Source organism: Pyrus communis, chromosome 2 (assembly GCF_963583255.1).
Source record: "Pyrus communis chromosome 2, drPyrComm1.1, whole genome shotgun sequence".
In the NCBI taxonomy this organism is placed as follows: domain Eukaryota; kingdom Viridiplantae; phylum Streptophyta; class Magnoliopsida; order Rosales; family Rosaceae; genus Pyrus; species Pyrus communis.
The window spans coordinates 27,754,835-27,826,923 of record NC_084804.1 but is presented as its reverse complement, the minus strand read 5'-3'; the positions used below and the strand labels follow the sequence as shown (position 1 = coordinate 27,826,923).

Genomic DNA, 72,089 nt, shown 5'->3' with positions numbered 1-72,089 from the left:
CTCAGTGAATCAACCTCAACCTCAACAACTTTGTGACTCTTTCTTATTCCCAAAAGAATAACGATTTGAACATTTTGCCTGTATACAAGTTTAACAAGAAGGCATTGGATCCGGATCTAACGATCCAAAGCAGCCATCTATGACCAACTTGTAATTTATGTTTTCAAGGTGTCACAAATCAGTAAGGTTAGTCACTACCTTGAAACTTTTTGGGTTTTAAGCATCATTATATACTAAACGATTATCACTACCACATCATCTCTATGTTATAGAGACAATGAATTAGATTACAATAATCCAATTATTCATTAATAAAGAACAATATTTTGTCAAACAAAACAATCCAACAATTTCTTAAAATTATAGTGACAGAATCAAGTTCTTTATTCAAAATTGGAATGTAAAGACAATCTTTGTTTTTCCAATTTCTTTGGTAGTTCATATGAGGAAGTAAGTACTATCTGCTTTTGTAGAGATCTATATCTTTATTCACATTCCGAATGTGAAGTACCTTTTCTTCTCTCATTAATCTTCTACTTCTTATTAGTCATGCTTTTACAATGATTGCAAAACATAGTTACTAATACAGAATCAAGCCTTCAAGTAGAAGAACCAACTGTTTTGAACTACTCAAGAACAATTTATAACACATTCAAAAGGTGTGTTCTTGACATTTGCAAGACAAGTCTTGCAAATACCCCTTCCAACTTCCATCATTTCATAAAGAAAGTTTGTTCCCTTGAAGTTATTTTGCCTTCCTCATTTGACTTCTCCTATGACTACAATAGTCAAGGTCCCTAAACTCCCACTGTCTCTCTTGAAACCTTTTTCAACCAGTTGGATAGTGACGCAAAAGGTGAAGTCCTAGCCTAGTTTCCGTCTCATGAAGTGGTTTAACACTTTCAACTCTCAATGATCCAAAATCATCATAAGTCCATATTGATGGACTATTTTTGTCAACCAACCATCGTGTTCTAAACAATATTACAAACTTGTAAGAGTTGTTCAAGGTAACTCTCATTTCTTCATCAACAATTTGTAAGTGAAGAATCATGGCACTTAAAGTGTCCATGCCCTTGTGCTTACTTCTCAAGTTCCTTGTTCATTTAACAAAGAAACAAGCACTAGTGTTTTTGTTAACTAAGGGTTGTTCAAAGCAACTCTTATTTCTTCATACAACAATTTGTAAGTGAAGAATTATGGCACTTAAAGTGTCCATGTCTTTGAGCTAATCTTCTCAAGTTCCTTTGTTCAATTAACAAAGGAATAAGCACATGTTTTTTGTGTTAACCTCTTTATGATAGACATATCTAACATGTTCTTCCAGTGATACATTATCAATAGGAAGGTGGTGAGGATGAGGCTACTTGGGTACATATACAATCCATTCAAGACAATCTATGGGATTATGGTACAAAGTACCGAAACTAAGGCTTTCGGCTTTTCTTTGTCAAGTTTGGATAGCGTTTGCAAATATATCGGTAAATAAATACATAATGAATATAAATTGTTTGATTTTAAGCCATTTGATCCGGGTCTTTAAATCAAATGGCACCACCCACTATTTTGTCAAATTCCATATCCCTCATTAGAATTCAAGAGTTTTGGAAGAAACTCTTAGTAAGGTATGGAAGGCTCACCATTACCATGCCTACCTCATCATGTCTGATTATTGGCTAGCATTAATAATAATGAGAGAATAACTCTAGCTCATTTACTACTCTTGTAAGTTCCTATCTTATTTGGCCTCTAGCGAATTTATGCCTTAGAATATCTTCTTATTGGCACTTCATTCACTTAGTTAAGTTTTACCCACCATGCTTGTTCGTGTAGGGGTTCAAGCATTACCTCATAATGTTTTCTTATTGTTCACACTCGTTGTCTACCTTCATAACATCAAATGTATAGAATAGACTCCTTAAATGTAAACGCATGCTTTGCGACCCCTGTAATGTAGAGTTAAAGCGCGGTGCACTTGTATACATTCAAAGAGAACCTACCTTGGTGGAATGCCATGAAAGAGTGTTCAAAGCACTCTTATGCTTGTCAACTTAATATTGGTTTGATTGAGGGTTTTAAGTCTCATCACATGTTAATATACATTTTAATCCATTTAAAATTATTTGGTCCTAAGACAACTATTGGTCCATGTGGTTGATTTAGTAGAATATGATACTCCCACTAAGCTTGTAAAACATTTTTAAAGCAAGAGTATATGGTACTACTAACTTGAGCTTTGCATTCTTTGGTGGACTATATAGTTGCCTTAGGGCATTAGGATGACTATGAACCTTCGATTTGATCCAACACAAGCCTACGGTTGGGCGCTAGACCCAACTACAATTACATGCATATCGAATAAAACAAGAAAGGAGTACTTTAAAGTAAATAAGAGCTTATACTCTTTTACAACATTTGATCAAATCAAATTACAACCGAAATCTAATCTACATGTTCCCATGGTTCAAACAAGTTTGAGAGAAGGCCAATCACATAGTTCAATTATTGTAGGCTTAGGTTCATAATCACCATTTCTTTAGTTAATTAACACTTTAACTAATTAAACTCGAATGCAACAATGTCATTTGGCTTTTGTATCTATAAAATTGATTTAAATGGAGCTAAATGAAATGAAAATCCAATTTTCATTTAAGGAGACAAAACTATTTTGTTCTCAACCTAATTTGGGCCAAAATGCAATAACCTCAACAATTGGGCTATTATGGAAAACACAAACTTTTGGGGTCACTTTGTAAAAACACAAAAGTCCACTACTTCATGTAATTACAAATAGAACCCAAAATTTTCAACAATTACAAAAACTTCATCAAAGGAGCAAAACAATTTGTCCTTTAGTAATTTTGGGCCTTTACACAAAAATGTAAACTTTTGGACCAAAGTGCAAATACACAAAAGTATCAAAACTTTATGTAATTACGTAAAAGCCTCAAAAGTACCCTACTTATAGGGTAGCCGGTTTTGGTGTGTAAGGGAGAGGGTGAGTCACAATTTCAAAAAGAAAAGTGATGGGTAATGTCCATGAAACAAGGTTCCATGTAACATGGATGTGAATAGTGATATGAATAATGCAAATCATCTCACATCAACTATTTAAGCAAATTTTAAATGAAATTCAAAAACATTTTTGAAACAAACACCCAAAACTTTATATTCTTTGTTGTGAATATGAAGAATACAACAAGTACATTGAAATGCATCCATGAAAACCCATAAGAGCTCCATGAACATTTTTCACCTAAAGACACCCTAAAACCTCTCAAACTTAAGGGAAATAACATTTAGCATACTCGGGTACTTAAGGGTTCCTAATGTTACTTTAAAACCATTTTAACAAGACAAACAAGAACCCAAAAAATCCACCTAAGGATTTGGCTGAATTTCCCCAAACAAAAGGCACCAAATTTTAGCTCCAAAATTCATGCTCATATGAACTACATCTACAACATTTGGGATGACAAATTTTCAAACAAAATTTACATTCAAAGAAGCAAGATCATGCTTCTAACCATTACAACATTCAAATCATAAACTATGAACAACAAAACCCAAAGGGATTCATCAACCACTAGACCTAGGCTCTGATACCACCTGAAGGAAAATTTTGATTTTACTAAGTTCATCTGAGCAAGATTCACACATGCAATTAACAATTAAAGGTGGAATAAAACTAGTATGTACTCAAAAACAAAAATTTGCCCATTAAAATTCAAAGCCTAGTAGTTGTGAACCAAAACTCAACTCAAATCAAAGAGAAAGGAGTTGAGATTTCTTATACCTTTGTTGAATAATCCTTGCATAAGCAAAGGTTAAGCACCCAAGAGAGAGGGCCTTTATTCCTTGCTTCTTGGCTCCATGCCCTTCATTCCTTGCTTCTCCATGGATTTCTTGGAGAAGGATGGAAGAATGGATTCTTCAAATTCCCAAGAAAGGGAACCTCTAAGTTTCCACACCAAGGAGAGACTTGAAGAAGAGATGAGTGACTTGGGGAGGATTTGATGCCAGTGAAATCCTCCCTAAGGGCCGGCCTCCTAGAGAAGAGAAAAAGCCTTTTGTGTTTCTCTTTCCTTTCTTGAAAACCCTAATGGGGGAATGGGTTATCATTTCCTTTTTATAGCCACACATTGAGTAGCATAATTGAAATTGAAACTAACCCTTCTTCACACTCTCTATTGCTGGCCATGTGGGTTTATTGGGCTTTCATGCCCTTTTTGTTTTCAAGTTGTCATACAACTTGAGTTATTAGACTTGGCATTCGAAGCCCATTGGGCCTTGAGGCCCAAAACTAACTTGAGGTCCAAAACTAACCCAAGGTCTAAAGCGACCTTATTCATTTGATTAATTAACATATTAATTAATCCTACTCATAAACAATTAAACCATTTGATTATCCTTACTCATCTCCGTTGTTTCTTCAATGTCTACCTTACACGATGTATGATTCATTAGGTTCTAATAGCGAGGTAGTAGGCGATTAGAACTCTTACTAATTGATTGTGAGTTGAAACTTACTTTCAATTCTCCCTTTAAAAAATATTAATGATTGCTAATATTCAGGGCTTCCACAAACCATGAGTGACACCTAGCAGCATGTCATGGCTACCCAAGCTAAATAGAAGAGGTGGAGAACCTAATCAGTTTGGGATTACAATGCAATACAGTCATTCTCTAAACCAATACTTTTGATCACATTGTTTGGATGATAGTTTATTCATGTCTACTATCCAATGTGATCATCTTGTTATATGATTACCTTGAATGTGATCTGGAACATACTTCCTAAATTTTATTCATATGTTATGGTCATTGACTCTTAATCATATCATAGAGTATTCTCCCTCAACGGTTTGAAGGTTAGAGATCCTTTATTGCATAATCACATGTCTCTACGATTAGGTAGCTTAACCCCAATGATGCCATGGACACTCTTAATGGAATGCCTTTAACCTAATCAAAGATTAAGGTCTTAACCATAAGACAACAATGGTGTCTTAGGTCAAAGGACTATTTTGCATTATTCCAACCATGAGTTCTCATGTGACATGAGTATGAGAACTCCTCGTTGATCCTGTTCAGTGGACTCATTCTCTATTATGCACCTACATACTTGTCTTGGTGTCAATCACACCAATGACTCGAGACCAGTGACTCTCTCGGTGAGAAGACATAGCATGTACTGATTTTAACGGATCGTCAATGCCGAATTGGCAATCCTATGATTATGAACGTTTAGGATATGTGTATGAAAGAGAATAATCTCATAAATCTAACTTCTTTAGATCATATTCTCCTAATTACATATTCCTCGGACTTATTGTTTAACCGTATAACATTTATATGAGATGACTTTAAACAATAATCTTTACCCTTATATTAAACCAGTTTAGTTTAACATGTGAAATTTCTGTAAAGTAACATTATATGATTGGATTTAGGGCACATTTCCAACAAGTCATTTAAAAAAGTTATGTTGGGATGATTCACTCATGGTCCGTTGGTAACTATCCACTGAAGCAGAGTGCACACTCAAAAGCATAGTTAAGGAAATATATGGGTCAATGATACGTGGCACCTGGGTGGTAAGAAGCATCGAAGTGCCCATAGCACTTGACGATCAAGTGAACAAGCTAAGATGTCTGATGTGGATCATAACAGGTTACTCTTATAGGTATCTTAGTCAAATCTAACTAGCCAACCTTCTTAGTCACGTTGGACTAGCCTTAGTCAGATTGAACTACTTTAGTTAAGTCGGACTACCTTAGTGAGATAGGACTACCTTAGTCAGCATAGACTAGCCTTAGTTAGGTCAACAAAGTTAGATGAAGCCCAAATACCAAGTGAGCTCAACCATTCGTGGTTAGACAGAAGCCTATTAAAGTCATTACTTGACTTCTAAGTAAGGAAACTCTAATTCAAGTCAAATCAAGATACCTTGAGGATTAGACAACGTAAGCATGATCCTAGGATGATTAGGTATCTTACCCTAGATTTTCTCCTAAATAGTCTCCCGATTTAATTAGAATCACTTTCTCTACAAGGACTTGCAAGATCTCTATAAATACCCTATCTTAGGTATTTATCTCACTAAGTCTTTTATAGGATCCTTAAGACATTATCTTCACCTTTTCCATAAGATTATAACAGACATATTCTCTCAATGCTTAACAGAGGCTCATCCTGCATATACACCTCCGTCTACGTGTAGATACATCCATGGAGAACTTATCTCCTTAACTTTCCGCCATAGGCTATTTGTCTAGGATGGTTCACGATATGCATACATCACACCATTCTTTCTTAGAACTACACACATAGCTTGATTCTCCTTCCGGAAGATATGTAGGCAGTCCTATTCAGATTCAACCATACCACATCAACCTTATTCTCTCCTCACCGGAGATCATGGGTCATTCTGACTGGATTTTACCTCTATTCGTGGATGTGCACAAATTTGGTTCCAACAAATATCAACTTCTAGTGATGAAAGCGGGCCACTAGGGCATCCAATAAGGACTTCGAGTCTTCGTCAGCTAAAAATTTGATGTGTAGGCCTTCGAATGAAAATGAGAGCCTTAGTTTTCTAGGACTCATTGGCAACATCATCTAAGATAGTTCTAGTTTTCTGGGACTCATTGGCAACATCATCTAAGATAGTGTCTGATAGCTTCCCCACCTTTAGGTGAATCTTGAGCCCATTTGAAGTAGTTGGTGGCAAAAATATCAAGAGTGGTGACATCCAACTTGTTCAAGTTTGACAAGAAAATTTTGGTAAATAAGAACTTAAGGGTGTGAGCATTAGGCCAAGGATGTGAACATAGTGAGGACGAGTTAGTGGGTCCAATTGGGGTTAGATGTTTTTGCTTCTTGACTTAGAAAATTCGAAAGGCAAGTGATTTTTAAACTCAAAATAAATTAATTTAATTAATGTCGCTTGAATGATTGGAATATTATTCACATACTCAATTAGAATATGGAATTGAGCTTTTAATTGAAGAGAATTGGGCTTCTAATGGAAGTGAATCGAGCTTTCGACTGGAAATAAAAAAAATTGAGCATTTGACTAGAATCCGAGTTTTGTATTCGACTAGAATACGGGTTTTTTTATTTGATTGAGGTATGGATTGGGCTTTTCAACTAGAAACCAAATTTGAGAATTCCACTAGAATGCACAGGTTCGTACTTCTGAACGTCTAGTTAAGCTTACTTCTGGAAGTCCACTAGTAACAAAGTTGCTATAGTTTTGCGGCAATGATGATTTTGGAGCCTTGATATGATATAGACATGTATCAAGAAAAGTTAAATTAGATTAAGGTTTTCATCCATCATGGTGATTTTTCTTACCATGAGGTTTCATAAATTCCAAAAAGAAAAATAAAACGATATATGATAAACGTAAAAATCATAAAACAATAAGAAAATATCATATTTAGGTACATGCTTCATGAGTGTTTAAACAATAGGAGTTTGGCATGAACGTGAGTAAAACGAAATACTTAAAATACTACAAATGACCGTTATTTCAATGTTAGGCAGTAGGGAAAGGACTGCAGCACAGAGGGTTTTGCGGCAACAGAGCTTGTGCGGGAGAAGAGGGCTTCTGGCGTCGACTTCTTCTGTTGCAATTGATTGTTTGTGACGACCAGGAGAATTGTCTAATCTTTTTTTTTCTGCTAATGGCTGCAAAGCAAAAGATTTTTAGGGTTTTGGGGATTATTTTATAGTGGATGATTCAGCTAAGAGTAAAAGTACTGATAACATGTTGTAAAGAAAAATAATTTGAGAGAGAAAGAGGAACGCTTTTTAGAGAATTTGAAAGTGTGTTATAATATGGGTGCATTGATAAATTGTATTTTGTTGCAGGACATTTATGTTCATTCACTAATTGGTGTAAAATTTAAGCCATTCATTCCCCAATGCAATAAGCTGGCAAATTGATTCTCCATATTAAATTAAGGGTATTTGAGTAATTTGAAAAGATAACCACACAATTTTTTTTTAGGAATGGTGCAATATTTATTGATGAAATTGAAAATGTACAAAACTTGGGAAGACGGCGATAATGGGCCTCAATAAAAATATTATCAGAGATTTCAACTCGATCGAAGAGATAAAAGAGTGTCTCGTACTAGCAACTTAAAAGTCAACTATTCCCAATAAATACAAATGTAGCTTAACCACACTAAGTGGAAATTTCTTCGAGCAAAGTATCCATTAAAATGTTAGGTGGTTCATCAAACCATGAAACCTTGGATTGCTTTCCAATTCCTGGACGAGCGAGTCTATGAGCGACATTATTAGCCTCTCGACAAACAAGCTTCAACTTGAGTTTAGTGAATCCATGGATAAGACTTCGTACCATTAATAATTGGCCCCAATGCTGAGCAATCTTCCTCCTGCTTTTGCATTGCAGCAAGTGTCACACTCGAGTTCCCTTCAAATGCCACATCTTTACCCTCTGGGTGTAGTTGCTTGACGAACAATACCGCCTTCCTTGCGTCCAGAAGCTTAGCTTTGGGACATTTGCGCTTGCTGCAGAAAAGGCAGCCACAGAAGCACTAACATCATTGCGCACAATCACTCATATTCCTCATCTGCTCGTCCGCTTATCCCACGTCCTATCAAAATTGCACTTAATCCAACCCGAGCTTGGCAAAGTCCATCTCTGCTTGAGGACTCCTTGCTTATGTTTCGTGGGCAAGTGGCACTGTTGGTAAGCCTGCAACCAACCCTCGGCACGCACCCCGACCTCTCTTCGTGCCACTGATCTTCCTTGCCATAAGACATTATTCCTTGTTTTCCATATATTCCATAATAAAACCAACACCATTTCGAACGTATGTTTTGAAGACGTCTGTCCTAACTGAGAAATCCAATCCCGCAAGCTCAAGTTATATGAATTATTGACTCGCAGCCCCAAACTTGAAAACCAAATAGTCGCAGCCATAGTGCAGTCCCTCAGTATGTGTTCAATAGTTTCTGGTTGTCCTCCACAGAACAAACACTCATCTTGCTGAATTCATCTTTTTTTTTCACTAACTTTGTACGAGTTGGAAGAACATCCAAACATCCTCTCCATGCACCGATTTTCACCTTCCCTGGTACACAAGCATTCCATAATTTCTTCCATAGAAACCACACCATTTTTTAAAATGGTGCGGTATGAAAAATGGGTTGGTGGGGCCTATCTCTATTAGAGAGATAATACAAATATGGTATGAAAAATGTGAGAAAATAGAATTACTTTGAAAAAGCTGAGGTTCCACCATAAAATCAATTGTCAATATAAGGAGTAGCCCAACCTCTTATAAACCTATGCAAGGTCCCTCTTTTGATCAATGTGAGATTCATTCTCAACACGCTCCCTCAAGTGTGGGGAATTTTCAAGTTAAACACGGGACAATACAACAGGGTGACGTGGAACACGTGTGGCCGTTTGGCTTCACAAGTGGGACAACCTGCTCTTTTATCATGAAGAAAGTTGAGGTTCCACCATAAAACCAATTGGCAATATGGGGAGTAGCCCAATCTCTAATAAGCATATGCAAGGTCCATCTTTTCTGATCAAAGTTGGATTCATTCTCAACACATCATAAAATTGTAGCAAATCCGGAAAAGAACGGTAATAAGAAAAGAGATTAGGGCAATTGAGGTACGGGTTTCATCACATCGACGGTAATTGTCAGAGGTAGCTTGGAAAGGATAACGAAGTTCAAAAATCGTTCAATGTGGGCTGGTTCGACGCCTCTTCACTTAGGGTTTTATATTTTATTTTGTAACAATTTAGGTGTAGCTTAGAATAGAGACTAGTTTGGGTTTTTCATGAACTAATGTTGGATGTAAAAAGATAAAGATAGATAAATCAAATAATTACATCGTAAGCAAGTGACTTATAACTCAGTCAGTTAACAGTATTTGACTTTTCACTGAAGTTCGGTGTTCGAATTCCTCTCATTAGATGAATTCATAATAGAGTATCCTATTGGTTGTCAAAAAAATAAATAAATAAATGATGTAGTGTAGATAATTCTATACGGGATATGAAATATAATTTTTTTTCACCAATAAACGAGTACAATGAGGCATGTAGTACAAATACCCCATTAAAAATGGTAAAGAGTTACACAATCAATTACATAACATTCATAGTACATAACATTCATAGCAATAGAACCTTAATAGCCGACTTAAATAGAAATGTATTACCTTAAAAACCAACAAGATACAAGGTATATTACTATGAGTAACCTTCATGAAATGAATTTTTTTAATAAATTGCTTGATTAGAAGCAAACGCTATCTTAAAAAATATGTAACAGTTAAGTGTCAATGTCACAAGTCCAGAGAATATGAAAGAACTATAAATATTCATATACATTATCATTATTTCTTGGCAAATCCTACTCCGTTTCTGAAAAAGGAAAAAAAAAAAAAATACAAACGGGAAGCAAATTAAAAGATTCTTTCAAAAAATAAATATATCTAATCCCGTCTTAAATTTATTTCCTTCATTGCATAGGAGATGTTCCCAAAAGAAAAAAAACAAGTAAGAAGAATGCTTTGTACGCAGCAGTTACACACACAACTGACGCATCCGATACTTCATTCGACCAAAAAGCCAAATGCTACTACCAAACCCTAATAAATATTTTGCCCTTATTATTCCTAGCGAACTTAGCCATTGTTTTTGCCGTCACCGTCGACTTGCTTCCTCTCCTTGAGCATTGCATTGGCTTTTCTCCACCTGTGGTATTTACCAAACAGGACCTCCATATCTTCTAGGGTTCTTCCCTGGGTTTCGGGCAGCATCGTATAAAAGAACACCCAAGCGGCAGCAGAAATTCCTGCGTAAAGAAAGAAGGCCCCGCCAATCGTGATGGCCTTGTACAATGAAATAAATGTCATAGAGACGATCCCACTTGTCACCCTATTACAAGCCACACCGATACTTACTCCTTGAGCGCGTAGCTTCAAGGGGAATATCTCGGAGCTATAGACCCACGTGATGGGCCCTAGTCCTATTGAGAAAAATGCCACATTGAAATATACCATGGCCATGCACAATCCGACGGCCCAGGGGACTGAACCTTTGTGATGATCGACGATCGTAAGGCCAACACCGAGAAACAAGAGGGAAAAGATCATTCCGCCCACGCTGGTCAGTAGCAACGGACGCCGTCCGAACTTGTCTAGGAAAAATGTGGCGACCAAGATGAAAACGGTCTTGGTGCCTCCAACAGCAATGGTGGCGAGTAGTTTGTGATTGGCGGAGGTGATACCTGCCTTCTCAAAGATCCTCGGGCTGTACAGAACGACAGTGTCTATACCGGACGCTTGTTCTAAGATGTGGATACCGATGGCTGCGATTAAGATATGGCGAACGGCTGGGGTAGGATGAAGGATCAGTTCTTTCCATACGCCTTCACCGCGGCTGCGTTTGGTGACCTGAACGATGTCATCGTTTAAGTGTGGTGGGATTCCTGCGGCTTCTTTAATGTCGTCTAATCTGAGCTGACACTCCTCCTTGGACTCTGAAGTTCTTTGGAGGACTTTTCTGGCGTCTCCGAGTCGTCCTTGCATAACCAGCCACCGAGGAGACTCGGGCATGAATAGGACGCCGATGGTGAGAAAAATAGCTGGAACTCCGCCAACTCCGAGCATGAACCGCCAGCCCAAGTGAAGCGGGAGCTTGGCAAAGGCATAGTTGGCTATGTACCCCAGTAATATGCCAACATTGACAAACACCTACATATAAAGATTCAAGACAATTAAAATAAATTTTACGGTCCAAAAAAATTTATAAAATTCTTCAAACATTTTTGGTTTTTGAAAATTAATCTGCAGCAAATAAATAGAGCAAATCAATTTCAAGCCTCACAGGCAAATTCATGATTTTTTTTTTTGAACAAATTTAAGATATCTTCGAACATTTGAAAAATATTACTAAACAAAAAGCTATTCAGTCGTGGGTACGAGGAAACACCCATAAAGATAACTCAAAAACAAATAAAAATAATATATTTTCCTTTAGGTGTGACATCAAAATTGTCAAAAAGTTTCTCATCCGCTGACAAAGTTACAAATTCAAATCAAACAAAGGCTATGGATTTGGCATCATATTCATCAGAAGTATGTTGTTTCACATGAATCTTATGATAATCGTGCATTGTATAAGAAGATAAAATAACCATGTAAACAAAAAAAAAAAAAAAAAAAAAAAAAAAAAACAAAACCAACAATCGAAACAAACCTCTGGGAAAGATGTGAGGAAGCCACGGAATGACGCTGGAGAGATCTCGGCAGTGTAGACAGGAGCAATCATCATACCATAGCCAACACCGACTCCGGCAACAAACCGACCAACCATGAGGAAGGCGTAGTTGGTAGCGAATCCCATTAGGAGAGCTCCAACCAAGAAGATGACCCCGGCGAGGACAATGGTATACTTGCGGCCAATCCAGTCGGAGGTTCTCCCGGCCAAGGCTGAACCGAGGAGGGAGTAGATGTTTAGAGTACCGGCAAGCACTTCGACTTGAACGTCACTGATTTTAAGATTTTCTTTAATGAAGAGTGATGCCCCACTCATTACACCAATATCTGTAAATAAAATTAACAAACAATATAAAATCATAAGAGAATTGAATCAATGTAAATTTAAAAACATATATATCAAGACAAGTGTATGATAATTATTTTGGAGGAGGAACAATATTTCGAAAAAGTTTATTTCCTAATTTTTTTTTTTTTTTCATGTTTCTGAAATTAATCCGTTACGCTCTCCAAACGTTGATCACTTTTAAGAAATTTTGGAAACTGATGAAACTGCAAGGAGAATTCGAATAAAAAAAAAATGGAGAATTACCAAAACCCAATAAGATTGAAGTTGTGCAAGCCAAGAGAGCACAGGCAATAGCAAACTTGCTAGTCTTGGGCTTCTTTGGATGATCAAAATCTTCAATCCTCGTGTTCTGTGGTCCACCGGTGACGGCGTTCTCTTCCGCTGTCCGGGCAGCCATCTCGATCATGAGTGCAAGCTAGTGAGAAATAGAGAGAGATGAAGATAGAGCTCAGTCCCAAAGAGAGGAAGAGAGATAAATAGGTAGAGATGTCTATTGGAATTTGGAACCATGCAGTGTATGTAGAAAACAATTAGATCTTAGAAATTCGTGTTAATTGCTACTTATATTTATAATGGATGGATTGTACCCATTGGCCCATGGCAGGTAATGGTTTTTGGTCAGAATTTATCCGTTTCCTTTACAGATACCAATAGAGGATTAGGTTAGGATTTATCCAAATTAATCAGATTTGGTTTTGGACTCATGAGTGGTAGGTTTGAATTGGATTAGCCAACCAGTTGATGACTCTCAAAACATCAAATTTTGCATGGTAAGAAGAATCCTGGTGATATTTAATTTCTACAACCAACTCGACACGTGTCCATTGTCATTAATGCAAAATTTAAACTTCCCATTACGGGTAATTAATATCAAATATGAATAAATTCATCAACCGTCCATTTTGACTTTTGAGGATATCCAATGAATTCCATTCTAAATTAATTCCCTTCATGTTGACCAGTATTCTCTGAAACCTGCTCAAATACATATTATTATTTTATCTTGAATTTTGTTTTGAGAAATTTTATTTAAACTCATCTAACCTATTTATACACCCAACTTACTCTTTGCATTTATTTAATTTTTAACTAAACTATTAATATTTCTTTAAACCCAAATATAATACCTAATATACCTCCATAAATCCAATTCAATATATGGATTTATTTTTACATCCATTGGATTTTTAACTCAGAAGCTGCCGTTGTGCCACTTGACTTCTGACAATAAAGGGGTTACCTCCTCATTAAACTTCTCCTCCTTCTCTTCGTAACTGAACAAAGCAACTACTTCTACCTTCATATTAGAAAAAGATGTACCAGAGACAATAGGCTTTGACTAATAAAAACATTATACAAAGCAAACATGACCAGAGAGTAGAGAAGAATATAAGAGATCTCACAATAAAATATTCGCTCAAGGGGGTACTTTTATGGGCTTGGGGCTTCGATACTTCATCTCATATCTACAGAATTTACAATACTTAGAGATGTATGGGAAAAGGAATAAAGTATAAAAGCAACATAGAGCTGAAGAAAAAATTACCTTCTGTTTATCTTCCCTTAGTACAGGTTCCAGATATTCAAAAGGGGTATAAACGAGCAGCCACAAGCAAGAAAGTATTAATACGCAACAAGAAAATCATTTCACGGGGACAACTTAATTAGACAGATCTTGTTAATATGCACATGAAGTATGCTCATACATTTGTTTTATCACATATAACAAAAAGTAATGTCGTTTTACGGGGTCTGAATAGGCGCATTATGACCTAGAGACATTCAGAAACCAGGGTTAGCAAGTAGTAGTATTTGCATAATCAAAGCTCTCTCATTTTTAGCTGCCTATTTTTTCATTCCTGTGTTCATGTCCATTACATCTCCACAAAACAGGGTTAGCAAGTAGTAGTTTTTGCATAATCAAAGTTGTTTATAAATAGGGGTATGATATCCACACACCTCTTTTTACTTCTCCCACACCTTTTTAGTTTTCAGTTGTCGGATTAGATGAATTGAAGAAGATCAACATACATAAATTAACAAGGGGTGTGTGAGAAGTAAAAAATGGTGTGTGGATAGCACATCCCTATAAATAATGTCGTTGGGTGTGTTTGTAATGGTAATTCCCTAAGTAAAAGGGCAATTATGCCCTGTTAGGAAAACTACTGTGATATTTGGTAGCAATGAAAATCAAATGAGATGTTATTTGCAAGAATGAACGTAGGATAAACAAAGAGTGATCGTAGGGTTTAATTATAGTATTTGGGTTTATTGATAAATTTGAGTTTTATTATTAATTTCATTGTGTACTTACTAGTAATTATGCAATAGGATAAATAGACAATTAACATTTAAAATTTAAGTTGGGTGTAAAAAGAGGTTAAATGGGTTTAAACAAAATTTCCCTTTTGTTTTTGCTCCACTCATTGTGGAAAGTGTACAAATCATGTGTGGACGTAGACTCAAGTTTGAATCGTGCTTTCCAGAATATATGTGGTATTAGAATACCGCTTCAATAAGAAACCCCCGCCCTCTCTTTTAGTTATCATGATACGTTAAATAAGTAATGTTATATTTACAATCATTTTTACTATTTTTCTTATAGAAGATTCGTCAACGCATATGAGTCCTATCTCTGTTAGAGACATGGTACAAAAAATTAGTAAGAATAGCATTTTTATGTTAAATTTAAAATTCTCATGTTAACTGAGATTCCACTTACATACACTATAATGAGACATGTCAAACTTATAATGGTGAAGTTCATCAACAATTATACTCTTGCATCCCTCTAGTACGCAAATTCTTAAATGTTAAAGAAAAAATAATAATAATTAGTGCGACGTGTTGGACCTACTATTGCTTCGTTTGGGGTTGTATATTAATCCCTTATGAGCGTCTCTAAGGTGCGCACACTTTGGGTGTGGATCTTGCGATTCAACAATTGTGAGCTGACAAGCTCACGAGTAGAACTGAATCTTTTTGATGCGGTGTATTCATACTCTCCTTTTTTCTTTTTTTTTTTTTTTCTTTTTGTTCTTTTTCAGCGGGTGTGTTTTTGTTGAAGAGAGAGATCAAGATAAGGGTTTAATTCATGCTTGAGAGAGGAAAAAAGAGGCAGAAAGAGGTAGTCAGTGAAGGGTATAAGGAGTCGATTTCAGGTGGATCAAAGCTCAGTCATAGTACCCCGATAATCCTATACCTTTAAATATTTTTTGTTCACTAGGTATGTTTTTGTCAAAAAGAGAGGGGAGCTAAGGGTTGTGAGAGACCATGATTTTTTAAGACTGGAGTAAAGTTGATCTATATACCGTTACCTCAGAATTCTGGTCATGAACTCACTAGCTCTGTGTAGAACAAGATAAAACGGAGCAGCGATGCCACCATCACCCTGTTTCGAGGCAATAAGCGAAGTCTGAGCAACTCCGTTGGAATGACCATTGTTACGTAAGACACGTGATTTGATCCGAATATGGATATAATGAGATTCCTCATAAGTCTTGGAGTTCCTATTTTCTAGGAATTTGTGTGCACCGCATATAATCACAACTCCTAAGAGCACTTCCACCGGGGCTGGGATAGGCCGGCACACAGCCAGAAAAATGGCCCTACACCTAGGGAAGTCTCTCTAGCCCAAGCTGGTCTCCAGGCCAGCCCAAAATTGACAAACCTTGGGACCGGACCATTTGACGCCATGCTGACGCCAATGTGGTGTCAGAGGGCAATTCAAATTATCTTTGTGTTAGGCGCATGCAATACAGGCGCACGTGGACATGAGTGGCCGACAAGTTTGCAGACGGGGGCTCACATGCGCAACGCACTCAAACCTTAACCGGGAAGGCCACGTGGCCCGACCTACGCCGTTGGATTTCCAACAGTAAAAAAAATTGAATTTCAGTTTTGATCTGGACCGTCCGATCACATATCAACAGTCCATGTTTTTCCCCCAACAATTAAAAATAATAATAAAAAAGGCCCAACGGTCAGAATTATGACCGTTGGCCACGTGGCACCTTATAGCTAGGCTGTTGGATTTGAATATTTTTCAAATCCAACGGTCCAGATTAATTAACTAAATTAAAATTTATGAAAAAAAAACAAAATTTTTTAAAAAAAAATAATTTTTTTTTCTAGAAATACCTAACCCTCATCTTCCACCTTACACATTTCAATATTTTCTACACTTTCTACATTGCAATATTTTCTATACTTTGAGAGAAAAAAATGACTTTGTGGAAGCTCATTGAAGATGTTACGTTGTGTGAATGTTGGGTTCACACAACTCATGACCCGATTACGGGTAATGAGATGGATAAGCGAGAAATGTGGAGTAAAATTACGAAAATGTTTTGCGATGTACATGGAAAAGACACCAGAAGTAGTCAAGGTCTTCAAGGTCGTTGGAAAAAACTCAACACATCCTTTACTTGTTGGAAAAACGCCATCTCTCATGCTTCTGTTAATCTGCGTAGTGAGACAAGTTTAGCGGATCAGGTGACAATATTTTTATTCATTTATATGTATTCCACCCACATCAATATTTTAATTTATTTATTTGTGTTACACCCACATTTTATAATACTGTCTTATCCCACATTTATGGACACTACAAGCACAAGCTTTCTACAATGCGAAGAACCACAACAAATCATTCAACAAATGGGAATGTTGGCAAATTGTCAAAGATTGCCCCAGATACAAAATTGTGGCAACTGGTCCAGAAGTTGTCATGCATGGCATGGGTCTACACAATTCGCCAGAAGCAGAAACGACTGAACAAGAAGGTGACACATTTGAAGACATGGAAGGGACGACTGAAGAAGTGCCGGACACCCAACCAACTCGTCAGTCCCTTAGGCCTCAAGGTAAAAAGGCATCAAAGAAAAAAGGTAGTTCTTCCAAAAATGACAACACTAAATATATGGAGGAACTTGCTCGCTAAGGTGAATTGAACATGGCGCGGGAAGCGGCTAAAGATGAGGAAAAATGTGCTGCTATGGCAGCAATATTAGCAACTACTGAGAAACGTGATGCGACGGCTGAGAGGCAAAGAGAAATAGTTAATCGAGAGAACGAGATGATTAGAGAAGCACTTAATCAAGAAAATGAGATGCTTAGAGAAGCAAAGATAGCTCAATCAGATCGTGACATTATGAACAAGTCTCTAGTAAGACTGTCTTCGGATTGGACATCGGAAAAAAGAGACGTCGTGTGAAGGAGGCGTGCAAGAGATGCGGAAACAAGTCGAGAGGGTTAGAGCTACACAAATCCTAGCAACGAAGATCCTAGCACCACATATCCTAGCCCCAGAGCCTTTGTATAATTTCATATTTATTTGTAGTACTTTATTTAATTTCTTATGTAATTTTTATGTAATTTCGTCTTTATTTTTAGTACTTTATGTAATTTCTTATTTATTTTTACTTATAGATGTAATTTCTTATTTATTATTAGTACTTTGTGTAATTTCTTATTTATTATTAGTACTTTATGTAATTTCTTATTTATTTTTAGAACTTTATGCAATTTCAAATTTATTTTTTGTATTTTATTTAAACACATCAAATAAGATTACAAAACCTCACCAAATTAAAAATAAAAAATAAATAAAACACACCAAATAAAATTACATAAACTTAAAAAAATTACACTTTATTCTTCAACCACAAGCTCATTTTAATTATCTTCACCTTCTTGCAATCCCCACTGGTGCTCAATCAAGTCATTCTGGCGGGTTATGTGCCAGTATGGCTTTTGCACTGAAGTGTACCGCTGAACGATCAATTCATTGTCACGTCCATCCTGTTCCAACGGCTCATGTTGCATGGGATCTTCGGTCCAATCATGAGCACAATAGATATGTGTTCTTGAGTTATTCATCGGATTCGGCTCATATTCATCGATAGCATCATAATCATACTCATCTTCCATAGTCATGTTGTGGAGAATAATACACGTCATCATGATGGATCGAAGAGCCTCGACATCAAACATTCTAGCAATAGACCTGACAATCGCCCAACGAGCTTGTAGGAAACCATAACAACGCTCCACATCCTTCCTACACCCATCTTGACATTTTACGAAGTGTTTTTCTTTTTCACTATGTGGATGTGGCACTGTTTTGACAAATGTTGACCACCTCCTCCATTGCGAAAGCCTCATCTCCACCTCCACCTTCCTCGAGATTGATCAATTCTTCCTGTTGTGCCAACAATCTTTTCTATTGCTCCTCAAATTGTTTATGCACTCTCTTTGAATAAGACATTGTAAAAAAAAACTCAAGATTTGAAAACGATGAAGAAGGATTCTGAGCTAAAAAGAAGGATTGAGTTTGGTGTGAGGATGGATGTAGAGATGTAGGGTTTATATGGACAACAACAAACAAAAAAAAAAACAAAAAAGATGAGGTTCTGGACAATGTCACGTGGCACTACGTGATTGGTTGAAAATCTTATCGAAATATTGGCTAAATTATTGCAAACAAGAAGTGACATGTGGCGCGTCAAGATTGATTGAAAATCTTATCGAAAATCTATCCACAAAATAGTACATTCGGATAATGATACATGGGGTAATAAGATTGGTTGAAAATCTTATCGTAATCTTGGCTAAATTATTGTGAACAAATAGTGACATGTGGCACATCGAGATTGGTTGCAAATATTAGCGGAAATCTATTCACAAAATAGTACGTTCGGATAATGACACATGGCGTGACAAGATTGGTTAAAAATCTTATCCGAAATTAAAACTATTTTATTTATTTATTCTTTTATAAAAAATTTTAAAAATTTTTAAATGAGCTAGGTGCCAACGCATTTTGTAGGGGTGGAGATCGTTTATGCCAGTGCATTTTTAGACTTTGTGCCAGCGCATTTTTTTAGGGGTGAAGATGCATTTGGCCTATTGCTATTCATTGGGTTCTATCACTGTTTACTGAGTAGATAAATGCGCTGGATGCTGGTGCATTTGTGTTAGGGGTGGAACTGCTCTAAGAGGGTGCAGTATCCACTTCTAAATATCCTCTAGAATTCTCACGACTTAGAATAAAGATTCTATTCTAAAAAGTCTCTCTCCCAATAGTATAAATACACTTATCTAATTTGATCATCAAGAGTCTTTGGTCGACACACACCCCTTGGGTCTTAGGCTTGCTCGCTGTCATTATCTGTTTGTAGCTTGCTTGAATTTGTGCCTTCACCACCTGCGGCAGTGCGCTGATTTGGTTCCAAGAATTGGTGCTCTCGTTAAGAATGAACTCTTATTTTTCTCAACTAGATTACTCTACTGCTATGAAAACCTTTCCCAGATGATCACCCGGCCATCGTGCCATCGCTACATGCGACGAAGAAGTCTCCTTCATGGATCAAGTCTGGGACGGCGTATTGAAGATACCCGCGTCTGTGACAAACCTCCGGAGAAGTTTGCGGGCCAAATAGCAGGAAAGACTCTTCAAGCTCTACGCATCAAACTTGATTATAAGTTCGTATTGGAGCAAGTTGCTTTAGGAAACCATTAATTAGGTTCGATATTCGCCCTATGCGGATCAATCGAAGGATTTATTCACTGAAGGTCTGCTCAATGCACATCATTCACAACTTCGACCTGAACTTGTTCATCCTTTGATGCCCAGTTTGCGGGGGTGTGTTAAACAAGAGTCCACAATCATTTGAAATCTATTTATTTATTTATTCAAATTCAAGTATTTGTTAATGGAATTTTTCTTTTTTTCTTTTTTTTTTTTTTGGTCAATGTTGATGGAATATTTCAAATGTGTTTTTCAACAGTTAGGACTGTTGCACTCAATGTCAAAGTATTATATAATTTGTAAATGATAACGAAAAGAGACATGGGTTCCACAAATCTCTCTCTATCTGTTTATCATACTTTTCCTCTTGCTGCTCAGTTTCTACAAAACCATTTCAAACCAAAAATTTGCCATAACGGGCTACGTTTCTTGGATTTCCATAAGAATGATGATCAGTGAGGAAGAAATATCAATTGATAGACATAGTACAATGTAGCCGAACAGTAGAGCTGCATCGATGGGATTCATAATCGTAAAGAAAGAATAGTGGGAGAAATAGAAATAAAAGGGGAAGAAGATAAATTAAAGCATTTTATACTTTCATTTGTAGTTCCATCAGATGCATATAGTTTAAATAAATAAAAGGATGACTAGGATTTAGTGGCCTCAATGGGCTTAACATTAGTAGTGGGCCAATTAAGTAATAGTCACATCTAATGGCCCAATGGATCCTCACATGCATTTTCCCCATTTGGATTCTATTGTTCTTCTGCATTTGCCCAACTTAGAGTTGCATTTCACAAATTTTATGATTATCTGTTTCAAAAATCATTTGTCAATTTGTTGAAAAAGTTGAAGGTTATGAACTATGAGCTCTCATTTGGCTTTAATACTCAGTGAGTAAGTTATGCTAGTCTCAAAATTTTGTGATACTTTTTTTTTTTTTTTTTTAGAACAAACGATAGTATCTATACTAAAGAGGTGGGCCAGTGAGCTAAACCTTTACACTGAACCAACCGTAACAATGTGGGTCAGCCATAAAACTTTGTGACTATTAAATCGTTTGTAAGCACCAACGGTGGGCTCGACCAAAAGTCATTCTAAAAAGATACTTTATGGACACTTAACATATTAAAGTCATTTAGTTTAATATAAGAACAAAAATTATTGTTTAAAGTCGTCTTATGGGATGTTATACGCTAAAACTAAAACAATAAGTTCAAGGAATATGTAATAGTGATTATGCAATCTAAGGAAGTTACATTCATGAGACCTTTTGTTTTCATAAACATATCATTTTCGTTCATGATCATAAAATTGCTAATTGAGCATTGACAATCCAGTAAGATCAAGAACATACTATGTCTTCTCTCTTCAGAGAGTGACTAATCTTGAGTTATTAGTGTGAAAGACAACAACGCAAGTATGTAGTTTCTCAATAAAGAGTTAGTTCACTAAACAAGACAAAACAGTTCCCGTACTCATGCTATATGAGAACTCACTAGTTGGGATAAAGCAAAGTAGTTATTTGATCTGAGATGCTACGTTTGCCTTGTGGATACATCTTTGATTATATCATGCTTCATAACCTAAGGTTTGTTATGCACATTGTTAGGATCGCTCATTTATTCATAGAGGCATGTAAGTGTACAATAAAAGATCTCTGACCTTCAACTATCGATGAAGAATACTCTATGATATGATTCAAGAGTCTATAGTTAGAGTGCATGAATATGATTTAAGATGTATGTTCTAGATCGCTTTCACGGGAATCACATAGATAGTAGACATGAATAAACTATCAACCAAACAATGTGATCGAGAGTATTAATTTGAAAAATTACTGTATTGCATTGTAATTTCAATTGAATAGGTTATTCGCTTGTTCTGCTATGCTTGGATAGTCGTGACATACTATTAAGTGTCACTCATGGCTTGTGGAAGCCCTGAGGATTAGCACTCGCTAATCTTCATTAAAGGAAGAATTAAAAAATAGTTTCAGTTCACAATCACACATTGCCTCTTTACTAAGAACCTAATGGATTGTACCTAACTAAAAGTTAAATAATTATATGAAAAGGTTCTTATTGGCCCTTAAGTTAGTTTCAGGCTTCATAGCCCAATGGGCCTTTGATCCATCAAGCACAACAAGTTAAATGGTTTAACTTAAAACTACAAGCCCAAAATTCTAACTAACAGTAGTGTGAGACCGGCTCTATAGTGAGAGAATGCCACGCTTTGTAATACCCCGTATTTAACAAAAAAGAAAACGAAAAAAAAAAAGTGTGTGTTTGTGTATATATATGTGGGTGAGTAATTATCTTTATTCAAATGTAATGATTTTTGGGTTTCTATATGTTTATACCATAACTCGTATTTTTTATATGTACACTAGTCTCAACGTAAAATCCTTTTTGCTACAAAATTATTTCAAAACAAGCTAATACTAATTTCATATTCATACTTAATTAGAGATGTTTTTCGTTTGAATTGAAGAACTAAGATTAAAATGAGATCATATGACAGTCATGACTAGAGTTTGGCTTGATTTTCTCACAAAGACAAGGTGGCGTTTAGACAACCATAGAGAATAAAGAGAAGGGGTTAGTCACTACTCTAGATAGGTTGAGGTGGGTTTATTTAAGTTTTAGAGTATGGATGTGGCCTTTGGGTACCAGGAGAATCCTCCAATTACATTCGTTCATCGTACATCGTGTAGTCATAAATTATTGTAAATTTTTTTTATTTAAAATTGAATATAAACAGTACCTGACAAAAACTGGCCGCACGATATACGATGAATAGATGTGATTGGAGGATCCCCGAGATCCTCATGAAGAGGATTCGGCGAGGATCCTCTCTCCATTGGGTATTTGCCCACATGCATTGTCATGTTTATAATCTTGATTGGTTACTATTACTTCCAATGCTTGATGTCCAAGTGTAGCAAAAGATATGGGAAGTGGCATTGAATGCTTAATTGAAGATTTCATTTTTTTTTTCTCCAAGTGAACCATGGGACGAATGGGAGACCAAGAAAACAACAGTAACACCACCCCAACAAAAGGAAGAAAAGCCATTCTCCCACCATAACTATGGTGTATGTTCACCATACACTTAATCATCTGTCACGCATTTTTTCACCTAATTCTGGTTAATTTTCATATTAAGTGTTACTTTTTCAATTTTGAAAAAAAATTAACGAAGGTTAAGTCAAAGGACACGTGACATGACAATGATTATACATCATAGATTATGGTTGTGAGCAAAAATGCTTTCATTTGTAAATCCTCCATACATAGTGAAATAGAAAAACAAACACCATCTCAGTGGCCGTAACCGAATTGGCAAACCACTTAAATTTTGTATTTATGAATTTACGTTTCAAGGTCATTAATTGCCATGAAAAAAAAAACGGGTGGAAGAAAGGAAACAGGGAGTGTTGTGAAAGGAATTGATTTAAAATAAAAGTGAAGCTAAAGTGAAATGGGTTTACTAAAAGAAAAGTTAAAATTAACTTATCATTTAAAATAAAAAGGAGAATAATGATTTAAAATTTTAATATAAAAAAATGGTTATTATCATTTAAAGGAGGACGGCAATGCAAGCAAATGGAAATGGAAATGGTAATAGTAATATTTCTCAATTATACTGTTGGATATTATTGATATTTTATTTACTGATAGTATGATATATTTTGGTTACTAACTATTTTGATTAGGGTTGTAGATTGTATAATGTTACATTGTATATACATAAGCATTCATGCAAAGGCAAAGCAAGAAAAAATGTCGAATTGTGTAGTGTTTGAGTTGTGAGGATATTCAAAGGCTAGAGAATGCTTTGAATATAAAATAATGAACCTTTTTATGTCAGGTATCGAGGGAAGCTTGAATATACAATTGGTTGATTATGAAATAATGAAACCTTGTTTATGTCAAGCGTCGGGGAAGGGCTTGGGTATATAAATGAGTGTCGGGGGAAGTGTCTATATAATAAGGTGAAAGTTGATAATTAAATTATAAAAATTGCACTTAAGGGATGAACGTGTTAACTCATATTCTTAGGTATTCAGAGCCAAGTGATATAAGTATGGTATGGGACGTGTAGGCTTGGGTGGCTTAGATATGTGTCACCGGGATTAGAAGGGAGTGAGTACATTCATCCATCTCATTTTACATATATTTTATGCATTTAAAAAATTGTTACATTCTAACCATTATTTAGTTGGTACTTTTTGTTGTGAACTAATGTATGCACTAATGTTATTCCACTACTTATTCAATAAACTTTATGTAGAAAACTCAAGCGTTTATTATGTAAAAGTTACTAACTAGTTTTATACGATGTATTATGTTTCTGCTACAAATTATTATTTTACTGTAATTTTTCCTCATCGTGTCTTGGTTATAGAATTTATTTCTACAGCTAAAATATGACTTGTACCCTAACTCGTGAATAGTCTTTATTCAGTTGTAGTGTGACAATTGTTTTTCTTTAGTCACTTAAAGGAAAGGGACTATATAAAGGGTGTTAGGCCACTCCAACTGAAGGGTCCAGAGGACCAGAGGGTCGAAAGTAGCCCGAAAACCGTCTCCAACCGAGAGTCAGGCTAAAGGGCTTGTGGGTCCCACTGGACAAAAAAGGTCCAAAGGGCTAACTGGTTGGCCCAAATGACCCAGCTAGCCAGACCGCTAGCTAGCCTAATTTCTTCTTCTTGTTTTTTTTTTTTTTTTTTTTTTGTTCTTTTCCATTTGCCCAGCCCACTTTAGAGTTTAGGGCTTAGGTGTGACAACTGGTCCCTAGTTCTACGATTTTATAAATTTTAAAAGAATGAATTTATGCAATGCCCTAGAGGTGAAGGTTTTGACTTTCTTTGACCAACGTGTAGAGAAACATTTGACTTATTCACTTAGCACATTTGTGTAGTATTTGTCGGTACAAATGCATAGGTGAAAGTACAAATGCATAGGTGAAAGCTGTTTGCGAGTCCAGATTATATCGGTATAGTTACAGACGTTTGAAGTTGTAAAACTATATATTGTGGGAGTTATTTAATTTCCACATGTGGGTTAAAGGTTAAATTAGTTAAAATAAAGAGGACCAATCAGATTTTTAGAGGGAGGAAAAGGAGAACCAATCAGGAAGGGAGAAGGAAAGAAAAAAAATAATAATAAATAAATAAAGAAACCTTGCCGTCGGGCAATGCAATCGCACACCCAAACGGATCGAACTCAGACGATTTTCACCATTTTTTTCTATTGAACCGCTACCATCCAACACTTGCAAAACGCTCAGTGACTTTCCCTTTTCCATTTCCACCCAAGATTGAAGGGTTTAAGGACCATAATCGTGAAAAACCTCACCAGAGCATCGGAGGTGCTGGACGGTGATTCCTCCGGTCCGGCGAGTTTCACCACCCACCACCACTCTTAATCAACTCCCCTTGGACCTAGGAACAAGACCCAATCAGTTGTAGGGGCGTTGGAACATCGAGGAAGTCGAATCGAAGAACACCCATCTTAGGGTTTCCGGTAGGTTTAAGTGAATTTGGGGCTTTTCCCGGCCAAATTGGACTTGGTCATAGGTATAAAACTTGCTATACTCATTGAGATCTTCATTTCTATAGTCGAATTTTCCGGTAAGTCGGGGTAGCTGACTGCCGACGGCTTAGCCAGTGGGCTGACGATATCCTTTTAAGTTCAATTAAATGTTCTAATGCCATAATTGATACCCATATGATGTGGTTTGATTGTTGGAACTTAGTTTCATTACGACACATCACTTGACCTTTATAAGAATCGATGATTTGTCTGTTCGATTGTCACCAAACTTTAATACATTATAGTATAGTACGTAATATTTGAGGACCATAGAAACTTACAGATCAGGAATCCGACGTACGGATCTTCCCGAATTGGATTTGTAAGTTCATAAAATAAAATGTTGACCGCCACTTGGTTTTGGCAATTGGTGGAGATCTAACCGTTGGATCATAATGAAACATTAGGACGTGGTTCTAGGAACATAATGTGAATCTTTGGAAGTAATGGATCGGAATCCGTGATGCAGATATTCCGAAGTGAATTACGTAGGGATATGTTTTATGTAAATTATGTATTCTATCTGTAAAAACTCTGAGACGTGATTTGATAATTGTTCTAGGCGACATTGGTTCTTGATGTCTCGATATGCGTGCCAGGGAGTAGTAGCGTGGACCTTAGGTGAGTGGGTCTTTTCTTTTCTATCGTGTGTGTGTGTGTGTGTGTGTATGATTGATAATTCCACAAACGTCTATAAATTGATTATTGCTTCTGATTACTATGAATGCTTTGAAGTACTAACGTAAACTACGAATGACTTGATCTCTGTTTAGGGTATGTAGGCAGTCTAACAAGACGTTAGATGCAGCCATAAAAGAAGTGAGATTAAATAATTGAGACAACAGCTTTGTTTGGGGAATTGAACAATGTGAGGGACATTGATGTAAAATGTGAGAGTTAGCCTTATGTTGGTGGTTAAATGTTGGTTATAAATCAATGTGTGAAGAATGAAGAAATTAAAGTAAGGAAACATAAGTAATGATAGTTAATTAAACTAGTGTCTAGTTGGACTTATCATCGATGATTATCCCCGAAAATAAATAGTTTAGGAGTAGGGCATTACAGCTTATGCATTTTATGCCATATTTGATATATATGTATATAATTGAAAATGCTATGACATGGTTGAGTATTAGATTACATCATGGTATATCCATATGTATATTACCTGCACACATTTATTGTGAATGCTTTGAAGTGCAAAGGTGAACACATGACACCAGGTAAGTTCAGGTGAGTTTATGGTATTACTAGAATTGATGGAGTTATGGCATGACTACATTTATGTGTTAGGCAACTCCGACATTGTCGTAAAGGTTGCCCATGAGTTGTACATGTTAAATTGAGATGCATTGAGAGCTCATAAACCTGAACCTCGGTGTTATTGCTCCAGCCCCTGGTCAGGGCACAGTCTTTCACGTGGTGTTCACCTCCCGCACCTTACGTTCAGCTTGGACTTAAGGTAGGTGCACAAGTCTGTCGTACAGACCACTATAGGTGGTTCCGACTTGTAGGTGACCCGCGATTATTCGCACAGTCTTCACGTGATCGTAGCACTTAAGCGTACTTACTTACACCCAATCCTGTCGTACAGACCACGAGATGTGGTTCTGACTCATGTGCAGGCATGTTTGATGAGTTATAGATTAAGTCGTACATGTCATTATAGGTGACTCCTGACTTATATGCTAGCCTTGATTGATGAGATATGGATACGTTGTACAGGTCACTATAGGTGACTCCGACTTATGTGCTAGCATTGATTGATGAGATATGGATAAGCCGTACAGGTCACGTGAGGTGACTTCGGCTAGCATGTTGATGAGCTATTGGTTCAGTTGTATAGGCCACAATAGGTGAATCCGGCTGACATACCATTTCATATTGATTTATTTCACCTGGGTTACTTATTCTTGTTGAGATATTTGACACGGCATAACTGTGTGACTGTTATTTTGATTAAACTTTAGAGTTATAGTCACGCCTGTTATTTTCTAGGAAATTATACAGGTATTACGACGAGAGGCTACTACCTTTGGTAATTGAAATTGGTTTGAAAAGTTTTGTTTCACTCGGTCGCATTTTCTATTTTTGCACCCCTTTAGGTTCTAACAGTAAAGTTCCGTATCGACGAAGATTTGTGGCACCTTTCAGTACAGATGTCTCCTTATGATGCTATAATCATTATCTTACCTTACTGTACTATACCTATGCTCTATATCACGTGTGAAATGGGTCCCGCTCACCTTGCACTCGTGTACTTAGGCAAATTAGATTTTAATTTATTCACATTTTTACGTTATCACACTTTATGGCTTCGTCACCTTCCAGGTGTCGGCCAACACAACTCGATTCGGATAACCCTTTGACATTTGGTTGGAGACGATTTTTTGTGACAGGGCTAAAACAAGCCCTATGGTCTTCTGTTGGAGATGGTAAGAAATATGTTCCTGTACTGTTCATTAAAATATTAATTTCATAAAGGGCCAGAGGGCTAAAATGAGCCCTCTTGCCAGCCTTCGGTTGGAGATGGCCTTATAACTCTAGCCAAACTCATCCCTATGTCACTCATCTCCTTTTCACATATATCATTGGTGTGGAGAAATTAGAGGTTTCCTTTTTGAGAACTTTTGAGATTCTATTCCATCATCCAAATTTAAGGGAGTCAAGTAGCAAAAGGTAGCAAAGGAACAGAGGTACTCTTCTAGATGAATAGCCTTTGCTTACACAAAGAGGTTTCTACTAAGGAATAATAAATTCATCTCTTTTCTTGTAGAGTTGAATTTCATAGTTAAAGATTTGTTATTTGAGTGCATATGAACCAGCTTTCGTCTTTTAATTATTAAATGCTTTATGTATGTTGCTCAAACGATATTAGATAAACAAATTTTTTTCCTTCAAGAATCAAAGGTCATCTTTCTGGCGACGCAAGCAGACCTAAAGATGGATATGGTTGAAGGAAGAAGTTTCAATAAGAAAGAGTTTGCTGGAATACTTGAATTGGTCTCCAAGTTCGCTCCAAGGTTATCCGTATTTCACACCATCTCTTTTTCCTGTGAAACTGTTTTGGTCACATCAGCCAACTAGGTCTATGAGGTTGAAGAAGGTTTTGTTTTATTAAGCTTTCGTCGTTGCAAATTTTATATTGAAATCCAAACTTAAGTCTTAATTTGACTAAAATATATATATATAATTAATTAATTAAAATTTAAAATAACATAATGTACGATAAATGGACATTATTAATTGATCTTCCAGAGCCGGAGAGGATCCTTATTCGTTTTTGAAAAGCATAAAGTATGTACACCGGTACACACCCGTATTGTAGAATTTTATTAGATTTTAACTTTTTGGTGCACGGAGAAGGAAAAAGTTGTAGTTTATGTTTTGCCGAAAGAAATTAATTTCCGCTTAATGTTTAGGAAAGGATGTATACATGGCAAACCAAATCTAACCTGACCATCTTCTACCATTTGGCATGAATGTAATGATATCGATATACTTACTTTGCCTCCCCCACTTTAAAAGCGTGATCTCACCTTTTATGAAAGGAGTGTGTTATTTACACATTTCTTTTTATTTCTCACATTTCTTGTTAATTTTTATCATTTAATTTTCTTTAATTCATCTGATCTGACAATCAAAAATTAAAAAAAATATGTTGGAAGTAAAAAAGGTGTGTGAATCACGCCCTTTACGTGTCAAATTTTAGCATAGACAAAGAAAACGTTACTTGGCCATGATCTTCTTGGGGAAAATATGACTTGATTTTATTTTATATTTCTTGTCTTGCGTCCTCGAGCTTGTCATTGTTGTTAGAGGTGTGATATTCACATTTATTATTATTTTTCACTCATATTTTTAATTTTTGATTATCGATCATATGAATTGAAGAAGATTAAAAAACAGAAATTAATAAAGACTTTGTGGATAGCATACCCCTTGTTGTTATTACAGTTTAAAAGATTAAAAGTTTCAAAATAAAACACTTTTGAGTTTAATTGATTACCTTTTTGTAGAAAATTAGTTGAGTTTTTTCTTCTCTATAGTTTGGGTTCTCTAGCGTGTACTGATATCAAAGACTTTTGATTGACACAATTATTAATGGCTGACGAATGACCTTTGGACGTAATGTGAAAGATTTCGGATTCGATGTTTCGAGTTGATGAGTTAGATAAGGTAAAATTCCTATAGCCTCTCCAGATCCGAAATAATTGGATAACTGTAACTTGTCATCAATTGTTCCCTTTTTTCAGAGAGAAAAAAAAAAAAAAAAAAAAGACATTTGGACGAGTAATATGAGTAAACATGACATTATAGGAAAGTGTTCGATCATATATGAATTATAATAGTTCAAGGGAACTTGGCTAAATAAAAATACACGAGAATCAGTAGTAGACAAAAAATTCAAGGAAAAATCGACAATATATTGCTTTGCCTATCATGCTCTCTTCCCTTGATAATATAGTAAATTGTGATTTAACATTTATCTTTAAGAAGACTAATGCTAAAAACACCCCAAAACTTATGTGTAAATGTAATATTTTGGCATATCTTTTAGTCTCAAATCTTTCGTAGTGTGTTTCAAAGTAATTTGTGATTTTAAAATGACAAAAAGCACTTTTTACAAAATTACAAGAAGTGATTTTCATACTCCCATTTTCTCCATTACGGTTTTTTTTTTTTTTTTTTTTTTTAAATAAGAGAATAACAAATAAGTTTTTCAATAGGAAATTTTTTATTACACTCAACACCAAAACAATATTCTCCGGTAGTTGGGTGCCAATGTATCACAAACAAATAAAAGGTACGGCAAATACTGAAAGAAAGATACTCCGACCAACAAACTTGTACAATACATACCTAACTTCATCTTAGCTTGGTGTTCTTCATTGGATAGAAGCTCCTTCCTCGTTTCCGGGCTCGAAAATCATCCATCCTTTGTCACCAAATTAAGACGAGCAATTTTTGATCATCGGATAGGCAGTTCCTAGGATAGTAAACTGTTCCGTTGTATCCGACCACTGAACCTCCAAAATTAGGATCCAGTGGGCGGAATCACCCTTAATATAACGGGTGCGTACAATAAATTTGTTTTAATTCAAGAGATGTTCTGTAGTTCTAGTACTTGTTTAAATTCACTCACTAAGCTAAGAGGTGCGCCCTGTTGTCCGGATCACTCGTGCCACCATCACCATGAGCAACTTGCTTTTTCTTTTCGAGCAGTTTATTGGCTTTTCTCCACTTGTGGAACTTACCAAACAAGACCTCCATATCTTCAAGGGTTCTGCCTTGTGTTTCCGGGAGCATAGTAAAAAAGAAGATCCAACCAACAACGCCGATGGCCGCATAAAGAAAGAAGGTACCACCCATTGTGATGGCCTTATACAACGTAATGAAGGTCATTGAGAGGATGCCACTCATCAACCTATTCACGGCCACTCCCATACCACACCCTTGAGCCCGCAGCCTCAACGGGAAGATCTCAGAGCTGTAGACCCAGGCAATGGGCCCAATCCCAATTGAGAAGAACCCGACATAGGCCAATACGCAGCACAAGCACAAAATAACTGCCCACGTCATTCTAACCCCTTCGTGTTGATCAACAATGGTAAGGCTTGTACCAAGACACACCAGGGAGCCTACCATACCAGCCATACTCGTTAACAGTAGTGGACGCCGTCCAACCCGATCAAGGAAAAAAGTAGCGACTAAGGTGAAGACAGTTTTGGAAAGTCCAACTCCCACGGTGCAGAGTAGCAATTGGTCTGAGTTGGTGATCCCAGCCTTTTCAAAGACTCTTGGACTGTACAAAACAAGGGCGTCTATACCTGACGCTTGCTGAAAGAAGTGGAAACCGAGGGCTGCAATTACAATATGACGAACGGTTGGTGTCGGATGAACAAACAATTCCTTCCACACGCCTTCACCGTGGCTGTGACCAGAGACCTGAACGATATCGTCATTGCACTCCTCGGGGATTCCAGCAGCTTCTTTGATGTCGGCTAGTCTGAGCATGGACTCTTCTTTGGAGTCTGAGGTTCTGTCCAGGACTTGCTTGGCTTCGCCGAGTCGACCCTGCATGACGAGCCACCGAGGCGACTCAGGCATTGCCAAGACACCGACGGCAAGACCAACTGAGGGAATTGCGCCAACACCGAGCATGAGCCTCCACCCCACGTCAAGAGGGCAAAAGGAGAAAGCATAGTTGGATAAATACCCCAATACTATGCCAATATTGACAAACACCTATTATAAATTCAAACAAATAAAATTAATTGATATATACTTTTCACAAATTTAACAAAAACATAATTTCAAGAGTACCAAGGACCAAATACCAAAAACTTTTAATTTTTTACTATTTATCTACTCTTACAGGGAAACGAATACGAGAAGAGAGACAAACAGATGGTGGTATACATATCGTTAGTTTTAACTCAGTGCATGAGGCTGAAAGAGAAGTAATTTTAACACTACATCAAAGAAATAATTAGGAATGTGAATTCGCACAAACACCACATTCACTATTAGGGGCCATTTTCCACCCAATAAATTTTTATTGACAATTTGCCACCCAAATTCTACTTCATTGCTAAAATATACCACTCCATCTTTTTTTATTAACTCAAGGGCCACTTTGTCATTACTGTACAACTAAAAGATCCCAAACACTTAGTAGTACCGTGACCAGTATTCTTTTTTATTTGTAGGCGAGAGGTCATAGGTTTGATTCTTCTAAAGACGGATTTGAATCATATTATTGCTAACTTATTGTAAGACTTAACCAATTTTCCACATTATTTGTTCAAAAACAAAACAAAAAAGAGTCCAAATTGTTTTTTAAAGAAGTAAAATAATTATTGTAATAAGAAAAGTAGGTCAGAAATTAGCAGAAATGGGGCGGCAAAATACACGTGCCTAACGATCAAGGTCGTGTTTGACTGTTTGTCCAAACCTATCAAGAAGACAAGACCCGTGGACCGTACCAACCACCAAAATTAAAATAAATAAATAATCTAAAAAATTAATCTATTTTTTATTTCCTTTCCCATAATACCCTTAAGTTCTAAATCTATTTACCCATCTCAGCAAAATTAAATCCCCTGGTTGATTTTTCTTGCATTCATGTAATAACAGGTTCTCAGGAATTGATCAAACAATACAAACACAATCAATGGCGTATAGAAAAAGAAAATTACAAATCAATCCCAATTAAAGATGGAGAAACGAAAACTGACATGCTATTGCAGCCCTATTTTCTTCATTGGTTTTTTTTTATATTTAGTTTATAGAAGCTATAGTCTAAATAATGCAGACTCGGTGACATACAACCTTCTTTTTTAAATCAAACACATTTGAACACAACCACTGATGTGGCAATGTTAGAGACTCCGAAATTCTAAACTTTAAATCATTTTAACACAAGCACTTGTGTGATAATGCCAAAGATCAAAATTTTAAACAATATTTGCAAACTAAATAATTTGTCATCAATAAAAAAAACAAACTTTAATTACAGCATAAAGAATGATTCAATCATCAAACAGTCACATTATTCGGCTTGCAAATTTTGTTTAAAAAGTTTGTTCTCTCTAATAGTTTCCTTCTTTTTTATTTACGCCTCTCATGCCTCGTGTTCGAATCAGATGAATGATGAATTTACCATTTAATATTACAGTTTAATAGTATTCTTCTTTACTTGTTCACTTGTACGTGAGAGATTTTAAGTTCGATTTTCATCAAAAAAGAATTTAAACCACCTTGTGTGATTTAGCCCAATCTATTTCTAGTAATAATATTGTTGGTTAAAATAAAAAAAATAAAATAAATGAATGACAGACTCAATGACGCTTTAGCCTAAATCACCTTTTCTAATAGTCAATATCATTGTATAAAAAATAAAAACATGTGTACATATGTTCATCTAGGATTCAACACCAAACACTAAACACAAAACACAAAACTTTTACGTTAAGAAAGGAAAAATTATTCTAACCACTCCAAGGGGCATAATTGGAAAGTTAAGTCAAATATTAAATGGGGCAGCCTAGCTAACCTCTGGGAAAGACGTGAGGAAGCCGCGAGACGACGCCGGAGCGACCTCGGCGCTGTAGACGGGAGCAATCGTGAGGGCGTAGCCGACTCCGATGCCGGCAACAAAGCGGCCGCACATGAGGAAGGTGTAGTTGGTGGAGAGCCCCATGAGAATCGCTCCGACGAAGAAAATCGCTCCGGAGATGACTATGGTGTAGCGGCGGCCGACCCAGTCGGAAGTTTTTCCGGCCATGGCAGACCCAATGAGGGAGTAGATTTCCAGAATACCCAACAGGATCTCGATTTGTGTGTCCGTGACCTTGAGGTCCTTTTCGATGTAGAGTGAAGCTCCGCTCATCACTCCAATATCTGTTAAAATACCAATCAAAATTTATCCAAGTCAATCGAGTTTAACAAATAAAAAACAGAAACTTGTAAGTTAATTAGGCCGATCGAAGTTTGATAAGCAGATTTAGTTACCATAACCCATCAGGATTGAAGTCATGGAGGCCAGAATAGCACAAGCGAGCGCATACTTGTTCCTCTTGGGCTTCTTTGGCGGATCAACTTTGATCGGAGGTGCGGGGAGGGCATTATCTTCGGCCCTCCGGTCTCCGACCGGAGGATTGGCTAGCAAAGGCTCTCTAATCTTGGCGGCTTGGGGGTAATCACAATTTCTACAGTGAGAAGGCGAGGGAGAGGAGAGGAGAGAGGGATTTTAGTTGGATAAGGGAAAGAGGTAGGAGATAAAGTAGTGGATGCACGGTGTTTGGTTGTGGGATTAGGGACGCAACGGGATTAAATAGACCCAACAAAAGCAAACATCGGTTTCTTTAAGGGGATTTTTGCTCACCAACCTCGTGGTGAATCTCGTGATTTATTTATCATTGTTAAATGCGTATTGTATACTAAATAGACATAAAATTTAAAGTTTATATTTTTGTGAAGGATTATTAGTATTTCAAAAATCTCATTCTACACTTCTCACAAATGTTTTTCTCTTTTTTGATATAAAAAAATTAAAATGTAGAATAAAATTTTTAACGTGTTAATAATAATTTTTATATTTTTTTTAATATTAATAAATAAGATAACGTAAATTATCACCGTTCCAGAATAGCAAGAAAAATGCACCCTACTTCATGATAGAGTGGGACCATTCTACCTGATAGGATAGGTCCCATTTGTTATTTCAAAAAACGTGTGGAATTGAGGTAAAGATCGTGTGGAACAAAACTTGGCTGGTGAAGAATAGCAGCCCTTCTGTTGAGAGCTAATCACGACTAGACATGTATTCAAGTTGTGATTTTTTTAATCACAATTTGAATACGTGTCGTGCCGGGACAAGCTCTTTTGATTTTTTCAATAGGAGGGGCTACTAAATCTTTCTGCAGTGAAGTTAAATCCTAAAAATAATACTTAGGTATTAGCTAGTGAATATTGCCGTTTAGTATTATAGTTTAATAATTTTTTTATTATTACTTGTGATTGAGATGTTTTAGATTCGATTTTGTTTTCTTAACGTAGATAATATCATTTGCTAACTCATTGTGAGTGTTAACATACTTTTTTTATTTTCTTAACGTAGATAATATCATTTGTTTAAGTAAAAAAAAATTAGTAAGTATTTTATATACTCACTTTTGATTTTTTTTTCTGTTTTAAAGTTTAAGAAAAATTAAATAACATATTTATTATTTTTAAAGAATAAAACATGTATACTATCATTGAAAATCAAAAAATAAATATTAACTATTGAGTACTGAAGTATTATTATATGTAATGCAGGCGGCACATAAAATGAAACGGGAGGGGACCAAACTCTGAGAGCCGAAAGTTTGTTTTGTATGGGCTGTGGACTGCCACGTCAACGTCACCTGAATATTTTCTTGGAAGTTGCTGTAAGATAAAAGAAATTCTGATCTTTTTACTTTGTTTGGGTCAAGTAGTAATCCATGTAACTTTCTTCCGTCCGAAAAGAAAAAACTATTAATTTGTTTTCTTGAAATTTGTGGTTCACCTGTCAACGGCAATTATGGTATTATATATAAGTAAAGAATTGTTATTAGTTCTTTAAAAAATTTATTTTACATTTTTCTTGAATGTATTTTTTTTTAATTATAAAAAATTTAGAATGTCAGATGAGATTTTTGAAATGATATATATGTAATTTAGTCAAAGATATTAAAAATTTTACGATTAAGCCATATATCAATGACATATTTTTATTTTGAAATGAATCAATGATATATTTTTATTAATTAGGCAAAGGTTAATGAAGAAGAAGACGCCTCACCGGCTGTACTCTGCCTCACCGGCCGTCCTCCCCACGTCTACCTCTGCTGCGGCGTCTTCTTTGCCCATAGGATCTGGGCAATGCCTTGCTCTGCAATCGGCGGTGCTGGCGGTAATGGACGAGTCCACGTTCTTGGCCTCCCTCATGCCGAAGAAAGAAATTGACGTCGATCGATTCATCGGTGCGCATCCCAACTACGACGGTCGCGGCGCCCTCATCACTATCTTCGATAACTTAATCACTTCAATCGCTTAATTTCTGTTTGGGAGAAAAGAAAATGAAGAAAGAAAATTGTAGGAAGGGAAATTGCTCCTATTCTAAACGTATATGTTCTGTTTGATTCCTCTAATATGAAGGAAATGTGTGATTATAGCTGTGATTAAGCGTGATTAAGAAAATTAGGTTATCGAGTATCGGATTGATTTTCTGACCTGAGGAAATTAAGCTGTTGAACTGAAACTTTGAATCAGATTCTGGAGTGGATCCAGCTGCTTCTGGATTACAAGTTACATCTGATGGAAAGCCGAAAGTCATAGATGTTCTTGATTAGTACCTATAATTAAACTAATTTATTTGAGTATTGAATTGGTATTACTAGAACCCCTTGACTTAATCTGATAACTTCTGTTTTTATCAGCACCGGGAATGGCGACGTTGATACTTCCAAGGCAGTCAAGGTCGATGACAACGGTTGTATTCGTGGAGCTTCAGGTTTGTTTTTTGATCTATTTGTGCGTATGCATGTATGTACTTCTCTTTTTATTATCGTTTAGAATAGAAACAGACACTGCAATGAAATATCTTAATCCACAAAATCGGAAACAGACATTATGTTGTAGTGTCTAAATCCACAAACTTATTTGAATCTCAATGCATAATCACATAATAGGAAACAGACACTGCAACAAAGTGTGTGAATCCATAGAACCGAAAACAAACACTGCGTTGCAGTTTCTAAATCCACAAACCTATTTGAATCTCAATGCACAATCACAGAACAAGAAACAGACACTACAACGAAGTGTCTGAATCCACAAACCTATTTGAATCCAAATGCACATTCACAGAACAGGAAACAAACACTAGATTTCAGTGTCCGAAAAATAAAGGTTGAAGGTGGTGGGAGGCGGGAGAGGTTGAAGTAATGGAGGTTGAAGGTGGTGGGAGGTGAGGGAGGTTGAAGTCTAAAGGTGGTGGGATGTGCGATTTACAATGAAGGAGATGAAAATGTTTGGTGTTTTAAATGGTAATGGCATCATTTGTAATTTTAATTTGATTGAGGTATTTTAATATATCTTAAGGTCTCGTTAACCTATTTATAATTTTAATAAATTTGATTGACCTATTATTAATATCATAACTTTTGATTGATTTTATACAAATCATCCATTATATATATCATAATCACTTAAAATGACCTCATTAGCCTTCTCCAATAACAATTTTTCAGAGAGGATTATAAATTCATTAAAATTGGTATAGGAATTTGACGACACATGTGGCCTTAGTTACAAATTTTGTGTGAATTTTCGTTACAATTAAAAGTACGTAAAATAAACATGAGCCTCATTTGCTACAGTTTTGTAGTATTCTTTTTTATTTGTAAATGAAAGGTCTTAGATAATTCTCGCTAAAAAAAAATATGACTCACATTATTGTTAGCCCGCTTAGCCTACTTCCACACTTTTTTATTGTAAATAATATTGTTTGTTCTAAAAAAATAATAAAAAAAAAAACGTGAGGCCCATTTAAGGAGTAAATAAAGGAATTCGTACATGTCCCCTTTGAATGGATGTATAAAAAATAGGTTTAGTCAAGTTGTAGCTACAATAGCGAGTTTTATCATCTGTACCAAAGTTCGAATATTCCTCTCAATAATTTTAGGGAGTTGCATTCAATGATGAGTTTAAATTTAAGGGTATTAAATCAAGATTTTAAATGAATTTATGAAGTTATTCGTTCAAAATTTTAAGGGAGTTCATAAAACTCCATAAGAATCTGAATGTATTTTAGGTAGTTCATACAACTCCATGTGTATTCCATTATGAATTGAATTTAAAGTATTTTAAGATGTTAAGTATTTTGATGGGCTTAGAAAGATTTATAATGTATTATGAGGCTTTAAGAAATTAGGTCTCTTCACTTAAAATTTTAGATGAATACACATGAAATCTATCAGAAATTGTCAATGACCACAATTTAATCATAATAATTCAATAATTAACACTATGTTATAAACTTCTTATTTAAGTGTAATTATGTAAATCTATTTGATTCTAGTTATTCTTTCCTATTAGGACTTGTATTCCTTCGAGGAGAAGGATTTCTTCTCTCTCTTATTACTATAAATAAAAGCATTACGTAAGGAGAATAACATATCCTCTACACAACCCTACAAACACATCTCTCTCTATATTTTCTGTGCCACCGGCCCCCTCTCCCCTGTCAGTTAAATATAGACCACAACACGTTATCAGCACACTCCTACCACCGTGCTTAGGAATCTAATGTGGAAGTTCTATGCATCAAACCAGCTCATCAATATCATCACACAATCAGGTTCTTTCAAAACAATGGTTTTTATCTCGATATTTTTGTAACCCTGCTAGCATGAACATTTACCATAATGCATGACCCAACTTTACGTTTTTCAAATTTTAGATTCTACATAAATTGTGTATGCATTATATCAATAATTGTTGAATTATGTGAATTAATATTTCCATGAATTGTATCATATATCTGCTCATGCATTAAAATATATGTTGAATTAATCTTAAAAAAAAGGTTTCGTGAAACCCTAACATTGCCGCTTCCATGCCGTGCCATCGTGCAAGCCGCCAACACCAGGCCAATAGCCTATGTCGGCTTGGTGAGCCCATCCCAGCCAGGGATTTCAAAGGCAGCAAACCTAGAACCGAACAGTGCATTTTAGGCACCAACGTCCCCATTTAAAACCTGGCCTGAAACCCAGGTTCCCCTCGTCAATTTTTCCGACGAAAACACGATCGACAATTATGTGATTTGGACAAAACTCATCGTTTTCACCAAAAATCTTAGAAATTCTAGAAGAAATTCTTGAGTTTTTATTAAGATTCACTTGAATCCCTTCGGTTTTCATCCCCTTCCTCCCTAGACGTTGAGGTTCAACCTCCGTCTTCAAATCTTGGTTCTCCATAGAACCACGGCTTGCACTGACCATGAAACACTGCCTGGAGCAGCATGCTTGACCATCTCTGGCAAATCCCCACACGCAGTGCCGTTGGGGTGGCCTGAAGATCCACGGGCCTCGGATTCCTTTGGTCTATCTCACATAACACCCTTTTATTGGGCCTACTTATGCCTATCGCCTTAATCCAGAACACCAACCCTTTGGGCTTTGGTGATAACTAGACCTAAGAACCAGTTGAGCCATTTTGGGCTCATGTCGTCTCTCTCATGCATCACATCACACACAATCACAGCCTCTACAGGTGTATATGTGTCTGTGCCGGACCGGATCCCAACCCACGAGGCTGTTGGTTTTCCTGCGCTGTGACACACCAAATCGCAGCGTCGTTGAGGTATCCGTACTCCCCACCACATCTGATCAACGCCCTGTCTGGGCCTATGCTTTGGGCCTGGTCGTTTTGCAGCCCGTTTTTTGCCTTGGCCCTGTAGCCCAAATTTTTTTTAGGGACGAATTAGCCCATGCCTAACCCCACATCAATTTTTGGGCCTGGACCTCACGGTTCTCAATTTACTCAACTTATCTGTGGGCTTTGGCCTATTATTTTGGGCCCCAAGTTTAAATGCCTTGTTTTTTTAGGCTTTATGGGTTTTATATTTTTTTCACCCACACTCTAAATGTGGCCCAAATCTAAATAATTAATTCAATTATAATTATAGACCTGAAGTTCTATTTGCATATTTTATTGTTGCATATTTCAGTATATATATTTGCATTTGTCTATAGGATCATATGAACCTGAAGTTCATAATTATTTCGAAAGCTGAAGTTTCTAGAAACATGCCTTGTTTGAAAACCTGAAGTTTTCCTTAAAAATATCACCCATGAAAACCCAAAGTTTTTTTTCCTATAAATTTAAACGAATACATGTCTATTACAACCTGAATGTTTTACTTCTATGTGAATGGATTGATTTTTCTCCATTACACTAACCACATCTTGTCCATTTATTTTGTGATAGGAACATGTTGAATTTGAACAAACTCGACTTTACCGCTTAGGAGGTCTATGGAAGAAACTACATCAAATGGGTCCAAGATGTGAAGTTCCACCTCACTGCAAAGAATTTGCGTCCTGCCATTGAAGATGAGATGGACAATCCAGTTGGTGAAGCTAACTAAGCCACTGCCATTATCTTCATCCAAAGACATATTCATGAGGCACTGTAAGCCGAGTACCTTGCTGAGGAGGATCCACGAGCACTCTTGGTCGCTTAGGCTAATCGTTTTGATCACCAAAAGGACATCTTTTTGCCTGAAGCAAGACATGACTGGCAGCATTTGCGCTTCGAAGACTTTAAGTTTGTGAATGAATAGAATTCTGAAGTTTGTTGAATCTGATCATTTTTCATATTCTGTAACAAGACCTTGACCAAAGAGGATCTTCTGGAGAAGACCTATTCGACCTTTTCTGCTACTAATATTGTCCAGCAGCAACAATATAGGGCTCAGAAGTTCACTAAGTTGTCAGATTTGATTTCTGTTTTACTTCTCGCTGAAAATTAGAATCAGCTGTTGATGAAAAATCATCAAGCTCGACCTATTGGGGCGACTGCTGTGCTTGAATCATATTATAGCATAAACAAATGCCCAAAACGCCAAAATAGGCATGGTATAGGAGCGAGAAACTACCCCGTCAAGGTCAACAAAGCCATTTAAGGAAGGAAATCGAGCCCGAAAGCGCCTTAACCTCTCTCCTAAGGCCTCAAACTTCAAGAATAAGGGCAAAGCACTTGAAAGACATATGTTATTGCTGTGGTTCAAAGGACCATTAGTCCCGTGTTTGTTGTGCTCCCCAAAAGGTTGTAGCTAAATATCATTCTCGTCGTAAGAAGTTTGAATCAAACTTTGTGCTAGTGGATGAACCGGAAAGTACCAAGATGGAGGTTTCTGACTTTCAGGAGGATACTAACCCTTTGGAAGATTAGAATCTTAAACATAAACTATTTTCCAATTAAATTTTAGAATAATGGGGCTGAATTCCACCTAGTGTCTGAACCCCCTTGTTTTTTGGTTTAATTTTAAACAATTTTCCTTTATGTTTGGATTATTTGTTGGTGATTTGTTTTTCGATATTAAGTTTTTAATTAATTACCATCCTTGAATACTTAAATTACTTTGAATGGATATTTGTTTTTAGGAACTTTTATGCATGTGATCGATTCAAATTAATTTTTATTTCTAGGTATGACTAGTGGGAAAGTTAGTTGTATGGCAAATAGTGCAACCACGAACACCGTTTTTCATGAACGCATCTATTTCACTAACTTCGTACCTAAGAATTCCCCTCTAACAACTTTCTCAGGCCCATCTAACCTGATCAACTGATATGGTAAGGCACGTATAATGTTGTCTAATGGTACAATTTTGACCATTGATGACGCACTTTATTCTTCACGTTTCGGAAGAATGTTGTTGAGTTTCAAGGACATTAGAGATAATAATTACCATGTTGAAACCTATGTAGAAAATGAAGTTGAATTTCTATGCATAACTTCTTACAAATATGGCCAGAAGTGTATTCTAGATAAGATGGAGTGTATCCGGAGTGGTTTGTATACTACGACCATACACCTTTAAGAAAGCCACTATGTGGTCGGCGCTACCTCTGGGACCATGCACAAAATTACACTTTGACATGATATTTTGGGACATCCTGGATGAACAGCAATGCGCCATATCCTCAAATCATCACAAGGGCATCCACTAACCCAAAGTTTAGGTTCGAGTCAAGGAATCGCATATCAAACATGCTTCATGGGAAAACTTGTTATTAAGCCTTCTTATGACAAGATTAATTTGAATCCTCCTATTTTTCTACAAAGGATTTAGGGTGACATTTGTGGACCGATTCACCCTCTATGAGGACCATTTAGATATTTTATGGTTTTGGTTGATGCTTCCATATGTTGGTCACACATGTGCTTGTTGTCCACAAGGAACGCTGCATTCTTCAAACTATTGGCTCAGGCTATCAAGCTTAGGGCTTATCACCTTGATTATCCAATCAAATCTATTCGATTGGATAATGCTGGAGAATTCACATCTAAAACTTTTGATGACTATTGCATGTCAGTTGGGGTTTAAGTTGAACAATCTAGTACCCCATGTTCACACCCAGAACGGCCTGGTAGAGGCATTAATTAAACGCTTACAAATGATTGCTCGATCGTTGGTCATATGTACCAATCTCTTGATCGCTGCTTAGGGTCATGCAATATTGCACGCAACCATGTTGGTCCACCTGAGGTCTATTGCGACCAAACCATATAACGCCTTTCAGTTGGTTACCGGATACGAACCTGACATATAACATCTGCACGTTTTTAGTTATGTGATCTATGTCCCGATTTCGCCGTCCTTACATACAAAAACAGGGCTTCAACAAAGAATGGGATTATATTTTGGATATGATTCTACTTTGATCATTTGTTACTTAGAACTTTTGACAGACGATCTATTTACCGCTTGTTTCGTGGATTGTCACTTCTATGAGATAGTCTTCTCGTCGTTAGGGGGAGATAAAAACGTCAACGTTCTTGAAGAACGACGCGAATTATTATGGACAACTCTCACTTTGTCTCATTTAGATCCCCACACTCGCTCAGTCTAAAATTGAAGTGCAACGCATATTAGATTTTCAAAGCGTAGCTCAGAGCATGCCAGATGCTTTCACCAATCTAGAGCGACTGACAAGATCACATATTCTAGCTGCGAATGTGCCTGCAAAGATGGATGTACAAATGTACGACGGAATTCCTTCCTGGAGGCCCAAAACGCCATTTTGGTCGATCCACATACATTAGCGGCTAGCCAATCATCTGCCCCTACACACAACCGTGACATACCTTTTTGTTCAAAGCATTCACACCCCTCTGAAGAGCCTACCGTGAATGCTATTGTTGCCTACTCATTCTATCCGGCTCATGATGAAATTCTAGATTACGGAAGCGTTCTTAAAAAGATGAATCCAACTCCTGAGAATCGTGAGATTTTGGTCCATTATGCTAGCTTGAATGATGTTTGGTGTAAAAATGAGATGATCGTCGACGATGCATTAGCATATGCAGTAGTTGCTGAGATGATGTTGAGCAATGACATTGAACCCCGTTTCGTTGATGAATGTCGATGTACAACTGATTGGTCAAACTGAAAACAAGCAATCCAAGTCAAACTCGATTTGTTTTTGAAATGTAAGATGTTTGGACTTATAGCTCTTACTCCTCCACATGTGAAGCCTGTTGGCTACAAGTGAGTTTTCGTTCGGAAACGTAATCCAAAGAATGAAATTATGCGTTATAAAGCTCGTCTTATTACGCAAGGCTTCTCACAACATCCCAGGTTTGACTATGATGAAACTGATTCACCGGTTATCGATGTAATTACTTTTCTTTACCTTATCAGTTTGGGAGTTTTTGAAAAACTGAGTATGCAGCTAATGGACGTAGTAACTGTGTATCTCTATGCGGATCTTGATATAGAAATTTATATGAAAGTTCCCAAAGAACTTACTTTGACTAGATCAAATATTTCCAAACCCTGGAACATGCTTTCAATTCGGCTGAGGCGTTTATTGCACTGTTTAAAGCAATCCGAAAGAATGTGGTATAACCGTTTGAGTGAGTATTTGACTAGTCAGGGATATGTGAACAACGAACTATGCCCTTGTGTGTTCATTAAGAAGTCATATTCTGGTTTTGCGATTGTTGCAGTATATGTCGATGACATGAATCTCATCGAAACTCATGAAGAGCTTACGAGAACTACCGTGCACTGGAAGTCAAAATTTGAGACAAAAGATCTAGGAAAGACTTGATATTGTCTCGGTCTCAAGATAGAGCACTGTTCAGAAGGAATCTTAGTACATCAATTGAACTACATTAAGAAGGTGTTGCGCTGTTTTAACGAAGATAAAGCACAGCCTTCGACTACTCCTATGGTCGTTCGATCGCTAGATGCAAAACGAGATCCCTTCTGTCCGAAGAAGGATGATGAAGAGATTTTGGAGCCTAAAGTTCCTTATCTAAGTGCGATAACCACTTTATTGTACTTAGGTCAATGCACTAGACCCGACATCTCATTCACTATTAATCTTTTGGCAAGATACAATACTGCACCAACACGCAGACATTGGACTGGTGTTAAAGACATTTTTCACTACCTTAAGGGTACTACGGATATGGGCTTGTTCTATTCCTACAGATCCTCGAGTGATGCCACACCCTTTTATCTCGAGTCGATTCTCGCCTTGTTGGTTATGCCGACGTAGGATACTTATTTGATTTGCATAAGGCGTGCTCTCAAACGGGTTATATCTTTACCGTTGGAGGCATCACAATCTCTTGGAGGTCAACTAAACAAACCTTAGTTGCCACTTTGTCTAACCATGTTAAAATTCTCGCCTTACACGAAACAACTCAGGAATGCTTTTGGTTGAGAGCAGTTGTGGGCCATATTTGAAGCTTTTGTAATCTTTACCCCGTTATTGACTTCCTAACGATGATCTATGAAGACAACGCAGCATGCATCGAACAGTTCAAGAAGAGTTACATCAAAGGAGACAACACCAATCACATTGCGCCGAAGTTCTTCTTCTCACATCAACAACAAGAACATCAGAAGATTAAAGTCACACAAATCCGTTCATAAGATATTATGGCCGACCTCTTCACCAAATCACTATTGAAGGCGATGTTTCAGAAGTTTGTTCAAGGAATTGGTATGCGTAAACTTTTTGAGTTGTAACATTGCTATTTCTCTTTGGAATTATGTCAAAACTCAAGGGAAGTATCTTGAAGTATACTTGCTTGATCTTAATGTACTATTTTCCCCTACGATTAGGAGCATTTTTCCACTTGGTTTTTGCTACCTAACGAGGTTTTGACGAGGCACCCACCTTGGGTTAATCATATCCCTAATGACATCCTTTAGACGTTTTATTTGACTTTGCAATACTTAAGCATTTTTCTTTAGACTATGGATTTTGTCCTTGCTTGGATTTTTACCATAGCCAATTCTTTTTCATATAATTTCTTAAATTAATCTTATAGTATATTAAGTTATTGTTGACCCTAAAAACTACCAAGCCTACGTGGTGCGCAGGTCGAGTAATTAATAAGTTAACTACGTCATTTGGTTGATGCAAGGCGTGCCAACTCGTCGGCCGAGGAGTAAAATGTGTTGATGCCGCGTTGAGCACACTGCTGACTTCTTGATCTTGCAACTGCGGCCGAGGAAGGAACACGTCTCGGCCTTCGTATTCTAGAGCTTGAAGACATGGCTGCTAGTCTTGCGAAGTTCATGGATTGTTGGCACCGGGTTCGGTCACGGTGATTATATTCGTAAGAGTATAAACACACCGAACCGGTACCAAACTATATGGAGATGTACTCAAAAGAAATGTACGTCTTGATGGTAAATGTGGTTCGGCCGTCAGAATGCCAAACTCTAAAACTTGTGAGTATCTAATCATAAAACAACTTGGTATTCAATGTGTTGAGCCCAGCAATCTGTAACACCTCACTTCGCCGAGAAGGCTAATGAAATGACCTCTGCCAACAAGGACTCGAAGATCCTTCTTGACCGAGACTTGGATAGATAACCAATCGGCCTAAACAAAGTGTTGTTTATCCAAACTGAAAGTGCTATGGGGTCGGCTGATTCTACGGCAACAGTGTTGTTTATCCAAACTAAAGATGTCATCGATTGCCTTCACAGTGCTATTTATTCAAACTGAAGATGTGTTGGCAGAAAAAGAAAATAAAAATCTCAAGGTTGTTGAGAGGTTTTGCGTTGAGCGAGAGTTTGCACAGGGCAGTTTGTATGTTGAATTGGAGGGGCTTTAGAATGATGCACCCCCTTCTTATTTATAGTAGCCAATTTCATCATGGCTGAACCAAAACTACACTCGGATTAGGATTCTTTAACCTAATCTAACCAGGTCTTGGCCAATCCTACCTCCATTAGAACTCCGAAGCAACCTCTTTATCCAGCCATGTTCACTTCTCGAATCTCAGCATCCTTATTCCATTGAGACTCCTTATTATACTAGGATTCGACTTACCCCATCAATCTGCCTCATGCTAGGACTCGGCCGATCTTTACCAAGCGGCCTATAATAACCAGAATTCGTGATGGTTCTAGAAACATACTGCCGAGCCGAGAACAACTCCTAACTCGGCCCACACCAATATTTTGGGCCCAAATAGTTATCAATTTAAATAATTTTTATTACACCCAAACACAATAATTCGACAAAGTGATTAAATTAAAAAAAAATTCTCAAAATTTCATATGAAGAAATGGTTCACGCGTTCAAGAAGAAGGAGATCCCAATTTTCAAAACCATACACTCTCTTTTTTTTTTTTTTGGGTGCATTTGTAAGTTTGTAACTAATTGGTTTGAATATTATAGATAAAAAAAAGTTAGATGAAATTGAATTTATAAAATTATTAGGGTTTTATGCAATTGGATTTACTGAGTGCAAGGTTGGCCCTTAGTTTTCAAATGCCGCGGGCAAAATTTCAAATGGGCTCTTTGTAAATTTAGTAATAAAGATTCTTTTTACAAACTAATTAATTTATTAACAAAGAAAAAGTATCAGGATTAAAATATAATATAAGTGAACTAAAAAAAATTCTAACCGAAGAGGAGGAAACCTATGTGATCTAGAGAGCCCAACTGAAGATTAAAAGTCAAGATAAAATAAATTAGAGCGATATACATTGAGAGATGAATATCTTCTAACACTCAAAGCCCTAGAATTGTACAAAAGATATAAACATTTGTGCAAATTACACTTTGTTTAAATGTTGAATTTATGAGTTTATTTGTTCTTATGTTATTGTTTGTAATGAACAGTTAACATTTAAACTAACTCATACGCTATATGAATGATAGTTGTTATAGCAGCTGCATGTCTTATGTTGTAGATGTGTTGTGCACGTGAGTCGAGTCATGTTATGGGCATGAGTGGGTTTGTAGCGGTCACCTTGCTCATTCCTATTTGCTAAGTAATCAAAACCAAGAGGAGTAATGTACTCCATCTTCCCTCTTCATTGATCAAGTAAATCAATTTCATTGATATTCAATTTGTAAAATCAAAGTGTAATTTGAATACAAAATACTAATATCTTTTGGTGGTAGCATGATTGTAAAAATCAAGATGACTGGTACTGTTCACTTTTAACGTTAAAGATATTTTTACTCTAAAAAGTCACTCATGATACTATTCACTTACAACACATTTTTAACATTTTGATTAAAACTCAAAGTTTTCAAGCTATTGTCATTAGTTTTCCATTTGTTCAAAAAATGATAATTTAATCTACATTAAAATTAATTTAAGAACTCATATAAAACGAATTTCACAGGGAAGGGAGCAACTCCATCATCATCATCAATGGATTACAGTAGAATGGGATTTTGTGTTCAAGTACAACATAGGGATGTGATATTCATACATCTATTTTTACATCTCACACACATTTTCTTAATTTATGTCATTTGATTTTCTTCAATTCATTCGATTTAGCAGTTGAAAATTAAGAGGGTGTGTAAGATGTAAAAATAAGTGTATAGATAAAACATCCCTATTACGTACTTTGACTTAAAATTGTTGTTTTCTCGTTGAACGCGCCGGATCGTGGCCCTCATGGGCCTTTCTATAATTCTAAAGTACTCCAAAAACTCCAATATCTTATGAGTGGTACTAAGTCCATCTCAATGTCTTATTTTTTCATCCACCTTTTTATAAAAATTTTAATGACATATTTACTCTTATTTAAAAAGACTTTTAGACCCCTATTTATAAATTCATTATAATGTTCTTGTAGTTATAATAAAAAAATAAAAAATAAAAACTACAATTGGCCCAGCAAACTTTTCCCTCCCCACCCTGTTTCTCTATCCCCCGTCTCCATCAACATTGAATCAGGGAAGTTGGAGATCTCCAACAACATTTATCAAAAAAAAAAAAAAAAAAAACCCCAATTCAACTCATGGAATTAGTGCTTCTGGGAATGGACTAAGACTGTGAATTGCAGGGGAAGGAGGGAGGGGCCGAGACTTACGTGTCGGTCAACCTGGAGATAACCAGATCCAACAGCACATGCACCCACACGAAGGAGAGTACTAGGAGAAAGACATCCAACCTCCGACCTATTTCTCACATCTCTCTCCGATCATTTAGTTTTTTAGTCCCCCGTTTCTCTGTCTCTCCCCTGCTTCTTTCTCGTCGTCCCCCTCCCGTTTTGCTCTCTTCGATGGCGAGTACGAGAGGTCGATTGTTTCTTTTTGATAATTTTTTTAAATAAAAAAAGAATTTAGATATATTAAAGGTTATTTTAGGAATAATGGTAGGGGTAGAAATAACATATTAATTTTTGTAATATTTCATAGTGGGTGAATTTATAATGTGGGTGAGAAAATAAAACAATAAAGTGAGTTTAGTTGCACTCTCTCTTATTAAGCATGATCCGCATGCGGGAGTTTCATTTTTTCATTTTATGTGTGGTAAATTGGTTCCATCTATATATGTGTTCGCCATATTACCTTCACAGACACGAGTACGGTATGACTTTTTTTTGCATGTGCGAAATTACTACTGGAACTCTCATTTTTATTTTTTACCAGCTGAATTCTCAAGCGTAACAGTGTGCCACTGCCACCTACGTGAGATTTTGCAAACTTATCCGTTAGAACTCCCTCACATCAAATTCTTCTTGTTATATGTTTTTTTTTTATCGATAAAACTCTTTCTATTTGTGATTAATGTGAATTATAAATGAAAAAAAAAAATTGGCTACATGCAAAAAATAAAAGGTCAATTGCCAATACCATTTGTTAACCAGTAAACATTAGGCAAAAGTGGGCTTTGTCAATTTAAAAGTTATAGTGGAAACTTGAAAGGTACTTGCTCTGTAATTGTCCACAAGCAACACATTTCACGAATTTGGAAGAAGAGGTGGAAGATTTTAACAGGTGTATGGTTTTTTTATTTATTATTTTAAATTATTATTTTATCCAGTTTGACAAAAGTTTGTTTGGTTTGATTCGAATGGATTGAATTCTTAACTCATTTTATTTTCTTATGTAGCCTTGTATGAATGAGGTTGTACATCAGCTCGGACGGTTCAAGTCGGCTCATACTCATCTCGTATTTTGCTCGCTCAAGCTCGGTTCGTAAGTAAAACGAGGTGCGGTAAACAAACAATTAAGATTGTTAGAAAAATGAGCCGATTTTGAGCTTTGACATGTTCGATTCATAAAACTCATGAACAACTTATATGTTTTTTATGAGACAACTTGGGTTTGGTTGTAGTTTAGTGATGTAAATTTAAACTAACCTAAATAATAGATTAATTTAAACCAAATTAAACTCGCAAGTGCACGAATCAATTATAGAAATATATGCAAATACGAGATCGATCCCACAGAGATTTTTTTACTCTTCAGTATTTGGGATAGACAATGAGAGGTATAAAAAAACACCACAAACCTCTCAAAAAGATGTCTTGATTTTGTGTTGGAGTTTGAGAAGAAATGATAAGAAATGGTATTTTGTTATCAGTTTGACAAGAAATTTAGTATATAGACTATATGGACTAATGCGAAAGTTAAATGATTTTGTATGCTTGTGAGAGTTCGGTGTTGAAATCAATTTTGCACACATCCATGGACAAAGGAGATATTCAGTCGGAATTACCCATGGACTCTAATGAAGGGTGAATGGGGTTGATTTGGGGTGTGAATAAATCCGGATCAGATTGCCTGCATTTCTTTGGGATTGGACAATCGAATCACTGATGTAGTTCTAGAGAAGGAATGGTGTGATGTGTAACATTGTGAATCATCCTTGATGAAGGTGCCTAGACTTAGGAGATGCTTCTCCATGTCTTTGCGTAGACGAACGGTGAGAATATGTGTATAGATGATTAGAGAGAAGTTATTGGAGATCAAAGGGATATTTGTTCTCTCTAGATAAATACCCAAGCTAGGGTATTTATAGAGATCTTGAGAGAGTAGTCCCTATTAAATTGGAGTGTATCTAGGATAAGATATCTAATCTTCCTAAGAGTATGATTGTGTTGCCTAATCCCCAAGATATCGTAATTGGACATGAATAGGGGTCTCTTACTTGGGAGGCAAGTAGTATAGTTAACGAACTTAAGATTAGTTTGTCGGACTAAAGCTGTCTAATTATGGGCAATTATGGGCTCCGATTAGTCGGCATGCCGTACCAACGAGGATAGAGAAAGAAGATCGAGAGGGAGAGAAAGAGGAAGGAAAGAGAGAGAGAAACATAAAGAGACAGAAGAGTGGTGTCATCTGAACTAAATAGTAGGGTGGTGGTGTTTGTTGGGGGCGAGGAGTGCCGCTCAGCGACAGTAGACCTTTTTTTTTTCCCTATTTATTAATTTTTTTTTCCTTATATGCCAAGTTAACTCATAGTAATTACTTTAGAATTTCTACCACATATGGGTTTAGTAGTACTGTATTTACTGTAATATTTATGTTGGAGCAATATTAGAAAATATGAAAATAACACAAGAATTCTATTAATAATAATCATAAAAAAAAAATTCACAACATTAATTTATGTATGAGATTAATACAAACAATTAGAGAGAAAGTTAGAAAATTTGACAAACTTGGAGTTTGAGGGTTGCATAAATGCAATGTTCTAAAGATAGAATTTCGCCCCTACTCTTGTGCTTGTAGTTCAGTAGGTGTCCATCTCCTAGGATTCAACAATTTATAATCCGAAGTCAAAGCACTTCAATCTTCGACTCTGGCGAACTTCATATATTCTGTATTCTCAAGACACGACTCGGATTTTTACTAAGACATTGGAGAAAACTCTTCTCTTAATTCTATTAGATGGGTGGGATGCTTGAGTTTATATAGAACTCCAGCCACCATTTTTGAAACATTATGATTGTTGCCTAAAGTTTCAACAAACAGATACAACTCATGAATTTGAATTCAACTATGACACATGACTCTTAGTTTTCATTGATACAAAAATTAAATATTATTATATTAATTATAATATATAATTTCCAACAAATGTACATAATCAATCGAGGAATCATATTTTACATAAGGTTCACAAAAAAAATGTTTACTTCACTTAAAATTTCTTTATACTATCAACTGTCATGACGCTATTCCCATTCGAGATGCCAAATGTCTTGAAATATGTACTTTACGTTTTTGGTTGGCCGGAAAAACTCTCCAATTGAGAGATATAAAATATATATCTTGGGTGAAAATATAAATAAAAACCTCTATTTACATCTTTTGATAGTGGGACTCGCCAATCAATGGGATAAAATTAAATAGGATCTTAAATTTACATTTATCTCATTAGAGTAGAACTTCCTTTTGCATGTCAAATTTGCATCTTCCCAAAAGAGATGCTCTTAGAGCAAATCTACCCTTACCTAATTGCCAACAAAGATGCTCTTAGAGCAATTCCACCCCTACCCAATTACTAAAGCGAATGGGAAATTGAATTCCCCAAAACCTCAACATTCATGTCTGCCCCAATCCAATCAGTCAGCTACATGTGAGCCCAAGACTACTAGACTACCAAATCAGGCAATTCTGGACTGACCTAGCGCCTGAGTGATCTAATGTCATGCTGATGTCAACCACGTTAAAAAAAAATTAGATTCCAGGGACTAATAAGCCATGCCACGTTGACGATGGAGAGGACAACGTCATTTTCTTCAATTCTCCCTCTGGGTTCACGAACATTGAGCGGCAGAGGCCAAGGGTGCCTGATGAGTCGACTTCCGATTATATTTTTTTCCCTAATCTTACTGTTAGTTTATTAGTTATTTTGTGAGAATTATGATACTTTGAATTATATTTCCAATGTAGGACATTTGATTTCTTCTTGAGCAAAAACTATTCAAACAAACGAATTTTGGAGTGATTCTAATTGGAGGATGTTCATGTGTCTCTCAACTTGATTGTATCAAAGTTTCAGATTTTTCTACTGAACGATTTATTTATGACAATGAAATAAAAGAGCAGCGCACAGTGTTGTCAAAGTGACGTTTTGGGCTTATTTGGGCTTTTTGGCATCCAAGATGATATCTTTTGGGTTTGAGGTCTTCTGCAACTATGTTCGGGACATCTCAAGCTTTAATTCAAGTCGTTTTGGCCTGTTCTAGAGCCTTGAAGATCCAGAAACGTGGGATTCTTTGTGGCTGGACAAATTTTTCAAAGTTAGAATATGAATGTATTTCCTTGTTATCTTATTCTATTATGTTTCCTAGTTTTTAGAAAACTTTTTCTAGTAAGGATTTTATTTTGTAGTAGTATAAATAAGGCTTTTTAGCCATTAGGGGTTTGAGAGAGGGGAGGAAGAGAAGAACGCATCTATTTGGAACTTAGCTAGGTTTTGAAGATTCAAGTTTATTTAGAATGTGTTTGCTATCTATGTTTTTAATAATATTTGGTTTTATGATTGTTCATAACTAATTTCTGTTTGTTAGGGCTTTCATAACTTATTAATCTTCTACCTTCACTTGGACAAAATATGCAAATTGACAATCATATTTTTATTCATCAGTCAATGAATCTAGTAGATTGTCCAAGATAGGCCAATATAGACGTCAAACTAGCACTTAATATCGTTTGGTTAAATGAACCAATAAAAATAAAATATGAAGCATATTTGCTTCCCATACTCTAACAAGAATTGCATATCAAAATGATTTCGTATTGCAGCCTGCCATTCAGAGAGAGAGAGTCAAAATGATTTGGTATGGCCACCTGCCATTCACAAGAGAGAGAGAGTCAAAATGATTTGGTGTTGCAGCCTGGCATTCAGAGAGAGAGAGAGAGAGAGAGAGAGAGATTCATGATTTATGTTGTTGAGTGTTTGGGGTTTGAGTTAAGGGGAAGATTTTAATAGGACCTGTGGAGCTAAAAATAATAAAGAATAATATGGAGGTGATACGTGAATTCTTGGGTGAAAATGACAAATTACCCTCGAGACACACCGGAATTCCTACGCTCAAGCAGTGGACAATCATTGCTCAATCAAGTCAAAAGTGCCCAAAATAGGTATTTATTTATAACCTATTTCATCCATCCTCATCATATATTCTCCACAAGGTAACCCCCAAATCATTCCTCTTTTATTCTATTAATTAACTAATTAATTAATTATTCCATTAATTAGCTAATTAACCACAAATCATGAACCTAACCCACAAAACCATCCAAGTGGTCGGTCCTTCCTCTCCCAAGAGGGCCGGCCACACCCCTATATAAACCCCCACATTCTCTCCAAAACTCAATTCTCATTCTCTTGCAAAACTCTCTAAATTCTCCAAACATTTTTCCTTTAAAGTTCTAACATTGACATTGGAGGTTCTTCGGCCAAAGCCACCCCCCCCCCCCCCCAATTCATCATGGGCGCGTGAGGCACTTGGCCTTGACCTAAGGTGTTTTTTGTTTGTAGCTACAATTTTGTCCAAGAGTAAAGAGAAAGAAATTTGCATCCTCAACCTATAAGTAAAAAGCTCCCATCACTTTCACAGAAGAAATATATTTGATTTGCTTAACATGTGAAACATATTTTTGGGTCACAATTCATGTTGCGTGTACGACAAACAATTATGATGCTCGTTCAAAAGTTCAATCCACCTCAAATCCGTTTCTAACTCCAACTCCCTCTCTCTGCCTCTCTTCCCCTCTCTTTTCCTCTTCAATGTGCACAAAAATCCCTCTTTCCTTCTTGCTCCATGTTTCTCTACCCTAGACAAAAGATACAAACTTAATAAAAAATTTAAAATTTTTTAGTTGGACCGGGTCACAACAACCCAATTCTACTTGTGAGCTTGTCCCTTCTCAGCCGTTAGATCGTTGTTTGCACGGATGATCCGCACGCTTCATCCGCACTTTATACACACCCATATTTGATTTGCTTTGGTAACAAGAACATGTGAAACATATTTTTGAGTCACATTCATGCTTCTTGTGTGACACAATTATGATACTCGTTTTGGGTTGTTTCACATTTAGCTTGACCTCACTTGCGATGGATAATCACGAAAGGAAGGCATGGATTTGGAGAATCCCAAATACTAATAATATATCATGATTACACATAATTTGATTTCAATTTATTGTGTTTTTATTTTTGGGAATACATTGCAGTTATTTTTGAACAAGGTATAGAAACTCCCTAAGAAAGAAAAAGAACTAGACCAACGTACCATTGTGAGTATTAGAATGAACAAGCAGTGAAGGCCGCACGATGCTGCGGGTTTCAAAACTGCCTTAAACGTGTAAAAAGTAGGGCATATATACATGAGAAAATATGTACGAGAGAGTACGCCATAGCCATAGCCAGAGAGTACTATTTACATTCACATATTACATGCCAAAGATGGAGGATGTTAGTATGCCATCCTCATGGATTGTTCTTCAAAAGCTATGGTCCTATCTCAAGGAGATTTTAACATTTAAAACTGCACAAATCTCAAAAAGTAAAATTTGTTCCACTAAATACACCCATATGTGTAACTCCTTCCGTTAATAGTGTCTCCTTTGTCATGTACGACAACGATGAACTGAAAAAAAAAATTAAAAATAGAACTCGATCACTAAAGAATTGAATGAATCTAAACTGCATATGATTTGCAGGCACACAAAAATTAAAAAGCAAGATTTGTTCACATTTTGTCTTAGCCATCCAATTTAGTACACACCTAAAAAAAAGCATAAGCAAAAAACAATTTCTCATTCCTCAATTTCTCTCATATCAAATAAAAAACTCATTGGTGCCAAGCTAGTACATAGTAATAGGATCCCCAACAAAAGTATCATAAGCAGCACTTACGGACACTTTGCATATATAAATCAAAACCCACCTCATCATTCATTACTGCTTTTTTAGGTCATAAAAAACCAGAGGAGAAAGGAAGCAGTAGGCAAGTACGGAGCAAAACGACGAAGTTTCAACTCTATCTCTAGATTTTCCTGTTGGCCTCATCGACAACCCAAATGAAATATTCATACCTATATTATGCGATATTTATAAGATATAGTTCCGTGTTAGAGCAACTCAACATGTGAACAAAATTAGACCAAATCTTTCGATTTTTCAAATAGGCACTTGTAATTCTTGTCTCCCAAGTCCACATATTCCACAATATTGCCTATTTAAAAATAAATAAATAAGTGTGGAAAAGGGCGAAAAATAAGAAAAAAAAATGCAACTAATTAGTAACACAATAATACCCATAAACGACTCAAAATAAATTGTAAGTTAAATAGATAATTACCTTGTCTGTTTTTTTTGAAAATTGGCTTGACCTTTACTAATTTGATTTGAATTATCAAATGTAATGACATTGGCACTTGTTTGGACTGTGTTTATACTGTTGCAACACACATTGTCAAGAATTTTTTGTCTTTTGTTTTGATTTTCCAAGCTTGGTTTATCACAAACTTGTATGCCACTAGAAGAACCAACAAAATGGCCTTCTTGTATTATTTGATTGCGTTTGCTAGTTCTACACCCTCTTAACATAGCATAAAAATGTTCAAACTCTAAACAACAGATAATTAACTGAGAATCCTAAGAAAAAAAAAGAGTCAATTATTAAATAATTAACAATAAGTAAACGAAAATGAAGCAAAACACATAAGAGTCACATTTGAAACTAACACCAAATGCAGAAACCAATATCAATAACGATTCAAAGAACCTCAATTTATAGAATGTTAAATCCTTAGGCTAATTTTTTTATGACAGAAAATAAAATAATTTGAAGCTAAATTAATTAAGTGTTAAATGTTTAGATCATCTCCAAAGGAGTCGTCAAATTTTGAACCTAAAATTTAAAACTTGACAGCTTATGTGGCATTTTGACATATTTGTATGTTTTGCACTCCACTCGATATGTCGAGTTAAACTATTATTTTATTACATTATCAAGACCAGTTCATTGAAAAAACTCCCACTCGGACCAGTTCGTGAATGCGCTGCCCTCAGAGCTCCAACAAAATCCCTCACCGGAGGAGCATTGTCAAGATCTTTCTTCAATGAATACAGAGAATGCCTCTGCTTCAACTGAATCAATTTCATTAGCAGTAATCAAAATTAGCAACTCAACATGTGAACAAAATTAGACCAAATCTTTCGATTTTTTGAGCAACCCAATTCACGAAAACGCAAAGCTGACGACTTTACCTGAGTGACTTGAGTGTCCTTGTGCCATATGATTTACTCCAGAATATTCCGTGGAGTGTTGCCCTCGTTCTGTAACCGGAACTCGAAAGGTCCCACATAGTGCTGACCCGTTTGGATTTCTGGGTTTGGTTCTGAGAAAAAGGAAGAAGGGAAGGAGAATCGAGTGAGAGAGGAGATAAAAATAATAAAAAAATTATTTAAAGCTGCTGTCAAATTTGACAGCAACCCCCTTGCTGCCAATCCATATCATCGTCACGTAACTTATGTGGACATTTTGATATCTCCTTTGGAGATGCTTCTTAGGCCTCAAATATTTTTAGGCATACCATATCAACAGTAGGCCTGGCAATTTCTGACATGACCCGATAATCCGACACGACACGACATGAAATTAACAGGTGTTTGGGTCGACACGATAACGAATCGGGTCGTTATCGGGTAACCCGATAAGCACCTGTTAAGATAACGGGTTGGTTCGGGTATACACGTGGGTAACACGATACATGATAAGCAGAATATTATTTTTATAATTTTATAACCCTAAAAAAATACTGTAATAATTATATATATTAATTTTACAATTTTATACCCCTAAAAATTATAATATATATATATATATATATTAAATTAACTATAAAATTTATAATAATTATACCCCCAAAATATTAAGTCTATCTATAATAATTATATATATATATATTAAATTTTATAAAAACTATAATAATTATTAATTAATAATTTAATATGCATGATGCATTGCATGATTTTGCATCCATTGAAATTTGACGTGATTTCTTTCCATTCAAAATTTCAATAATCAATTTCTTGCCGTTGCCAACTTGCTGCCCTTTTTGAAAAAAAAAATGGAGGGAAAATGAAAATGTTAAGAAAAATTGAAAATAAAACAAAAAAGTGAGGGAATTAGGGAAAGATGTTGGAGGGAAAAGTGAAAATGATAAGAAAAAGTTGAAAAGGAAACAAAAAAGAGAGGGAAAAATGAAAATTAATAGAAGTGGTGAGAATTTTTTTTTTTTTTTTTTTTTTTTTTAAGTTATTAACTTTTTATCACACACATGACTGTCATGACATATCTCACTATTTTTATAATGACACACGTGACACATGATGTATGTACTATTCCGTAAACCAGTCAATTATAATTTATACATAAAAAATAAATAGATTTAAATCTACTTAATAAATATATATATACACACACACACACAGAACTTGATTGATGGCATACGAATTCTCCAAAACTAATTTCAACGATCCCAACCGTCAAACTTATTTGTATATGCTTTGAGATCACATCAACAAAAAATCATAAAAAATAAACATTCAGAGATCAAGTAACGGGACAAAGCTTTTCAACGGTTATAAACGAAAAATCACGATTTAACGGTTATTTTAACTCCGATTTTGATGATTTTTTATAACTACACTCCTTGACCCTATATGAATACAATGAATGAATTCGATCTTCAATTTAAAATATTTACACAAGTGGATACCACAAAATCTTATGTTATACTTAATGAAAGTATAAATAAACTTTAAGTGTTAGTCAATCTATCGTTTTACGAATTCTCCAAAACTAATTTCAACGATCCAAACCGTCAAAATTGTTTGTATATGCTTGGAGATCACATCAGCAAAAAATCACAAAAAAAAAAACATTCAGAGATCAAGTAACGGGATAAAGCTTTTCAACGGTTATAAACGAAAAATCACGATTTAACGGTTATTTTAACTCCGATTTTGATGATTTTTTTATACCTACACTCCTTGACCCTATATGAATACAATGAATGAATTCGATCTTCAATTTAAAATATTTACACAAGTGGATACCACAAAATCTTATGTTATACTTAATGAAAGTATAAATAAACTCTAAGTGTTAGTCAATCTATCGTTTTACGAATTCTCCAAAACTAATTTCAACGATCCAAACCGTCAAAATTGTGTGTATATGCTTGGAGATCACATCTGCAAAAAATCACAAAAAAAAAACATTCAAAGATCAAGTAACGGGACAAAGCTTTTCAACGGTTATAAACGAAAAATCACGATTTAACGGTTATTTTAACTCCGATTTTGATGATTTTTTATAATTACACTCCTTGACCCTATATGAATACAATGAATGAATTCAATCTTCAATTTAAAATATTTACACAAGTGGATATCACAAAATCTTATGTTATACTTAATAAAAGTATAAATAAACTCTAAGTGTTAGTCAATCTATCGTTTTACTAATTCTCCAAAACTAATTTTAACGATCCAAACCGTCAAAATTGTTTGTATATGCTTGGAGATCACATTAACAAAAAATCACAAAAAAAAAGCATTCAGAGATCAAGTAACGGGACAAAGTTTTTCAACGGTTATAAACGAAAAATCACGATTTAACGGTTATTTTAACTCCGATTTTGATGATTTTTTATAACTACACTCCTTAACCCTATATAAATACAATGAATGAATTCGATCTTCAATTTAAAATATTTACACAAGTGGATACCACAAAATCTTATGTTATACTTAATAAAAGTATAAATAAACTCTAAGTGTTAGTCAATCTATTGTTTTACGAATTCTCCAAAACTAATTTCAACGATCCAAACCGTCAAAATTGTTTGTATATGCTTGGAGATCACATCAGTAAAAAATCACAAAAAAAAAACATTCAAAGATCAAGTAACGGGACAAAGCTTTTCAACGGTTATAAACGAAAAATCATGATTTAACGGTTATTTTAACTCCGATTTTGATGATTTTTTATAACTACACTCCTTGACCCTATATGAATACAATGAAAGAATTCGATCTTCAATTTAAAATATTTACACAAGTGGATACCAAAAAATCTTATGTTATACTTAATAAAAGTATAAATAAACTCTAAGTGTTAGTCAATCTATCGTTTTACGAATTCTCCAAAACTAATTTCAACGATCCAAACCGTCAAAATTGTTTGTATATGCTTGGAGATCACATCAGCTTTCACAAAAAAAAAAACATTCAGAGATCAAGTAACGGGACAAAGCTTTTCAACGGTTATAAACGAAAAATCACGATTTAACGGTTATTTTAACTCCGATTTTGATGATTTTTTATAACTACACTCCTTGACCCTATATGAATACAATGAATGAATTCGAGCTTCAATTTAAAATATTACACAAGTGGATACCACAAAATCTTATGTTATACTTAATGAAAGTATAAATAAACTCTAAGTGTTAGTCAATCTATCGTTTTATGAATTCTCCAAAACTAATTTCAACGATCCAAACCGTCAAAATTGTTTGTATATGCTTGGATTTTCGAGTGTAGATATAGTACTTGAACGAGAAATGTTTTAATGTTTTGAAGTAATATTTATGTGGCAATGTGTGGTATGTGCAAATTTAAAAAAAATATATTTTTTTCTTAACGGGTCATAATGGGTCATAACGGGTCGGGTCACTTTACCCGTTGGGTAAAGTGACACGACCTGTTAAGGACCCGTTAAGATAACGAGTGTGACACGACACGACCCGTTAAGATAACAGGTGTTACACGAAAACGACACGAACACGATAGACACGACCCGTTTGCCAGGCCTAATCAACAGTCATCACTTAAAGTAGTATAGTTATTTAAAACAAATACTCTGGCTTATCACTTGCAGCCATGTTTCCAATTGCTCCATTTCTTGTGATTTATTAATTTTTCTTCTCTCATCAAGGGAAATTACAACATCATATTGAAAACCCCTATCAAAGCACATTAAAAATCTAACTAATGAATGTGATTCGAGAAACAAACCTTGTTCATGTGCAACCAATCAGATCTCGCCCTTGCATTGCTGGCTCCAACACAGCACTATGTACACAAAATCCCAAAAAAAAAAATCAATAGGTAACCTACTTAATAGATTAATGTAGGCAGATGTGAATTTGAATGGCTTAAAACTCAATAGGTAACCTACTTAACAAACCAATTTGAATGGCTTAGAACTCAAAAATTGCGATATTTTATAGAAAAGTTTCGGTCAGACTTTATTTCAAAAACATTGCTTTGTTATTCAAATAAAAAAAATCATATCAAAAGAACCCATAACTTTAAAAGAAAAATTGTCGTAAACCCTGCAAATTTAAACGAAGAATTCTAAAAAAAAAGGTAAATCGATTGATAAAGATGTGAGTAAATTAATTTCATAAATATGAAATCATAAACATGCCATTCCTAATACTACTGTTGGTATGAACACGTACATAAGGATGCCTAATACTACCTTTCAATTTCCTTGACGAAACTGCACTGCATGCCTCATTATTGATCCGTTGTAGCATGCAATACATATTTCTGTGCATATGAAGAATTTTCTGAGGTCAATGATATAATCCTTAACTGAAACAAAATGCTTTAAACAAAGTGCTTTAATTAGTATGCTTTAATAGACCTCTATGTAAAAGAAGAAGAACAAAATTAACTTATTAATCTTCTATGCTCTCATTTTGCCTAGGATTCAGATATTGGAAGTATGGAATTAAAGTTGCCAGTAAGTGAGACAGCCGAGTTCGTATTTGTGTTATGTTCAGGAAGCTGCTCTGAGAAAGGACCTAAACAGTACATGGAGGATGAGTATATTTGCACAGATAATCTTTGTGATCGTATTGGTGAAATTGAAAACTTGCCTTCCCCTGGAGCATTTTATGGGGGGACAACCATACTCATACAAACGAAATTTCCCCTAGTTTCTTTTTGACAAAAGCCATCATATTAAATATACTCTTACTTACTATTTGTCTATGATAATCAACATTAAGATCTGTAAATACGATTGTTGGTGCTTATTAATCATCGAAAAAGTTGAAACAATAATGATTAAATCTGCGTCTACAATGTTTACTTTATTGCGAATGCTGCTGTACTCTTTCATAACCATGCTAATAGCTAATGCTGGGGATTGTCGAGCTATGTTGGGGAAGCGGGGAAGGGCAATTGAGCTATCTAAAGATCACAAACCTAACTGCACCTCTGAAAGATTAAGAATTGAAAAGCTGGGTGGTGTCATCTATGATGGCTACCTCAATTATGATTTGGATTTTTGTTACACATGTATACATTACAAAAGTAGTATAGTTATTTAAAACAAGGACTCTGGCTTATAACTTGCAGCCAAGTTTCCAATTGCTCCATTTCTTGTGATTTATTAATTTTTGTTCTCTAATCAAGGGAAATTACAAAATCATATTGAAAACCCCTATCGAAGCACATTAATAATCTAACTAATGAATGTGATTCAAGAAACAAACCTTGTTCAAGTGCAATCTACATATTTTACAGCAATAATCTGACCATTTGGCAAGTGGCCCTGAAGTAATGAATCAGTATTACTATTAGGCTTTCATGCTTTAAAACGAGAAAAAAAAAAAAAAAAAAACAGTAGACTTGAAGAACCAGAACAAAATTACTGTATACTGCTTAGAAGAAATCATTCAATTGTAAAATGTGTAGGACTTCTGAATTGGGATTCACCTTATAAACAATGCCAAAACCCCCTTGGCCGAGTTTGTTAATGGGTGAGAAATTATCTGTGGCTGCTATAATGGTGCTCAGACCGAAATATTGCAACTTGGGGTGTCTCCTAGCTTCCTCAAGTTCATCTATCTCCGCGTAGTCTGTGCTATCACATGAACCAATTGTAGACATTCATGAAGATGAAATCGCATTGCTTTTATTTAGATCAAACCGTTAAACAATTCAGAGAGGATGACTACTTCTCATACCTTTTGTTTTGCTCTTTTTCTTACGCCGCCAGTAGGCAAACACAATGATTGGTACCAATGCCAGCAGTACCGAAACTATTGGAATAGCCAGAGCACCCCTCTGTCTCAAAAACACCTTTTGATTTGCTGGTATGCTTAGCTACACACTAAAGTCGGACAAAGGATTAGGAAACCATGAAAAACAGAAAATCCCAAAAAAAAAAATCAATAAGTAGCCTACTTAATATATTAATGTAGACAGATGTGAATTTGAATGGCTTAAAACTCAAAAATTGTGAAATTTTATACCAAAGTTTCGATCAGACCTTATTTCAAAAACATTCCTCTGTTCTTCCTGAGGCTGTGGAACAACTCCTCCACCAAACTGATTAACAGCATCTGTTTCAAGCCTAATCATTATGAGTCAATTTGGAGATTTGATAAAAGATCTCAAAAATTAAATGAATAATTCAAATAAAAAAAATCATATCAAAAGAACCCATAACTTTAAAAGAAAAACTGTCCGAAACCCTGCAAATTTAAACGAAGAATTCTAAAATGTCTGTGCATGTTGATTTTCCAAGGTGGCAGAGGAAATTGTATAGCAGACTAACAATTCTTCATATGTTTGAAGAAAAAACTACATGCATGCGGCATCTACAAAGGTTTCTGAGCTTACCCAGGGGCCCAAATACAACATAATTAACAAAACATCAAAAACTCCCACACAAATTCATTCATCAAACCCCCAAAAAAATTTAAAAAAACCACATACGAAAAGAAAAAAACGCAGAAAATATTGATCAAAACGACGACTAAAGTATCAACCAAGTACTCACCCAAATCCAATCCAATGAGGAAAAGGAGTCACCGGGAGATAAGGAGAGCGGCAAGCCAAGGAGAGGGGTGACGTAATTCTTGAGTTATGGGTCTCAGATTTCCCGTTCAAGGGAAAAGGGGAGGGAATTGAATTGAAGCCATATTTTTAACAATGGAGCAGGAAGAAGAGAGATGTTTGGAACTGGTCTCTATGATTGCGCTTCAGTGGCAGACTTGAAATAATACAAACTAACTGAGGGTTAAATAGGAAGCACACTGTGCTTATGAACAGTAACACATTTGATTTTGAGTTTTAGTATAGATTAGATTTGGATTCTTTTTAGTATTATTGTAGATTTCCCACAGTAATTTATACTTCCTGCTGAATAGGACCATATGATCTTCATCTTTTAACTTACTATTTTACGGGTTTAACCTTTTCTCTCTTTCCTTAATGTAATATTAATATTAGTATTATGGTCTAATAGTATTCGTCTTCACTTATAAGTAAAAGGTTTTAAATTCGATTCTCGCAAAAAACGAATTTGAACCACATTATTACTCCCCCACTAGACCAAGCAATTACTTATATGATCCGTTAACATGACACGTAAATAACGGGTTTCGAGTCAACACGATAATTAATCAGGTTATTATCGGGTCACACAATAAGAACCTGTTAATAATGGATCTTAACAGGTTTATGCACAAGTATCCTGTTTCAACACGTTAAGGAAAAAATATTTTAATAATTTAAACTACTGAAAAGACTTACCATAAAACTCAATAGCCATAATCTATATATATTATAAATTAAATATGTATTGTTGCATTATTATTCTACATAAGTTAAAGTTTTATTCATTTATTTTTATTATGAGAGTTTCTTATTATTATTATTGGGATAAATTTTACTTGATATGTTGTCTAAAACTCAAATCAACTAGTATAGTATAGGCAAAAAGGTAGACTTTCAATTTTAGAGTCAACGACAAAACAAAGTACTCACTCTCATTCAGTCATACTAAATGTTTTATCTTCTTAAAAGTGAGATTAAAAAAAGGGTAAATTACACAAAACTACCTCAATTATGGGTCCAACAATCTCATACCGTATGTTCTAAACATTACAATGTCATACCTCAACTGATGAATTCGTTGCAATGTGAAACCTCCATTAAATTTTTTGTCAATTTATTTGTTAAACGATGATATGGCAGGAGTAAGGCCTACTTCTTCTCCCATTGAAATATTAAATTAATTATTTATTAGTTTTTTAGTTTTTAAGCGAGTTCGCGCTAGAGCATTCCCAAGATGGGTGATCCACTAGGAAGTTCTCATGTGAGTTCCCAGAAATAAAATCGTGAGGGCGTGGTAAGGGCTTAAAGCGGACAATATCGTGTTATGGTGAAGTCGGCTCGAGATGTGGTGGGAGCCTGGGCCGGGATGTGACAATTTGGTATCAGAGCCAATCTCTGGACGGAAATGTGCCGACGAGGACGTCGGGCCCCTAAGGGGGGTGGATTGTAACATCCCACATCGCCCAGGGGAGTGGATCCTGTAAGCCTTATATGTATATTCCCATCTCTACCTAGCACGAGGCCTTTTAGGAGTTCATTGGCTTCGGGTTCCTAGGAACTCCGAAGTTAAGCGAGTTCACACGAGAGCATTCCTAGGATGGGCGACCCACTAGGAAGTTCTCGTGTGAGTTCTCAGAAACAAAATCGTGAGGGCGTGGTAGGGGCCCAAAATGGACAATAGCGTGCTACAGTGGAGTCGGGCTCGGGATGTGGTAGGGGCTTGGGTTGGGATGTGATAACTATACTATGGGTTGAATCACAATCTCATACCTCATGTTTTAAACATTGCAATGTTGCAATGTCATACCCCAATTTATGAATTCGTTGCAATATCAGACCTCCGTTAAATTTTCTGTTAATTCAATTGTTAAATGATGATGTGGCAGTAGTAGGACCCATTCCTTCCCAAACTGAAATATTAAATTATTTATTTATTAATAATTTATTATTAATTTATTAATTAATTATTAATAATTTATTTATTTATTTAATTATTTAACAATTAAAATTAATTAAAAAAAAACTCTCTTTCTCACCTACTTACACTCTCTCTTCTCACCTGTCTCCCTCACTCAATTCTCTGCTCTCACTTGCAGAGAAACAATGGCAGCCATGGCCATAGAATCCAAATTCCAAACTCCAAACTCATTCTACCCCTCAAAACCCAACAAATTCCATCTAGGTCCCTCCTAAAGTCCCAACAAGCTTTCTTTCCACTACAATGTCACCCGTACAGTCACCCTTGCAATCGGAACTTTGTCGTAGAACGTTTTGATGGTTACCAACACCGAAAGCAAGCTCTCCTAGACTCATTGCAACAAAACCCGAAACTATAACAACATATTCAATCCGACCCGGTCCACCTCCTACTCCCTTATCCTATGCTCCTTATCCACCTACACGAACCTGACTCGAGGCTTCACCATACTCGTTTCCTGCAACTCCAACAAGCTCTATCACGCCACGCTCTCCTATGTTGATGCCATGAACCGGAATTCGGGTGCAGGGATTGAACTTATCCGGTGGGATTCTCACAATGGTGGACTATTTGACTCATCTTCTCATATCTTCAGCTCAAGGTGCACTGTTTTTCCAGTTCGATCTATGACCACGGCAGCCATGGCTGCTGTGGATGCAAATTTTTTCCTCCTTGGTCTTGGACAAAATTGCACCTACAAAACAAACAACACTTGTGGTCAAGCCCAAAAGCCTCACACGCCCACTATGAAAGAGGGCGGGGGGCTTTGGCCAAAGAACCTCTGATGCAAAGTTAGAATTTTGAGGGAAAAGTGTTTAGAGAATTTAGAGAAATTAGCAAGAGTGTAGAACTTAGGTTTTGGAGAAAATGAGGGTGTTTATATAGGGGTGTGGCTGGCCCCTTTGGGAGGAGGAGGATCGGCCACTTGGATGGTTTTTTGGGTGAGATTCATGATTTGTTAGCTAATTAATAAATTAGTTAGGTAATAAATCAATTAATTAGCTAATTAATATAATTAGAAAGGAATGATTTGGGGACTTTTGACTTGATTAAGCGATGATTGCCCACTGCTTGTGCATAGAAATCCCGGTATGTCTCAAGGGTAATCTTGTCTTTTTAAACCAAAAATGCACGTGTCGCCTCTATATTTTTCTTGATTATTTTTTACTCCACAGCTGCCATTGTAGCACTGCAAGTGAGAACAAAGAGTGAGTGAGGGAGACAAGTGAGAGGGGAGATAGCGAGTGAGTGAGAAAGAGAGTTTTTCTTTTTTTAATTCCTACGAAACCCGAAGCCAATGAGCTCCCAAAAGGTCTCGTGCTAGGTAGAGATAGGAATATACATATAAGGCTTACATGATCCACTCCCCTGAGTGAAGTAAGATGTTAAAATAGTTGAGACAGTTTTATGTAATTTAAAACACATTCAAAAAATATAAATATCAAGTAATTTAAAAATACTAAATACATTAAAAAATTATACTTATTTACAAGTGGGAAAAATGTGAAAAAAAATATGCAGAAGCACGTGTTCGAATTGATGGGTACATTGCATTTGAATTTTTAAAGCCATACAAACTCTCGTGAATAGTATTTTTAAGGGAGTTCAAAACAAATAAAAAATCACAATCATTAATGTACAATTGTGAAAAATTTAAAAGAATGTATAAACACTCATGATTGCATCCTCTACGCTTAGACGATAGTTATATCGTCGTTTAAACTTTAGACCCTCCAACCTCATGAATAGTGTTTTTATTTGCTGCAAAATAAATAAAACCATGATAACTACTGCAGAAGTTTGAAAAAAAATATGTAAAAAAGGAATATACAATCACTCAAGCATTATAACTTTCGTGAAGAGGTCAACTCCGAAATCCGACACCATAATCCATAAACCTTAGATTTAAATTTAACCGTGGATTGTTTTTGTGATTATAGTGGCGAATTTTAGAGTTGAGCTGTGACATCCCACATCGCCCAGGGGAGTGATCCTTATATATATATATTCTCATCCCTACCTAGCACGAGGCCTTTTGGGAACTCACTGGCTTCGGGTTCCGTAGGAACTCCGAAGTTAAGCGAGTAGCGCGCGAGAGCACTCCCATGATAGGTGACCCACTGGAAAGTTCTCGTGTGAGTTTCCAGAAACAAAACCTTGAGGGCGTGGTCGGGACCCAAAGTGGACAATATCGTACTACGATGGTGGAGCGGGCCCGAGAAGTGGTCCCCCCGGGCCGAGATGTGACATGAGCCCATGACGAAAGTTGTAAACCTTATCTTTACAATTGTTTATATATATATATATATATATTCACACTTCTGCATAATTAAAAAAACCCAACTTAAACAATAACCATAGGATTTAGTCTCAGTTATGTGAGATTAAATCGCTACATTGGATTCTATATCATTTATTTATTAATTTAAAATATTTTTTCTTCAATGAGTAACGGGGTGGGTCATATTACCCGTTTATTTTAAAAAAAGTTTTACACAACACAACCCGATAAGATTTTGGGTATGATATGAAAACGACATAAACACGAGAAATACAACACTAATTGACACACCCCGACCGAGATCGGAGTGTGCTGGCCGTCACGCAAAGGTGACGTAGCCATGTGCACGTGCGGAAGCTAATAAAGTAGTAATATAAAAGTACGAATAATTAAAAACTAGCATACAAAGCATTAATATAAGTGCTAGTAAGTGAGATACAATTTCAGAGCAGGTCTATAGCAGTCCAAATAAAACGACAACAGTAGTACGCCCGAAGGCGACCCTACAATGGGGAGTGTCTGTCAGAACGCCGGAAAGCCCTCAAAGGAAACCACCGCAACGGCTAAGCAACTAGAACCTGGAGGGGCGCAAAACAAAAGCGTGAGTGGGCAAAAACAAAGCTCTTTGAAAACCGTTTAGCAAAATACATTCTAACCCCTCGCCGTAAAACCTGTATACTTCCCAGAAAAATAAACATATATATGTACGTATAACATGCCAAACATGCTCAAGGGTATGCCAATCATGCTCAAGAATATGCCATGTCAAAACCTCATAATGATATGTAAGTGCCCAGGTATAAATCATATCAACATCATAACATCTGGCAGCCGGAGTCACCTAACGTGACCTGTACGGCTGCATCTAGAGCTCAAATCTCAACTCTATAACTGAACCTGCCCACGAGTCGGAACCACTCAAGGTGGTCTGTACGACAGGCCTGGGTGTAACATATATATACGCTCTAGTGCTACGATCACGTGAAGGCTGTGCGAATAATCGCGAGTCACCTACGAGTCGGAACCACCTAATGTGGTCTGTACGACAGGCCTATGCACCTAACTTGGATCCAAGCTGAGCGTGTGGTGCGGGAGGTGAACATCACGTGAAGGACTGTGCCCTACTCTGGGCGGGAGCACTAACACCGGAGGTGCAGGTTATGGGCTCTCTAAGTCTCTCAAACTACTGCTGAAAGTAAATATGAATACCACTTACCTGACACTTACCTGTGCGTCCACAGCACCCAATATGCATATATATATGTATGCCACTACTAATGCGTGCAATGATGCATAAACGATAATAATAACATGCATGGCATAAGGCAAATAACCCTTTTTAAATCAATTTCTGGGAATATAAATGTATATAGGTATATACGGAAAACAAAAGCCCACTCACTGGTATGTAGAAGGGTCGTAGCCCCCCTGTCTTGCGTGTGCACGCTTGTCCTCGGGGTACGTGTCACCTAAATGCGAAACAACTATAAAAACGTTAACTTTAAAGCACATAACCCATTTCTCGTAATAACTTCTCATATATTGCTCAAAATGGACAAATGAATATACCAACGTGCCCTACACAACCTCAGGATCACGACCATAATTTTAAAATAATTTTCCTCCGCCGCACGCGCCCCCACGCGCCGGCCAAGGCACGGACCTACGCGCTCCCACGCGCGGCCACGTGCCATGCACACTGACGGTGTCAACAGACGCCGTCAGGAATATTCCGTTAAACTCACAGAATATTCCGTTAAACCTAACTGATGCCGTTAACGGCGTCAGGAATATTCCGTCTCCTTCTCCAATCAGTCCCCGACGCCGGCGCCGTCGCCGGAAAACCTGCAACTCACGATTTCTCGCTCGTTTTTCAACCTTTTTCCACGTTTCTTGCACCAAAATCAACCCTAGAGCTAGTAGAACCCATCTAGACAAGTTTTAAGGGCTAAAAATCACGCAATCATACCTGTCCAAATCTTCAAAACTCGGCCAACTCCACATCCAACGATCCTGACGTCCAAATTCACCCAACGAGCTACTCCCAAGCTCCTGGGAACCTCACAAACACAACTATAAGCTTCAAAATCCCTAAAACAAGCTAGATTAAATTTGCATGAACAGTACTCAAAATGGACATCGTCGAATCGACGTGAAAACGATGTGTTTCTCACCTGAAAATGATATGGTTGTGTTCCCCTCGACCTCACGAGCTCAAATGTGTCCTTGGTTTCCTCGATCTGCTACGGTTTGAGGGGTATGTGTGTTGGTCCGTACGTTTTAGGAAGAAGAAGAAGGATAGAGGACTCGGGGGAGAGGGAGAAGACAGAAGGAGAGAGAGAAGGATAGTGTCTGTGTGTGTGTGGGAGTGTGTGAGGTTCCAAACACATGCCACAACACACCAAACAACCAAAACGTGACGAAAGCACACTTGGGGTAAAATTGTAATTTCATACGTACGTTTCGATATTTCCGGGACGGGATGTCACAACCTTCCCACCTTAAAAGAATTTCGTCCCGAAATTCAAAACAACCAAGTAACAACCCCTAGTAGCCAAAGAACAAACGAGGATACAAATCCCTCATCCGGTCTTCTGTCTCCCACGTAGTTTCCTCAACGGAATGATTCCTCCACAAAACCTTCACTAAATTCACTGTCTTGTTCCTCAGAACCTTCTCTTTCCAATCAATGATCGTCACCGGTTCCTCGTCATACGTCAAGTCTGGATTAATCTCTAACGGTTGAGGAGGTATCACGTGAGATGGATCAGCAACATAGTGTCGGAGCATAGACACGTGAAAGACATTATGCACTCTAGACAACTCCGGAGGCAACTCTAACCTGTAAGCTACCTCACCAACTCGTTCTGTGACCATGTATGGTCCGATGTACCTGGGGCTCAACTTCCCCTTCTTTCCAAATCGCACAACACCTCTCCACGGTGAAAGCTTCAAAAATACCCAATCTCCGACCTCATATGTTCTGTCCGTAGCACGCCGATCCGCTAGACTCTTTTGCCTGTCCTGAGCTGCTTTCAGGTTAGACTTGATCACCTGAACATTCTGAGTAGTCTCCTCGACAATCTCTGGACCCACTAAAACTCTTTCTCCAACCTCTGACCAACACAACGGTGTGCGACAAGCTCTGCCATACAAGGCCTCAAATGGCGCCATGCCAATGCTCGAATGAAAACTGTTGTTGTAGGCAAATTCCATCAAATCTAACCGCTGGTGCCAAGCATCACCAAACTGCAACACCGAAGCTCGCAGCATATCCTCCAGAGTCTGAATAGTTCTCTCTGACTGTCCGTCTGTCTGTGGATGATATGCCGTACTGTAAAGTAATCTCGTGCCCAAAGCTTCCTGAAAAGCCACCCAAAACTTAGATGTGAAACGTGGATCACGATCCGAGACAATACTCACAGGGACACCATGGTACTTCACAACCTTCGAGATGAACAACTCCGCTAAACGGCTCAAAGAATACTTCTCTCTCACTGGAATAAAATGAGCCGACTTAGTGAGTCGATCAACGATCACCCAAATGCCGTCAAAGCCATTATGTGTACGCGGGAGCTTGTACACAAAATCCATGGTGATATTTTCCCATTTCCACTCTGAAACGGGAAGCGGCTGCAACAACCCAAACGGCTTCTTCCTCTCTGCTTTAACTTGCTGACAAACAGCACATCTGCTCACATACTCGGCTATCTCCCTCTTCATACCCGGCCAATAATAAAATGGTCGAATGGTATGATACATTTTAGTAGCTCCTGGATGCATGGCGTAAGCCGAGATATGTGCTTCATCGAGAATTTCTTTCTTCAACTCCACACTATTAGGCACGAACATTCTACCCTTTAGCATCAACATGCCATCTGAATCCCGAACTCTGAGGTCTCGCCTCCTTCCTTGATCTCGAGCTTGAATAAGTTCTTGAGTCTCCTGATCAGCTACTTGGGCTTCAAGCACCCGATCAACAAGTATCGGCCTAACTTGGAAATTAGCAAGTAATGTCACTTCTCGATCTTCGGCTTCTAGCCTTACTCCCGTAGCACGCAAGTCCACCAAAAGAGGAGCACGACTAGCGTACAACGCATTAATACGGCCCTGTGACTTCCTGCTAAGGGCATCAGCCACTACGTTCGCACGACCAGGATGATAATCAATCGTGCAATCGTAATCGCTGAGCAACTCCAACCACCTCCGCTGACGAAGATTAAGTTCCTTCTGAGTAAAGAGATACTGGAGACTCTTGTGATCTGTAAAGATCATGCACTTCTCTCCGTAAAGATAGTGCCTCCACAACTTCAACGCAAAGATGATAGCAGCCAACTCCAAATCATGTGTAGGGTAATTCGACTCATGAGGTTTCAACTGCCGCGAAGCATAAGCAATCACCCTACCATGCTGCATTAACACACATCCCAGACCATTCAAGGAAGTATCGCTATAAACCTCGAAATCACCACTGTCGTCTGGGAGTGCCAAAATAGGTGCATGAGTGAGACAATGCTTCAACTGCTGGAAGCTCTGTTCACACCTATCATCCCACTCAAATTTAACATCCTTCCTCGTTAACCTCATCAACGGCAAGGCAATCACCGAAAAATCCT

The 72,089-nt window shown here is 36.6% G+C and overlaps 2 protein-coding genes and 1 long non-coding RNA gene across 7 annotated transcripts; all 3 read right to left on the bottom strand.

Annotated features, from left to right (window-relative positions):
• Positions 1–10,508: 10,508 nt before the first annotated feature.
• Positions 10,509–13,152, bottom strand: LOC137726399 (putative polyol transporter 1). Its single transcript, XM_068465325.1, has 3 exons — positions 12,878–13,152; positions 12,266–12,612; positions 10,509–11,760 (listed from the first exon to the last, which is right to left on the bottom strand). The coding sequence occupies exons 1-3, from the start codon at positions 13,038–13,040 to the stop codon at positions 10,690–10,692; spliced, it is 1,581 nt and encodes a 526-aa protein (XP_068321426.1). The 5' UTR covers positions 13,041–13,152; the 3' UTR covers positions 10,509–10,689.
• Positions 13,153–30,487: 17,335 nt separating this feature from the next.
• Positions 30,488–34,592, bottom strand: LOC137724358 (polyol transporter 5-like). Its single transcript, XM_068463100.1, has 3 exons — positions 34,286–34,592; positions 33,828–34,174; positions 30,488–32,017 (listed from the first exon to the last, which is right to left on the bottom strand). Exons 1-3 carry the CDS (start codon positions 34,308–34,310, stop codon positions 30,914–30,916), a joined length of 1,476 nt encoding a protein of 491 aa, XP_068319201.1. The 5' UTR covers positions 34,311–34,592; the 3' UTR covers positions 30,488–30,913.
• Positions 34,593–56,032: 21,440 nt separating this feature from the next.
• LOC137726383 (uncharacterized) lies at positions 56,033–63,319 on the bottom strand. 5 transcript variants are annotated; one of them, XR_011067625.1, is made up of 8 exons: positions 63,156–63,319; positions 62,643–62,726; positions 62,338–62,483; positions 62,087–62,229; positions 61,864–61,922; positions 60,371–60,910; positions 56,552–56,682; positions 56,033–56,431 (listed from the first exon to the last, which is right to left on the bottom strand). It is a non-coding gene; the product is annotated as an uncharacterized lncRNA (long non-coding RNA). The 5 variants fall into 5 exon arrangements; XR_011067627.1 differs by having other exon boundaries at positions 62,087–62,234; positions 62,643–62,715; XR_011067623.1 differs by having other exon boundaries at positions 62,643–62,715.
• Positions 63,320–72,089: the final 8,770 nt, after the last annotated feature.

What these genes read in the sequence shown, in the direction of transcription:
- LOC137726399 (XM_068465325.1), bottom strand. Translation starts at nt 13,040, where the DNA reads ATGATCGAGATGGCTGCCCGGACAGCGGAAGAGAACGCCGTCACCGGT. An exon ending in TTCAATCTTATTGGGTTTTG is followed by an intron (nt 12,613 to 12,877) that starts GTAATTCTCCAT and finishes TTTTATTTACAG; the next exon opens with ATATTGGTGTAATGAGTGGG. An exon ending in TCCTCACATCTTTCCCAGAG is followed by an intron (nt 11,761 to 12,265) that starts GTTTGTTTCGAT and finishes CTTTATATGTAG; the next exon opens with GTGTTTGTCAATGTTGGCAT.
- LOC137724358 (XM_068463100.1), bottom strand. Translation starts at nt 34,310, where the DNA reads ATGACTTCAATCCTGATGGGTTATG. An exon ending in TTCAATCCTGATGGGTTATG is followed by an intron (nt 34,175 to 34,285) that starts GTAACTAAATCT and finishes GTATTTTAACAG; the next exon opens with ATATTGGAGTGATGAGCGGA. An exon ending in TCCTCACGTCTTTCCCAGAG is followed by an intron (nt 32,018 to 33,827) that starts GTTAGCTAGGCT and finishes AATTTATAATAG; the next exon opens with GTGTTTGTCAATATTGGCAT.